This window comes from Cibotium barometz, chromosome 11, assembly GCF_041138505.1.
Source record: "Cibotium barometz isolate CiBa-2024 chromosome 11, ASM4113850v1, whole genome shotgun sequence".
In the NCBI taxonomy this organism is placed as follows: Eukaryota; Viridiplantae; Streptophyta; class Polypodiopsida; order Cyatheales; family Cibotiaceae; genus Cibotium; species Cibotium barometz.
The window spans coordinates 45,126,629-45,187,576 of NC_141056.1; the positions used below are offsets into that span (position 1 = coordinate 45,126,629).

Genomic DNA, 60,948 nt, shown 5'->3' on the forward strand with positions numbered 1-60,948 from the left:
TGAATATCTTGTGTTGATATTATTTTCTTGATATAAATTTCTTTGAAACAAAAAAATAAATAAATTCTTAAACAAAAAATTCTTAAACTTAAGCCACAAAAGTGGTTTTTTCTACAAGACTGGTGCTAATATATAAATCCACCCAATATGAAATTATTGTGATATTAAGAGAGAGAGAGAGAGAGAGAGAGAGAGAGAGAGAGAGAGAGAGAGAGAGAGAGGAGGGGGGCGCTACTATTGTATTCACTCACTTTCAAAAGATGCCTAAACTTAAATTATCATCTTAAAAAGCATAAAGATAGGGGCTTTCCCTTCAAGGATCATACTAACATTATAATAATAGAAATGGTAGACTAGATATAAGGGGTCGAATTTAGTGAGGAGTAGGTGGGCTTTACATGTGCACCTATTAAAAGGAACAAAGAACCATCATGAAAATGTTGACTCTTAATATGCGATCAGTAAAACTAGCTTAATAGATATTCAAATATTATTTTTTATATTTTCATTTATACTGTTTAAGTAAAACCACTAGAGTGTTCCTTCTACAAAATCTATTCAAGCATTCCTTCTACAAAAATCGACTCTAGAAGAAGGAAGTAATGTCATAAGCATGAGATGATCCTAAATGGTGTATGTCACTATGGTGGAGACCAAACAATTATTTATGTATTTCTCACATCTACATATAGGTGAAACAAAGTAGATTTAGAGAATGAAAAAAGCAAACTAGAACAATTGACAATGTCTTGTGAAAAAAATATATAGTTATGGAAAGTTGAAACATGTTATCTATTCTTCATGTTTTTTGTGAAAAAATTGTCATGATCGTACTGTAGTAGTAGGCACAATATCCCATGCATATTGTATCCTAAATTGATTTTTTGGTTTGAGGGGGCACAAATCGAAATCGATTTTGGTTTCAAAGAAGAGAGGAAAAATTATTCAATCTCGTGAGGTACAAGAGTCCCTATTTGTATATATTCGTAATAAAGAGTGCAAGATGAAAGCATGTACATATCCTTAATCCATCAAATCCATCGATACAAGATCATACATTTATGACATAGTTAATCAAATTATGGCCACTATTAAAGCTCTTACATTAATTCTCTTTTACAAGGTTTTCTCCTTAAGTAGAAAAGCTATTCATGCTATTAGTGACATGCACATAAAATATCAATATCATTAAGCATGAAGTGTGATATATATGTCCAAGAACATATTAAAGTGTCTCAAGTCTCTATCTATATACGATATTTGATTATACGTCTAAGGGTTGCTACCACCTTCTTTAGGGGTGATCCATGCGATATATGTCTAAGGACAATTATGCTTCAAATTAAAGTGTCTCAATCTCTAGCTAAATATGATATTTGACTATAATGTGCCAATTAGTGTGTTGTTACAACCTTCTCTGGAGGATCCAAGTGTGCAACAAGGGTCATTATAGTTTGATTATTGCTCACCACACCACGGTGTAATGCGCTTTTGTACTTGCCATTGGTTAGCATCTATAATCAAAAAATAAAAAAGAGTCAATATATATATCAAGATGATATCCTAAATTTACAGTTTTACAAAAAAGAAGCATGGCACAAGGTGTTCACTAGTGTGTAGCCTAGTAGTAAAAGGAATTCATCTTTTAGAAAAGAGAAGCATGGCAAAAGTTGTTCACTAGAGTGTAGCAAGGAATTCACCTTGTAGGATGAGGACCCCCTACTAGCTACATCTATTAGAGTGTAGCAAGGAATTAACCTTGTAGGATGAGGACCCCCTACTAGCTATATCTATTAGACATGATCTTTGGGTATCACTAAATATTTATAAAACCTTTTTTTTTTAAGACAACAATATGGCACAAGTTTGGTGGTTTTAAGTGTGTTAATGATGTGGCTCTTACAAACTGGTTAACTTAGGGCTGGAGGACATTACCTGTAATTGATCACCAATATTGATGACTAATGCGTTGGGTATGGGATCCACTGAGAACCATTGGCCATCCTTGCACACTTGAAGTCCATCGATATCTTTGTCTTGTAGTAGAACCGTCATGCATCCATGGTCCTTGTGTCCATGTGTCCCAAGAACAAGGTCAGGTTGAGGGCAAGGAGGGTAGTAGTTTGCTCGGAAGAGCAAGTTGTAATGTTGAAAAGCCTTCTCTAGATGATCATCCTTCATACCAAGGCTTTTGGACAATGCGGCGAGCAAACTTTTGAAAAGGTTCTGTAGCTCGGTGCCGTAGGAATCCACCATGCCCCTAGAGTGGTCACATCACAAAGTGGTGTTGGGCCATGTGATATAATGGAAAAAAAAGTGTGTGTGTGTCCGTGTGTAAGGGGTGTATGTGTGTACTGTCTCTGAGAGAGAGACTGTGTGTGTGTGTGTGTGAGAGAGAGAGTGAGTGAGTGAGTGAGTGAGTGAGTGAGTGAGTGAGAGAGAGAGAGAGAGAAAGGGGTTGGACCTTAATCCTTCGGGTTGGGAAGGCCACATGTCGAGTTTCTTCAATGAGGGGGGAGCCAGGTAGCCAAAGAGGGAGTCCATCCAGTCATTTGCGGCTCCTTGGAAGAAGTTAGTGTGGCCATATCCGAGCAAGCCTTCAGTGCTCTGATCCTTCACAGAGTAACCTTCCTTGTCGTCCATGGGGAGCTCAAAGAACTGCCCAGCTGCCTGTCTGGTCCCTTCAATAACGCTCGCGGGTATGCCATGGTTAACCACCTGCAGCACAGCAGCGAACAGTACAGACCACATCAGCTATACGCTTTTATCTCCTCTTCATTATTATCTAATCTTAAAAGCTAGCTAGCGCAGGCACGTTAATGTAATTAACCTACTTGGAAGAAGCCCCACTCCTCGCAGGCTTTGCCGATCTTTTTCAGGGTGTCCGCTTCCGAGTCTCTATGAAGGCCGGCCATATCCACGAAGGGAAGGAGGCCCGTGTTTCTTTGGGCGGGATGAGGCCGCTGCTCATGGGGGACCAAGAACTCCTGGGGCACCTCCGGCACGGCCATCTGGGATAATTTTTGCACAAGATGGCGTTTCTCGTGATCCGTCATCTTCTGTGCACTCTCCGGCACAGCTAGACGTTGGCTGGAGAAGATGGTGGTCATGGTAATTAACGACGTAATTAAGTGCTAATCGACGCTCAAGCAGAGAAGGCTTGCGAAATTCAGAGGAGATCTAATGCATTTTTATAGATTGCTGATTGTGTAAAACCAGCAGGGAGCAGTGAAGCATGCGGCGCCCATCGGAGAAGGCGAGGTGGCCGGCGACATTGAAAAAATACGCTCCTAGCTTATTTTGATTGCGGTTGAAACTTTTTTGTTGTTGAAAAAAGGACAACAGACATTGATGTGTGGATTCTTGACTAGAAGACAGGCCAATGCCAAGACGTCTCCTTAATTTGACCTAGTTGTTTGTAAATAATTTTATTAAATACTAGTTTCTTTCTTTCTTTTTCTTGGGAACAAGTAATTATATATATTAATATTAATAAAGACAGCCCTTTACAAAAAGTTCTCTTACAATCCTTCTCTTAGTTTTTTTTCCTTTTTTAAGATCAATAATAGTTATATATATTAACTGAAACTGTTCAAAAACTGCAAATACAACCAAATCAGGGCTACAGTGTCCATATTTACTACTCCTTCTCAACTTCATTCAGAATTTTACACAAAAATTCCCATCTCTCTTCTTGATGCTCCAAAAGTATTCTGGCCTCCATCATAGCTTCTGTAGTGCATCCTCCAGGGCACTGTTTTTCCAGCATTCCCCCTTTCTTGGACCAAACTTTAATAGTGGGTCTGGTTCGCACCTGGTTTTCTACGAGGGCGACAAATGTACGATCAACTTGTTTTTCTTTACGGTACCACCTTAGAGTTTTTGGTCCAAACTTGGGAGGCCTTTTCTTCCCTTCCCAAAATCTCACCTGCAGCACCATACAAACCAAAGTTAGGGGTTTATTCCTAGTATGTTTGAAGCTCACCAAACTCTGAGGCAAAATTCAGATCATATTCGTTTGCAGGTTCTGAATCACCATATCCAGCTCAAAACATCTTATTTTATTCACATTACACACCGATCAGCACATGTAACACACTTATGCATCAAGTCTGACTCTTGCAAGCCTGTCATACTGCCTTCCTAAATACAATTGCATTCCTGCTAGACTAGATTTCCATCAAGATACAAGCTCTGATGATATTAAAAACCAAACCAATATATTCATTACTAATTGACCATTTACCCAAGCTCCAGTCCCCCCAACATGTTTGCATACCCAAGCTCTTCTCTATCCATTTACACATTTTGGACCAAGTACCCCTAATTGCTAGGCATTCCCAAAACACAAGTGATGACCTACACCTGGGACAAATGCCAATTATAGATACATTAGATTTTAAAGCCAGCGGAATCATCAACCATATAAAGATCCTCCAATTTACAATTAGGTAATCTGCACATGAGGTCCCACCTTTCATCTTCCCAAACAAAAGAACATTGTCCCCATGAAATGTGATATCCTAGCTGCATATAGGCAATCATCATGGCTTCAGAACTGCAGCCCTTAGGAGATTGCTTCTCTAGGACCTCTCCACTTGACTAGATCTTCCAAATTGGTTTGGTTCCCAGGGGGTTCATAATAAAAACCACAAAAGTCTAGACAGTGTGATGACGTGGCATGTAACATGCCACGTCTTCACCAATTTGGGGACTTCTTGAATAATCAAAATTTCCCATCATGATATATATACTTGGAAAGGTCTCGATGAATAGATTCCAAATGTGCAATAATCGCTAACTATTCATTTGATTCGCAAAAAATTCACCATGAGCCCATTTTTCTAGAGAGAGGAGGTGTGGAAATCCTTAAGGGACAAAAATGAGAGTCCAAATTTTACCTAATGGTAGATATAGGATACCAATGCCTCCTTCACTCTTTGGCATACTCACTTTGTCCCACGTAAGCAAAGCTACCACTCTCCTACTACTACACCTATTTCTCCATAGAAAGTCCCTTATTATAGGCCCCATACTTTTCTTGAGTGTTGCCAAAGTTAAGCACTAGGCATAGGAACATGGTGTAGGCATTTAAAACAACATTACAAATGGTCACCCTTTCATGAAAGGGAAACCTAACCCCCTCCCATTTATTCAAGTTCTAGATGAATCTCTCTAGGGTCCAATCACTTATTACAACCCTTCTCTTAGATACATTAGATTTTAAAGCCACCAAAATACTCAACCATATAACATCCTCCAATTTACAATTAAGTAATCTGCATATGATGTCCCACCTTTCATCTTCCCAAACAAAAGAACATTGTCTCCATGAAATGTCACGAGACCCTTTTGTATTTCTTGAAGAAATTAATTTAAAAAAACTCACAAATTATTTCATAATTGAAACAAAGATGTGAATTAATTTAAAAAACCAGATAACATAGCATAACACAATGCAAGAGAAATAAAATAACGTCACCATCAAGAGTAAAAAGAGTAAAGGATAGTGAATACCACACAGAAGAAAAGAGTGGGTGCAATCTTCCCCCTCAAATGTGTAGCTCTACTTCCACCACTTGAGTATTTAGAGAATTTTATTCATAAAAATAGCCCAAGGAGCTTAGAATAGATGTGCGTACAAATTGGGCTTTCTTTTCCCCAATTTTGGGTATTGCTTTACATATTATTAACCATATGAAGTCTCCCTAAGGTTTGTACATATAAAAATCTTTACCCAAATATAATTGCTAATGGGCCTTGTTACATAAAATAACTTTGTGCACATTTGCACATATAATAATGTTATACACATTTGCACATTCCATTAAGTTGAATCCTGCACAAATTAAATTAGGCATATTTTTGGATGATTATTAATTCATCAAAATATGATAAAATATATACCTAACAATCCTCCCATTTGGGGAAGTAACTGTCCTCCGTTGTGTAAGAAAATCATCGAGAGAATAAGATTATGTTGTAGGTATTGATGCCATAACTTGTAAGGTAAACTCAGAGGTCCGAACATGGCTCAAAGGCACAAAGGCATAGCTCAGAGGTTCTTATGGACATGGGATACCAACAAGAAAACTCATGCGACACCTAAATTGGTGATCATCTCACTGATTATCAAATCAAAAATAACATGCATAAAAAGTCTAATACATGATTTACAAAACAAAAATGATCATCATCTTCACACCACCGCTCAATCCACTAGCCATACGACACCTCAATTGGTACCCTCGTATAGTGCGATACCTCAATCGGTACCCTCACACATCTCGTGCAGTGGGACACCTCAATCGATACCCTTTTGCTTTTCATTGGTTATACTCAGACACTATCCACATTAGTTAAACAATTAATTGAACACATCAATTAATCCCAACTTTGTCTTGAGATATAGACAACCCATAAGTATTCAAATAACAGCCACACACATGTTTGCCAGGCGTAAGTAACCCGAGAATCACCCCTCCATACAAACCAATTGAAGAAAACAGTGGAGGCCCACAAGCATGCCATATACAGGCATCTCCGATATACAGTTGCATAAACGCATGAGAGGTGGCTTCATGATTGGTGTGGAAGACTAGATCTACACATAATGCATATGCAATGAACCAATCAAATGAATGTATGTAAGACGAGTCTAAGTGTCCCATACCACATAGGCACGTTGCACATACACGCATAGGATGGTAAAAGATAGAAGACCTAAATGTGTCTAGAGTAAGTACATAAAACCAATCTAATGTCCCATACCACCAGATTAATTCCATACATCACTTTCTTCAGAATAGAAGTTTTAGGCGGAGTGGCCAGCTCCCTCTGAAACTTAAATTCTGACACAAATTTTCTCTATCTAGAAATTTTATTTAATTTAATGAATTTGAACAAATCTTAATGTTGAATCTATGGTTTAATAATTAGGTTTTTATGTTGGAATAATATTATAGAAATACTTATGAAAAAATTGTATAAAAGGAAGTGAATATATACATACCTCCATCATTGGTGTCATTGAAATTATCTATCAAAATAATTTTGACACTCAAAGAGACACGAGTTTTTAAACAAAATTCACGACGAGAAGCTTAACATTATAACAGATAAATTGATTATGGATAGGAAATACTAACCTTGAGTTGAAAAGTTATTTGAAAGCATGTGAAATTATAAATGAAGAGTGGATAAATTTGATTTCTCAAGAGCTCAAGCAAAAATTAAATATGAATGACTAGTAACAATTCTAACAATCTTGATTAATTAAACAAGTCTAGATGATGAAAGCTTAATTTTCATTTGAAGTTAAAATAAACTTGAATAATAAATATGAATTTAGCCATCATAAGGTTGAGTTAGGTGTAAGAGGATTGTACCTTACATATATTCGATTGACATGATGTTCTATATTGAGAAAAATGAGAAAGCAATACGAATGGATCGAAATATAATTATTCTTCCAAACATAACTAGGGTTATATTAAATTATTAATTTATAAGAAATAAAACTTATAGTACTAATATGGTTTGAAATTCTATGCATAAATGATGATATGGAGCCACACATGCAAGAGGATATGGAGCCACATGTACAAGAAGATTTTGTGGAAGAGCTAATTGAAGCAATGTTTAAAGGTAATAGACAGGATGGTCAAGACACAATGTCCCAAGAATTATATCTTCAAACTCTTGGATCAGTGTATTAGAATTATTCAAGTAATCTCTATATCCTCTTTCTCTTTCTTAATCTCATCCTCTTCAAAAATAAACTAGCTAACAACACATCATGTGTCACAATTGTGCAAGGTTGTTGAAATGTATAATATTACTGGAGAGAGACTCCATGCCTAAGCCATGAGATGATGGAAAGAATATTCTAAGTTCCATTAGCATGGAACTTAGCATGTACTCCATTAGCATGGAGTACATGTGTATACATGTCTACCCCAATGATTATTTTCTCTTCCATGCAAACACCAACTCTTTCACCTCTTAGCTAATTGAGTTGCCCCGTTGTTGTTGCTTGCATGATGATAGCAGAATATCTTCATTGGCCATGTCATGCACCCTAGATTTTGTCAAATATAACTTAGTCTCCTATACATATTCAAAAACCTTGACGTGGCAGCCAAGTTTGGTTGAGAGGACTCCTTTTTTGTATCATTTACTAACATCATTAAACTGGACCATTTGAAAAACAATTGATCTATAGATTTTGGCCGCTTCACCATAGCAAGGCTATTGTGTACACCCCATAGGAGAGCTGCAACACTGTTCTCTTCATTCCCATATATGCCCCTCAAGGAGGGATGGCCAAGAAATCTCCTGAAAATGTCTCTTTTGATTTCTTCATCCATTCCAAGAGTCTGTCTCTGAAAATATCCAGCCATATTGCAAGATATCATCTGTCTGTTTTTGTCGTCAACATCATCCTATATGAAGACTTCATATCTTGATATTGATTTTGTATGCTGCTCTCTTATCCTCTTTTCTTCATATTCCCTTATTATCCCACATTGTTCCATAGCACACTGTGTACAATCCATCGATGCAGCATTCTTACATTTGCAAGGATTTTGTTGAAGTAATTTTGTTGGAATATAGGCAATATTATCCATCACACCTCAACCCAAACAAATAAAACCTGAACAAAATTCAATCAAAAATTAAAATTGGGAGAAACTAAACCTTTCAATAGAATGTGGAGTCTGAGCAACGATAAACATTGGCCGTGATAGTGTATTCAATTGTGTATTGAGAGAGAGAGAGAGGGGGAGAGAGGTGCAAGTCGACTCTCCTACAGGCAAAACGAGGAGAGAAAAATGAAGACAATCATACTTGAATCAAAGAATGTGTTTAGTTGTGCATTGAGAGAGAGAGAGAGAGAGAGAGAGAGAGAGACCTGATAGAGTATTCAGTTGTGTATTATTGAGAGAGGGATAGTGAGAGAGAGTCACTGTAACTATGGGAGAGAGAGAGTCGATGTAACTAAGAGAGTCAATGGTTGAACGAAGCTTAATCTTGAAGGCATTGGCTTTCTTTTAGTATGAGAAGCTGAAAAATAGAGTAAACTGGGGTACTATGGGATGGAAAACAGTAGAGCAAACAGGGTGGGAAAGAAGGAGAAGTGGTTGGAAAAGAGAGAGAGAGAGAGACAGAAGGTGATGTGGGGGAGATGGCCCAATTTTTTTCACCTTAAATAAAGGCTGTTTCAAATGCATAACTCCCAAAGAGGAGTGGGAAAAAAATGCATATAATTTAAAAAAAAGAAACAATTCAAGTTGTTTTTGCCACCACTAATAGCTTGTGTTTTTTAGTACTATGGGACACCACTATTTGTGCACCTTAGCATGCATATACCCTGTTATGTTTCACCTTCTACACCCACTTACATCCAATTGCTTTCTTGCCTTCAAAGCATTGGCACCAAATTCTAAGTCTCATTTCCATACAATGCATCTTTCTCCCAATACACATTTCCAATAGCCTCATCAAACATGTGGGCTCTATAACTTGAACACCTTTTGTCATGTTAGCAAAGTGAAGTGCCACATAACCATTGTAAGTCAACCTATGCACATGGTTTTTCACTCTTCTAGATCATCGTAACTTTGTGTTCATGGATTCCAAATCCTTCTTCACACCAGGTGTCCTTATTGTTGGTATCCCAAGCTCCTCATTAAGGCTCATTTCGGATCCACTAGACTCTCCATCAATAAGAGAATGCCATGCAGAAATATCAGGCATACCAAGGGGCTGAGCCACTTTCTTTTTTCTATTATGTGATGTACCAACTACATTTCTAGGACTGGTATTATGACGTAGCCTGCCACTCCATGGTCTATCAATAGAACCGCTACATGAGGACTCTCCTAGTCCACTCAATGATTGTGATTGTTGACTTGCATTTTGTGCAACCACATTTCCACTTACATTAGTCCCAATAGAATCTTTTTCAGCAGCATACTAGCATTAGGAAAAATATGGACTCTCCATTTTGCCCCTTAAGGAGTGAATAAAAAAAGATTGGCCTGACCAATGAGAGAGCTGGGATTATAGATCCATGTAACATAGATCTGTTTGTCATATCTTTGCCCAAATCTCTTAAGACAATAAAATAATAGAGTCCATATCTTAAAAAAATAGAGAAATGTCAGATTCCATATCTTTCATGTCAGATGTACCTTGTGGTCAGCACATGGAAGTTGAAAACCGAATTTCATTTTTTTTCATTTTTTTTATGTTTATCTTGTTACTCTCCCTCCTTTTACATTTCACTACCTTTTCAGTTCTCACCTTTTTTTAGCAAAATTTAATTTTGCCATATCTTCTACAACTCTAGTTCGTTCTTCACGAAATTTTACAGGTATGTTGTTCTCCACCTTAGCTCTCTCTCCTCATAAAATTTTATCTCATTTAGACAAAACCTCTATGAGAGTTATGTACGTTTTCTCACATGAACTTTCTCTTATTTGTGCCACAAATAGCTATCTTGATTTGAAGTGGCATCAAATTCTTATGAGTAATGATCATATGTTTAGGGTTTGTCTATGTTTTGTCTTGATGTAAGATAGGTTTGTTTATGTTTTGTCTTGATGTGTTGTTGTTTATTTTCACAGGAGCAAGGTTGTGAGCAACAAGATTGTGCAAATCAAAGCAGTAAATTGCTGTTTATTGCATGTTGTTTTAATCTTTATTGGTTGTTTATAATCTTCTCTACACCACATATAACTATCTTGATTTTAAGTGGCATAAAATACTTGTGAGTAATGATCATAGGTTTAGGGTTTGTTTATGTTTTGTCTTGATGTGTTTATGTTCATTTTCATTAGTTGTAAGCAACAAGATTTGTCTTGCCTGCTATGGGGCCATAAAAGGTTGTCTCACTGACAACATAAGGGATACAATATACAAGATTGGCACTGTGGTGCATTGGATTTCATTGAAGAAGATAAGAAAAGACACTTTGGAATTAGACCGCTTAAATGCCATAGAATCAATTGCGTTGGTGGAGAAGTTTCTCCCAACCAGCATCTTAACCATAAAAATGCATATCCTAGTTCATGTTGTGGATGAGGTGGGTGTGGCAGGGGTCGTCCATTCACGTTGGATGTTCTTTTTGTAGAGATTCATGAAGATTCTAAAAGGGCTTGTTCGTCAAAAGAGATCACCTAGAGGGAAGTATGACAATGGGATGGCTTGTACAAGAATCCCTCATATACATCACAGAGTTTCTTAGTACCATAGACCTTGAAATGCCTAAACTGTGGTCAATGGAAGATGATGATAGGGTAGTTGGAGAACAGCCACAAGGATAAGGGATTGAGAGAAGCATGGATGTGGCCTTACGAGAGATAAGATCAATAAATTTTACATCTTAAATTCAAAGAGTATGCAAAAGTGGATCGAGCAGCATGGAGAGGCCAAGAACGAAAGGAATCAAGCTCATCAAGCTTTTCAAAGGATTCGAACTACAAATCCCTTCATTGCTTGCTATACTTCTAGACTTTCCATCAAGTAGATGGCTCCAACAAACCTTACAAGACACAAAACTTTGTGATAAAGTTATTACGGAGGATGAGGAAGTTGCATACGGTTGTGACTACCCATTGCGTGTAGGTGATTTCATTCATTCTAAGCCTCGATATGTTCACATGTTTTCCAAATATTGTTTACAAATTCTCCTTAATCTAACGATGTGTTATTTTCTTTTATTACCAAAAATTTGCAGCACTGTGGTCACATGGATGCCATTTTCAAGTGCAGCGGATCGATAAGAAGAGAACAACATTCAATTGTGGTGTTAAAGCAAATTTCTGCAGGAAAGAAGGACTAGTGCAAGTGATTCAAATAAAGATGTGAACATGCTTGATTACTTTGGAACCATCCAAGATATCATCAAGGTTGGCTTTAGAAAGTTTCATATGTTTATCTTTGATGTTAAGTGGTTCAAGGTAGTCACAACAAGAGCTCGTGCAACCATATGAAGAGACAGATTCCCGGATTAATTCAAGTGGACTCCACAAAGATATGGAAAGACCAAAAAGATAGATTTTAAGGAGGACCCAAGAGATCTAAGATGGTGGTTTGTAATCCAAGTGAAACCACATAGTATACAAATATATGAAGACATGGAATAGATGGAGATGAAGTAGATATTTGTGTGGGCTAACAAGATAAAGTTCCACTACATGTTGAAGTACAACAAGAGAAAGGGTTAGAAGAAGGTATAGAGATCAAACAATTAGACACGTGAGATGTTTCAGACACAGTAGACGATGATCTTGACGAAGAGCCAACAACAAATGAGGAACCAGAGCTAGAGCTAGAAGATTTAGAGGCCTACATAGATGCATCGTCTATTCTCACACGATTTTAAGGTGGAGGGATTTTCCTTGCAATAGATCTTTTTGGGGCTAATGATCTTTCTCAAGATGAGAGAGTTGATAATAATCAATTATGATTTTGTAAACATGCAAATATTCTCACATGTTATGATTTGATGGAAATGTATTTATTGGTTTCATTTACTTTTACAAGTATTTTTATATACAAAGAGTGAAAAAAAAACACATATATTTATAAGGATATAAATAAGGTTTTTTTAAAAATAATTTTTGACTTTCATTGTGGCACGTTTTTTAAGACAACAATTTTGACGATCTTACGGACATTTTTACTGATGCGAATATAGAAAGCATTATAGACATATATTTGGATGCCACGACAATCGTCAAAACATAGGCATCGTGTAGTAGTGAATCTCCCAAGGGCTGCAGTTCTCAAGCCATGATGATTGCCTGTATGGTGGAGCACAACAGATTTGGCCTTAAATAGGTTAGGAGGAATAGTTATAAGGATTGGTTGTGTTGTATGGTGGGCTTAGGGGGGGTGTCTATCGTGGGGTGAGATGACCATTCTTTAAAAAAATCTTAAACCTTGTATAGTTTCAAATCACCCTAATGGTACGGTTCATGTAGTTTAGATCCATATTGGGGGTGAGAGGCTATGGGTGGTGAATGTGTATGGAGCTCACAACTATAAAGTAAGGTGTGGAACGTGGGAATGGATCTCCAACCTAGATATTCAGGGCCCTTGCATCCTGATGGGGGACTTCAACATGGTTGAAAGGCATTCAAAGAGCTGTGGGGGAAACACTATACTGATGGGTCAATAAAAAAAGGAATTGGGAAGAGTTGAGGGGAAAAATGGAGCTTGCTAATGGGTGGAGCATGGGCAACTAGGGATTTGACCCTGGCCACACTTATTTTAGTCTATAATATTATGCCTCTTTCTCCAGAATTGAAAGAGTATTCTTTAGCCAGCAAGCTATATGGGTTCCTCACACCCTAAAGGTTGAAATTGACCCTTGCACTACCTTATCTAACCACATGCCCTTAAAGTGGGAATGGTATGTGAAATACTAGGAGGAGGAGAAACTGAACCAATTTCCTAAAAGGAAATTAAGGGTCAACAATCTTGTGCTCAAGGATGATTTGTTTACTGCCTACATTGAAGAAGCCATTAGTAGATTAAGAGAGAGAGAGGGAACAAGGAAGGTTCATGGAGATCCTTTGCCAATGATATGTGAGGAATTATCAGAAGGGTTGGGAAATTGAGAGTCAATGAGAGAAGGTAGGAAAGGAGAAGATAGAGTGAACAACTAGAGGCTGTTCAAAGGAAAAGTCAGGTTGGGAAATTGAGAGTTAATGAGAGAAGGTAGGAAAGGAGAAGATGGAGTGAACAACTAGAGGCTGTTCAAAGGAAAAGTCAGGTTGGGAAATTGATTGAGGAAGAGATAAGCCTTTATACTAGATCTCAAGAATGCTTAAAAAATGAAGATGACAAGCTTGCCAATGAAGGCCTTGGAGGAAAAAGATGGAGAACGTGCAACACCAGGAAAAAACCTGATAGATACTTATGTAGACTAGTAGAAGGTAAAGGAAATATGTAACTAGTGGGATAGATCAGGGATGAAAAAGGGCAAAACTTGGGGGAGATTGACTAGGTAGCAAAGAGATGGGTGGAGTTCCTAGGTTTTACTTTAAGCTTGAACGAAGATTGTTAAAAAAAAGGCTCCAAGCTAAGAACAAACTTTTAGGATTGATCAACCAGAGGGTGGATGCAAAAAAGGCTAGATGGCTAGAGAGAGAGGTCGAACTACATGATTGCTGGCTAGCCCTACTTAAGCTAGGGACAGTGAAGTCCCTAGGTTGAGATGGGCTATCTGTGGAATCCTTTATTGCCTTTTGGCCTTCATTAAAGGAATTGGTATGGAACATATGTAGAGAGGCATTCAATATTCATATCCTAGATAAAGATCTAAAGGAGGGAGAGGTGAAACTTATTCCCAATTAGGCTCCATGCAATAGGTTTAACCATTGGAGACCCATAACTTTACTAACTAATGATTTACAAAATTCTTACCAAAGTCAATGCCTTGAGGATCTCTCCTATTCTCCAAGAGATTGTGTCTCTACGAAACAATAAGGTTTCATTATGGGTAGATCCATATATGATAACATATTTGCAGCTATGCTAGGGAGGGATGTGGCTCACAAGACTAATTAGAAATGCATTCTGCTTCAGCTTGGTTTGGAGAAATCATAAGATTGGATCCATTGGTCTTTTGTGGTGGCAAGGGTAATGAAGAAAATGGTCTTTGTATTTGAGATGGTTTACTGTATTTATGCACTTACCCTTGGGGGACACTCTAAACTGCTTTTAAATAGAAGACTTATGTGAGGGTTTAAGGTGAGGAGGTCTATGAGATGGGGATGCCCTCTTTCCCCCTTGCTGTTTGCTAGTACCTCTCATCCCCTCATTGTGGCCCTTGAAGATGCCTATGAAAAAGGGAGGGTGACTGGACTAAAATTGCGAAGTGGTAAGCAACAGGTAATTCAATGTTTTGCTGATGAATCATTGCTCTTCCTGCTGCTGAGAGCAGAGTGATAATTTGAGGAAGCACTATCCATTATATAGGAATTTTCTGAAGGTTTTGGGTCCAGATGCAACATTCATAAATCCAAGATCATAAGTCTGACTGAAGACAATGACTTTGATTTGTACACTTGGGAATTCCTTTTGGAGTGGAGGTGAAAAACAAATAGCTAAGTGATTGGGCCCTAGAGAGATTCATCTAGAAGTTGAAGAGAGGGTGACCATTTGTAATGTTGTTTTAAATGCCTACATCATGTTCCTGTGCCTAGTGCTTAACATTGGTAAAAGTCAAGAAAATTATGGGGCCTGTAAGGGACTTTCTATGGAGTAATAGGAGTATTAGCATGAGAGTGGTAGCTTGGCTTTCCTAGGACAAACTGTGTATGCCAAAGAGTGAAAGAGGCATTGGTATCCTACATCTACCGTTAGGTGAAATATGGACTCTCATGTTTTCCCCTAAAGGATTTTCACACCTCCTCTCTCTGGAAAAATGGGCTCATGGTGAATTTTTGTCAAATCAAATCAAACGTTGGCAGAGATTGCACATTTGGAATCCATTCATCGAGACCTTTCGAGTGATATATATCATGATGGGAAATTTTTATTATTCAAGAACTCCCCAAATTGGTGAAAACGTGGCATGTAACATGCCATGTCATCACAATGTCTACAGTTTTGTGTCTTTTATTGAGAAGCCCCTGGAAACGAGACTAGTTGTGAAGATCTAGTCAAGTGGAGAGGTCCTGGAGAAGCAATCTCCCAAGGGCTATAGTTCTGAAGCCATGATGATTGTCTGTATACAGCTAGGATATCACATTTCATGTCATGGGACCCTTTTGTACTTCTTGAAGAAAATAATTTAAAAGAACTCACAAATTAAATCATAACTAAAACAAAGACTTGAATTAATTTGAAAAACCAAATAACATAGCATAACACAAGGCAAGAGAAATAAAATAACATCACGATTAAGAGTAAAAGGAGTAAAGGATAGAGAATACCACACAGAAGACAAGATTGGGTGCAATCCCCCCCTCAAGTGTGTAGCTCCACTTCCACGACTTGAGTATTTCGAGAATTTTACTCATAAAAATAGCCCAAGGAGCTTAGAATAGATGTGCGTACGAATTGGTTTACATATTATTTACCATATGAAGTCTCCCTAAGGTTTGTACATATAAAAATCTTTGCCCAAATATAATTGCTAATGGGTCTTGTTATATAAAATATCTTTATGCACATTTGCACATATAATAATCTTGTGCACATTTACACATTCCATTAAGCTGAATCCTGCACAAATTAAATTAAGCATATTTTTGTACGATTATTAATTCATAAAAATTATAATAAAATATATACCTATAATAGTGTGTGTGTGTGTGTGTGTGTGTGTGTGTGTGTATATATATATCCATCGTCAATCCTAGGTCGATGGCCATGAATGCACGAATATAAAGTGGCACAGGTCTTTAAAATTAAAGGTAAATGTTTAGGAGGACTCCATGTCTCTTACATGCTAGCTACTTTATAACCTTTTGTGGTTTTACCTCGAAACTAAAATTCAAGCTTTTAATAGCTTTAATAATCTTTCTAAAAAGCTTAGATAAAACCTAGGAAAAACTTATTACTATAAGCTTCAAAAATCTTAATACCAATATAAATATAAATCTAGGGTACACACTTTAAATTTTTATAACACCAAAGATTTTCATAGACCCAAAGAGAAAGGAAAAGAAAAGTCTTGTAAAATGACCATCGTAGGGTTAGACAAGTAGTCTAGTGAAGCCTACATTAAACTATCCAATTTATCACTCTCGCAAAAGAAAACATTTATAAACTTATCCTCAAGATCCCTCAACTCACCTCATCTCTAATTTAATTATACTGACTACTCATATGTTTTATTCTTTCTTCATCTTAACAAATTTTCAGTGCCTTCTCACTATGTTTAATAGTAAAGCATAGCATATAAATAGGGGTAGTTTAAAATTATGATTTTTGTTCAATTGTTAATTTTTTTTTCTTGATTGAATGTTTAAGAGACGCTTACCTAAAAATTTAGATAAAATACATTTACTTACAAGCTTCTTTGTCTTGTAAAGTTCAACTATTTTGGGCTTAAAATCAAAATCGATAAAATGGCTGGACAAACCTCGACCCGACCACTTTTATTGGTCCTCAGAGAGACTTCTGGACCACATATCTATCTTCTAGTATAGAAACTCACCAACCATGAACCTCCCCCATGGCCATTCTGTGAGGGATGGACTTCTATCACTCTATGGGTGGAAGGAATCGTTAGGGACTCAACAATAAAAGTCATGGATTTGGACATCACGGTAGTTACCCATAATACCTTTCTTGATGCCTTACCTAAGCTGTACAATCTATACTTTTTTGACATGGTTTCTAAAATTTGTATCCACGTACCCAACTATTTGGAACACCATATTAGATAATTTGGGAAAAATCCCATTCCCATTTGAAAAATGGGATCATGGTGAACCTATCCAAGCTTTTCAAAACCCCATCATGTGACATATCATTGGAAAGATCTTGAAGAGTAAGATCTAAATCTATAATGTCCGACAAATTTGGAGTTAATATGCTCAAGATATGCCAAAACTATGTTAAAAAGGTAATTCCCAAAGTATGAGATTTTTCCCAAATTATCTAATATTGTCTTTTGGCAGCATTCTCCATACTAGCTATTACAAACCTCATGAATACTTTTCCCCTACATCTTTTTAGACTGTTTGAGTAGGACTCCTGGCATCCTTAGTCCTAGACAAAGGATGTAATTAAATTTATTTTGTCTTGAAATTGTGTTCCTTCCTTTCGTCTTTTTTTCAATCTAGATTGTTAAAATTGCTATTAGTTTTTCATTGTATTTAAATCATAATAGTGCATAACCTTAAGACTCTCAAAAAAACCAAAATTAATTACACAACATCGCACCAACTACACTCAACAAGTCCTCATGACAATTTGTTTTTTGACTATAGCATTATGACAATTTGTTTTTTTGACTATAGCATTATGACTTGATCATCATCTCATGATCCTCATACATCTTTGGAGCTCATGTGACTCATGACACAATGCACCCATTTAGCATATATATCTGAATGAAATCATGCTAATTTTCAACAGCTACTACGACCGGTGAATGGTCAAAGATCTGGATGCATGATGATGAAGAATGTTTTGTTTTCATAGCCATTGGAAACACCACAGTTTTTACTCCAAACATATGCTTTTGTCACCTTCTAAAGCGGATCGACATCATACGTGGATATTCTATAGAAGATGATTCATCTCGATAATAACAGATGAAGAGTTTATTAATCGACTCCATTACCTTAGAACCAAATTAACCCCTGAGAAAATGATAATAGCTGACCATACCTGCATCATTAGAAGAATGTAAATATTGTTCGACTTCTTGTATTCATTTCTCTTGTTATTTTATAACTTTTTTTTGAAGTTGGTATCTCTTTATCTTTTTCACCATAGCAAATTGTTTCTCCATTTTCCATAATTTTAATCTTCATAGAAAAATATGCTTGTAGTATTTGTGTCCTTTTCAATAATGTATCTTGTAGCAGAACTAGTCAACACCTACATTATAACCTAGTAAATAATTCTTCCAATATTTCTATGTAAGTTTTTTCTTTCTGACAGTGATTCAAACACCTTCCAAGTAAGTTTCTCATTTATATCCTTACAATAATGATCACGCTTAAATATTTATGCATAGAATTTCAAACCATATTACTATAAGTTTTATTTCTTATAAATTCATAATTTAATATAACCCTAGTTACATTTGGAAGAATAACTATATTTTGATCCATTTGCATTGCTTTCTCATTTTTCTCAATATAGAACATCATGGCAATCGAATATATGTAAGGTACAATCCTCTTACACCTAACTCAACCTTATGATGGCGAAATTCATATTTATTATTCAAGTTTATTTTAACTTCAAACAAAAATTAAGCTTTCATCATCTAGACTTGTTTAATTAATCAAGATTGTTAGAATTGTTACTAGTCATTCATATTTAATTTTTGCTTAAGCTCTTGAGAAATCAAATTTATCCGCTTTTCATTTATAATTTCACATGCTTTCAAACAACTTTTCAACTCAAGGTTAGTATTTCCTATCCATAATCAATTTATATGTTATAATGTTAAGCTTCTGTTAAGCTTCTCGTGAATTTTGTTTAAAAACTCGCGTCTCTTTGAGTATCAAAATTATTTTGATAGATAATTTCAATGACACCAATGATGGAGGTATGTATATATTCACTTCCTTTTATATAAATTTTTCATAAGTATTTCTATAATATTTTTCCAACCTAAAAACCTAATTAATAAACCATAGATTCAACATTAAGATTAGTTCAAGTTCATTAAATTAAATAAAATTTCTAGATAGAGAAAATTTGAGTCAAAATTTAAGTCTCAAAAGGAGCTAGCCACTCCGCCTAAAACTTCTATTCTGAAGGAAGTGATGTATGGAATTAATCTGGTGGTATGGGACATTAGATTGGTATACTTACTCTAGACACATTGATGTATTCTATCGTTTACCATCCTATGCGTGTATGTGCAACGTGCCTATGTGGTATGGGACACTTAGACTCGTCTTACATACATTCATTTGATTGGTTCATTGCATATGCATTATGTGTAGATCTAGTCTTCCACACCAATCATCATGAAGCCATCCTCTCATGCGTTTATGCAACTGTATATCGGACATGCCCATATATGGCATGCTTGTGGGCCTCCACTGTTTCTTTCAATTGGTTTGTATATGGAGGGGTGATTCTCGGGTTACTTATGCCTAGCAAACATGTGTGTGGTTGTTATTGAAATACTTGTGGGTTGTCTATATCTCAAGATGAACTTGGAATTAATTGATGTGTTCAATTAATTGTTTAACTAATGTGGACAGTGTCTGAGTATAGCCAATGAAAAGTGAAAGGGTATCGATTAAGGACAGTGTCTGAGTATAGCCAATGAAAAGTGAAAGGGTATCGATTGAGGTGTCTCACTGCATGAGATGTGAGAGGGTATCAATTGAGGTGTCACACTATATGAGAGTACCAATTGAGGTGTCGTATGGCTAGTGGATTGAGCGGTGGTGTGAAGATGATGATCATTTTTGTTTTGTGAATCATGTATTAGACTTTTTATGCATGTTATTTTTTATTTGATAATCAGTGAGATAATCACCAATTTAGGTATCGCAAGAGTTTTCTTGTTGGTATCCCATGTCCATAAGAACCTCTGAGCCATGCCTTTGTGCCTCTGAGCCATGTTCAGACCTCTGAGTTTACCTTTCAAGTTATGACATCAATACCTATAGCATAATCTTATTCTCTCGATAATTTTCTTACACAACGGAGGATAGTTGCTTCGCCAAATGGGAGGACTGTTTACAGGTATAGATTTTATCATATTTTTGATGAATTAATAATCATCCAAAAATATACTTAATTTAATTTGTGCAGGATTCAGCTTAATGGAATGTGTAAATGTGCATAAGATTATTATATGTGCAAATGTGCACAAAATTATTTTATGTAACAAGGCCCATTAGCAATTATATTTGGGTAAAGGTTTTTATATGTACAAACCTTAGGGAGACTTCATATGGTTAATAGTATGTAAAGCAATACCCAAAATTGGGAAAAAGAAAGCCCAATTTGTACGCACATCTATTCTAAGCTCCTTGGGCTATTTTTATGAATAAAATTCTCTAAATACTCAAGTCGTGGAAGTAGAGCTACACATTTGAGGGGGAAGATTGCACCCACTCTTTTCTTCTGTGTGGTATTCACTATCCTTTACTCCTTTTACTCTTGATGGTGATGTTATTTTATATCTCTTGCCTTGTGTTATGCTATGTTATCTGGTTTTTTAAATTAATTCACGTCTTTGTTTCAATTATGAAATAATTTGTGAGTTTTTTTAAATTAATTTCTTCAAGAAGTACAAAAGGGTCTCGTGACATTTCATGGAGACAATGTTCTTTTGTTTGGGAAGATGAAAGGTGGGACATCATATGCAGATTACTTAATTGTAAATTGGAGGATGTTATATGGTTGAGGATTTTGGTGGCTTTAAAATCTAATGTATCTAAGAGAAGGGTTGTAAGTGATTGGACCCTAGAGAGATTCATCTAGAACTTGAATAAATGGGAGGGGGTTAGGGTTCCATTTCATGAAAGGGTCACCATTTGTAATGTTGTTTTAAATACCTACATCATGTTCCTATGCCTAGTGCTTAACTTTGGCAAAACTCAAGAAAAGTATGGGGCCTATAATAAGGGACTTTCTATGGAGAAATAGGTGTAGTAGTAGGAGAGTGGTAGCTTTGCTTACGTGGGACAAAGTGAGTATGCCAAAGAGTGAAGGAGGCATTGGTATCCTATATCTACCATTAGGTAAAATTTGGACTCTCATTTTTGTCCCTTAAGGATTTCCACACCTCCTCTCTCTAGAAAAATGGGCTCATGGTGAATTTTTTGCAAATCAAATGAATAGTTAGCGATTATTGCACATTTGGAATCTATTCATCGAGACCTTTCCAAGTATATATATCATGATGGGAAATTTTGATTATTTAAGAAGTTCCCAAATTGGTGAAGACGTGGCATGTTACATGCCACGTCATCACACTGTCTAGACTTTTGTGGCTTTTATTATGAACCCCCTAGAAACTAGACCAATTTGGAAGATCTAGTCAAGTGGAGAGGTCCTGGAGAAGCAATCTCCTAAGGGCTGCAGTTCTAAAGCCATGATGATTGCCTGTATGTAGCTAGGATATCACATTTCATGGGGACAATGTTCTTTTGTTTGGGAAGATGAAAGGTGGGAAGGTCCTGGAGAAGCAATCTCCTAAGGGCTGCAGTTCTAAAGCCATGATGATTGCCTGTATGTAGCTAGGATATCACATTTCATGGGGACAATGTTCTTTTGTTTGGAAAGGTGGGACCTCATGTGCAGATTACCTAATTGTAAATTGGAGGATCTTTATATGGTTGATGATTCCGCTGGCTTTAAAATCTAATGTATCTATTGGCATTTGTCCCAGGTGTAGGTCATCACTTGTGTTTTGGGAATGCCTAGCAATTAGGGGTACTTGGTCCAAAATGTGTAAATGGATAGAGAAGAGCTTGGGTATGCAAACATGTTGGGGGGACTGGATCTTGGGTAAATGGTCAATTTTAGTAATGAATATATTGGTTTGGTTTTTAATATCATCAGAGCTTGCATCTTGATGGAAATCTGGTCTAGCAGGAATGCAATTGTATTTAGGAAGGCAGTATGTACAGGCTTGCAAGAGTCAGACTTGATGCATAAGTGTGTTACATGTGCTGGTTTGTGTGTAATGTGAATAAAATAAGATGTTTTGAGCTGGATATGGTGATTCAGAACCTGCAAACGAATATGATTTGAATTTTGCCTCAGAGTTTGGTGAGCTTCAAACATACTAGGAATAAACCCCTAACTTTGGTCTGTATGGTGCTGCAGGTGATATTTTGGGAAAAAAAGAAAAGGCCTCCCAAGTTTGGACCAAAAACTCTAAGGTGGTACCGTAAAGAAAAACAAGTTGATCGTACATTTGTCGCCCTCGTAGAAAACCAAGTGCGAACAAGACCCACTATTAAAGTTTGGTCCAAGAAAGGGGGAATGCTGGAAAAACAGTCCCCTGGAGGATGCACTACAGAAGCTATGATGGAGGCCAGAATACTTTTGGAGCATCAAGAAGAGAGATGGGAATTTTTGTGTAAAATTCTGAATGAAGTTGAGGAGTAGTAAATATGGACACTGTAGCCCTGATTTGGTTGTATTTGCAGTTTTTGAACAGTTTCAGTTAATATATATAACTATTATTGATCTGAAAAAAGGAAAAAAACTAAGAGAAGGATTGTAAGAGAACTTTTTGTAAAGGGCTGTCTTTATTAATATTAATATATATAATTACTTGTTCCCAAGAAAAAGAAAGAAAGAAACTAGTATTTAATAAAATTATTTACAAACAACTAGGTCAAATTAAGGAGACGTCTTGGCATTGGCCTGTCTTCTAGTCAAGAATCCACACAGCAATGTATGTTGTCCTTTTTTCAACAACAAAAAAGTTTCAACCGCAATCAAAATAAGCTAGGAGCGTATTTTTTCAATGTCGCCGGCCACCTCGCCTTCAATCTATAAAAATGCATTAGATCTCCTCTGAATTTCGCAAGCCTTCTCTGCTTGAGCGTCGATTAGCACTTAATTACGTCGTTAATTACCATGACCACCATCTTCTCCAGCCAACGTCTAGCTGTGCCGGAGAGTGCACAGAAGGTGACGGATCACGAGAAACGCCATCTTGTGAAGAAATTATCCCAGATGGCCGTGCCGGAGGTGCCCCAGGAGTTCTTGGTCCCCCATGAGCAGCGGCCTCATCCGGCCCAAAGAAACACGGGCCTCCTTCCCTTCGTGGATATGGCAGGCCTTCATGGAGACTCGGAAGCGGACACCCTGAAAGAGATCGCCAAAGCCTGCAAGGAGTGGGGCTTCTTCCAAGTAGGTTAATTACTAAACGTGCCTGCGCTAGCTAGCTTTTAAGATTAGATAATAATGAAGAGGAGATAAAAGCGTATAGCTGATGTGGTCTGTACTGTTTGCTGCTGTGCTGCAGGTGGTTAACCATGGCATACCCGCGAGCGTTATTGAAGGGACCAGACAGGCAGCCAGGCAGTTCTTTGAGCTCCCCATGGACGACAAGGAAGGTTACTCTGTGAAGGATCAGAGCACTGAAGGCTTGCTCGGATATGGCCACACTAACTTCTTCCAAGGAGCCGCAAATGACTGGATGGACTCCCTCTTTGGCTACCTGGCTCCCCCCTCATTGAAGAAACTCGACATGTGGCCTTCCCAACCCGAAGGATTAAGGTCCAACCCCTTTCTCTCTCTCTCTCTCTCTCTCTCTCTCTCTCACTCACTCACTCACTCACTCTCTCACACACACACACACACACACAGTCTCTCTCTCAGTCACTCACTCACTCACTCTCTCTCACTCACTCACTCACTCACTCTCTCTCTCACACACACACACAGTCTCTCTCTCAGAGACAGTACACACATACACCCCCCCCCTTACACACGGACACACACACACTTTTTTTTCCATTATATCACATGGCCCAACACCACTTTGTGATGTGACCACTCTAGGGGCATGGTGGATTCCTACGGCACCGAGCTACAGAACCTTTTCAAAAGTTTGCTCGCCGCATTGTCCAAAAGCCTTGGTATGAAGGATGACCATCTAGAGAAGGCTTTTCAACATTACAACTTGTTCTTCCGAGCAAACTAGTACCCTCCTTGCCCTCAACCTGACCTTGTTCTTGGGACACATGGACACAAGGACCATGGATGCATGACGGTTCTACTACAAGACAAAGATATGGATGGACTTCAAGTGTGCAAGGATGGCCAATGGTTCTCAGTGGATCCCATACCCAACGCATTAGTCATCAATATTGGTGATCAATTACAGGTAAAGTCCTCCAGCCCTAAGTTAACCAGTTTGTAAGAGCCACATCATTAACACACTTAAAACCACCAAACTTGTGCCATATTGTTGTCTTTAAAAAAAAAGGTTTTATAAATATTTAGTGATACCCAAAGATCATGTCTAATAGATGTAGCTAGTAGGGGGTCCTCATCCTACAAGGTTAATTCCTTGCTACACTCCAATAGATGTAGCTAGTAGGGGGTCCTCATCCTACAAGGTGAATTCCTTGCTACACTCTAGTGAACAACTTTTGCCATGCTTCTCTTTTCTAAAAGATGAATTCCTTTTACTACTAGGCTACACACTAGTGAACACCTTGTGCCATGCTTCTCTTTTGTAAAACTGTAAATTTAGGATATCATCTTGATATATATATTGACTCTTTTTTATTTTTTGATTATAGATGCTAACCAATGGCAAGTACAAAAGCGCATTACACCGTGGTGTGGTGAGCAACAATCAAACTATAATGACCCTTGTTGCACACTTGGATCCTCCAGAGAAGGTTGTAACAACACACTAATTGGCACATTATAGTCAAATATCATATTTAGCTAGAGACTGCGACACTTTAATTTGAAGCATAATTGTCCTTAGACATATATCGCATGGATCACCCCTAAAGAAGGTGGTAGCAACCTTAGACGTATAATCAAATATCATATATAGATAGAGACTTGAGACACTTTAATATGTTCTTGGACATATATATCACACTTCATGCTTAATGATATTGATATTTTATGTGCATGTCACTAATAGCATGAATAGCTTTTCTACTTAAGGAGAAAAGCTTGTAAAAGAGAATTAATGGTAAGAGCTTTAATAGTGGCCATAATTTGATTAACTATGTCATAAACGTATGATCTTGTATGAATGGATTTGATGGATTAAGGATATGTACATGCTTTCATCTTGCACTCTTTATTACGAATATCTACAAATAGGGACTCTTGTACCTCACGAGATTGAATAACTTTTCCTCTCTTCTTTGAAACCAAAATCGATTTCGATTTGTGCCCCCTCAAACCAAAAAATCAATTTAGGATACAATATGCATGGGATATTGTGCCTACTACTACTAGTACGATCATGACAATTTTTTCACAAAAAACATGAAGCATAGATAACATGTTTCAACTTTCCATAACTATATATTTTTTTTACAAGACATTGTCAATTGTTCTAGTTTGCTTTTTTCATTCTCTAAATCTACTTTGTTTCACCTATATGTAGATGTGAGAAATACATAAATAATTGTTTGGTCTCCACCATAGTGACATACACCATTTAGGATCATCTAATGCTTATGACATTACTTCCTTCTTCTAGAGTCGATTTTTGTAGAAGGAATGCTCGAATAGATTTTGTAGAAGGAACACTCTAGTGGTTTTACTTAAACAGTATAAATGAAAATATAAAAATTAATATTTGAATATCTATTAAGCTAGTTTTACTGATCTAATATTAAGAGTCAACATTTTCATGATGGTTCTTTGTTCCTTTTAATAGGTGCACATGTAAAGCCCACCTATTCCTCACTAAATTCGACCCCTTATATCTAGTCTACCATTTCTATTATTATAATGTTAGTATGATCCTTGAAGGGAAAGCCCCTATCTTTATGCTTTTCAAGATGATAATTTAAGTTTAGGCATCTTTTGAAAGTGAGTGAATACAATAGTAGCACCCCCCTCCTCTCTCTCTCTCTCTCTTAATATCACAATAATTTCATATTGGGTGGATTTATATATTAGAAATTAGCACTAGTCTTGTAGAAAAAAACCACTTTTGTGGCTTTAAGAATTTTTTGTTTAAGAAAATATTTTCTTTTTGTTTCAAAGAAATTTATATTAGGAAAATAATATCAACACAAGATATTCATTGAGAGATCATAATAAGTGCCAAAAACATTTTAAACATATTCTTCCATAGTCATGATTTCGGTAAATAAATTAGATACTTTTTCAACACCTACAACTGTACGATTAAAAACTATTCTACATGTGCATAGGATATTGGCATGTCCAATATATCACTTTATAAACAAACACTTTTTCATATAGGTATCCTTGAAGTAAGGCTATTGCAATATTTTTATGTTATTTTTAGCAATTTTAAAATAAGAAAGTACTAGATATATAATTTTCTTTTTCCAAAAACTTCCACCATAGGTAGAGGCATTCTAACCAATTATTCTTAAATAGTGTCATGAAATTTTACGTTGGTTGACATTTTCATTTCTTCAAAATTGCAAGACTTGTCTTTTATGTTGATAAGCACGTGAGCTCTCTCTCTCTCTCTCTCTCTCTCTCTCTCTCTCTCTCTCTCTCTCTCTCTATCATAAAAACTTTATATTGTGTGAATTTATGTAAAAAACATTAACCCCCTTTTGTTAGAAAGAAAGCCACCTTGTGGCTTTAAGAAACGCTTGAAAAAAAAAATATTTTTTAGTATATTTATTTTGAAGAAATTTTTAATATAGAAGATATTCATTGAGAGAGAATATCTAGTGCCTGAAAAGTTTTGAAAACATAGTCTTTTTTTATGGTCATGATTTAGGCACCTTTTGTTAAAAAAATCTACCTTGTTATTTTTACATTAAAAAAGCCTTTTTATTTTTAGGTGGTCCTAAACTACTTTTTATTGGTTTTGAACTATTTTAAAGTGGTCCTCAAATACTATTTAGTGGTCCTGAACTTCTAATGAGTGGTCTAACAATATTGTTAAGTGGTCAAAAGTACTATCAAGTGATGCAAAAGTACTATTAAGTGGTACATGAGTACTTTAAGCTTTAAAAACATCATGTGCATTAATAGAGACCTTGTTATAGGACCGCTAAGAAGTTCTCTAGGATCACTTTCAATTACTTATAAGTTTTTTTATATTAAAAACACTTTAGGACCACCTGAAACTGCTTTAGAGCTCTTAAAAGTACTTCATGGACTTTGCGAACGACTTTATAAACTTGTATAAGTACTTATACATGGTCCTAAAGTAATTTACATAGGCCCTAAAATACTTTTAGTATCTGTAAAGAACTTTTAGGTGGTTCTATAGAGCTTTCAATGGCACAAAAGAATGTATTTTAAAGTGATACTGAAAGGCTTCCAAGCACAAAAGAACTTGTTAGTACCACTTGGAAAGTTTCAATAACACAAAATAACTTGTATTTTAAATAGATATTGATTACTTTAAGTTCCAATGGCACAAAAGAAAATAGATATTGATTACTTCAAGTTTCAATGGCACAAAAGAACTTGTAAGTATTTTAAATAGATATTGAGTACTTCCAAGTGGTACTAACAAGTTCTTTTGTGCTTGGAAGCCTTTCAATATCACTTTAAAATACTTGCACCAAGTGCTTTTGTGCCATTGAAAATTATGTAGGACCACCTAAAAGTGCTTTACATCTATTAAAGATATTTTAGGGCCAGTGTAAAGTAATTTAGGACCATGATGTATAATTACTTTAGGACCATTTGGAAGTGTTTCACTATCACTTTAAAATACTTACAAGTTATTTTGTAATATTGAAAGTTCTATAGGACCACCTAAAAGTGCTTCAAATCTGTTAAAAATGTTTTAGGGCCACTGTATAAAGTACTTTAACTCTACTTCATACTAGTCTGAGAGTGTCTTAAGGTGCTCTAGGAGTGTTTTAAATTTTACTTTGATAAAAGTAGGGTACAAAACTAAGGCTCGTCGTAAATGTATAGGATGCTTTACAATAGCACATCTCCCTATCGACTTGCTATACACACATCTCTTTTGTTGGGGGAGACTCGTGTCTGTAATCTCCAAAATTCAAAAAAAAAATCTTTAACTTTATGTGTCATGATGCTACTTTGAGGTTTCTATCTTTGGCATGTTTGCAGGGGAAAGACTTCATCCTCTTCTATTTATAGGCAAGGATTAGGCAGCAAGGATTCTCTTGTGAATAACTAGAACCTTTGGTGCCTTTGGTAAGCTGATAGATTTTCTATTGCCACCATGTCCATTGAAATCATAAACATTAAGTTCTATCATTAGAGATGACCTCTTCAAGAAAAGCTCATCTTTTGATCAGGGCACTTTGACTAGTGTCAAAGTGTTACGAATGTTGGCCAGCACAACTCTTTCGCAACCCATTTCTTCAAGTTGAGCTTTCTTGCAATTGGGATGGAGGAGGAATTCTTCAAATATTTTCTTGTGGGGTAGCTTTGTCGAGGCCCTTCATCTTCTCGTACCAAGAGTTAGCTACAACTCTACAAATCTTCTTTCTTTCCTTCTCGTCATCAAGATGGACCTATTCACTTTAGCCCTTTACTTCTCCTTGGCTTTTTATCAAATCTCCCTTTTCTTTGCAACCCAATAATGTTTTATTTTCTCAATGCCTTCCTGACCAAGAATAAACCTACCTCCATTTTCTCGAACCTCTACATTGTGTAAAAATTCATCTTGTCCCATTGCATGCCCATCAATATTCATCCTGAAATGAGGTGAAAATATTGTATTAGAATATTCTAGCCCTAACCAACCATACTCTACAAGTTTCTTTGACCTTAAAAGATTATTCAGAAAATAGGTATTCAGGTTCAATGGGTGTGGCGGTGTGTTTTAGAGAGAGATAGGGAGAGAGAGAGAGAGAGAGAGAGAGAGAGAGAGAGAGAGAGATTGAATGTTGTACATCTCCTTGCAGCCATCTAGCTATCTTAGGAGGAAAGACCATAGGGAGAGAAGTGGAGGGAGATACACTTTGTGTGTGTGTGTGTGTGTGTGTGTGTGTGTAGCATAAAGATAGAAAGAGCTCATGAATGTAGCACAACTCTTGTGAGCCACACAGGGACATAGATGAAGAAGCTGAGCACAAGAGAAATAAGAGTCTGCCATGCTAGAATAATTCGTCTCGTGAGATCATGAAGATTTGGGAAGAGAAAACTAGAAATAGATAGATTTTATGTGTAGCATGTTCTCTTGTCATCTCCCTAGATATGTTAAGACAAGCATATGAGGAGAACGAAAGAGAGAGCTCTATTGTATTAAGATAATCATATGAGAAGAGAGAGAGAGAGAGAGAGAGAAAGAGAGAGAGCATGACACATGCATGATCATGCTCCGAAATTTCCTAACACACACGAGCATGCTCCCATGAGTGCGTGAACTTTCCATGATAGCATGAATTCTAAATATTCTTTTCATGGTAACTAGTCAGTCTTAAATTTTGAGTATTTATTTTTACAATTCTTAATATTCTTTCTTACTAGTTTGTTATTACCTTTAACCTCTCCTTGTTAGCACTTAACAAAGGAATGTCAATGACACCACTTTTTGAACCACCTAACTCTTGCTTTGACCCTATATGGCTTGAAGCATGCACCTAGAGTATGGTCAAATAAAATATGATAGCATCTTGTTACTATGGATTTTAGATATCTATAGATTTTTCACTTCACTCACAAGGGAATTATGCTAGTAGTCATATATTTTAATAACTTGATTGTCACAAGGGACATTGATGTTTACATTTATGAGGTGAATATGCTCCTCAAGAAGAAGTTTGAGTAAAATATTCAGGTGAGCCATGATTCTTCCATACTTTCTAGGTGGTATAGAGGTGATTAGATCATGTGATGCGATTTGACTTTTACAAAGGCAGTATGCTTTAGACATATGTTATCAAAGGTTTAAATAATAGGTTGTAATATAATCTTAGTGCCATTAGAGCAAAGAGCATAAAATTTTGCTACATATATAGGTAATCTTTTGGAGGACCCTACATTGTGCATGCACATTGTAAGGAGTTTGATTTACATGACTATCAATAGGCCAGATTTGAGCTATGCTATTAGATTAGTGAGTCAGCATATGTAGGCCTCGAAGAAGCTCTACTTATGTGTGACTAGGAGGATAAGGTACACAAAGTCCATAGTACAAGGTGTGAGAGAGAGTTAGCAAGGTGTGAGAGAGATGGAAAAGAGGTGAAAGAGTGTTGGAAATATTAGAGAGAGAGAGAGAGAGAGAGAGAGGCAAGAGCCTTTTGTTTTCCACCCACATGCTTTATTTGGGGTGTGTTCACACATACATGACCTCTTTCTCTCACTCTTTCACTTGTACATCATATATTTCAACAGGGAGGTGGTTTGGTGGCAGTGGCGGTGGCAGTGGTAGTGGTAGTGGGGGTTGTGGTGGTGGTGGTGGTATGAATACTGGTAGTGGTGGTGGAGTTATCGGTTCTTCTTTGGGTCTAGCGAACTAGAGTTTCTAAGATTCAAGCTACGCCAAGTAGTGCAGTTCACGTGCTGACATGAAGGATTGATTTGAACACAAAGAAAATCAAGCAACAAGTGAAGCATCATTTGAAACATGTAGCAAGACATATCCTGGTCGCCAAAGTGTTTTCGGGAGTTGACTGCTACACTGATCAACCTACTGAGTGTGTCTGTTGTTGGGAGTTGTTTGCTACCCTAATCAACCTACTGTGTGTCTGTTTTGTTGGGAGTTGTTTGCTACCCTGATCAACCTACTGAGTGTCTCTGGTTATGTAGGCAGCAATACACTAGTCTATAACAAAACATGCACAAGAAGACGACACAGAAATAGCTTATCGGTTACAAGTGACTGTGCAAATGGAGATGATTACTTAAGACTGATCGACTCATGCGTAAAATATGGATTGTAACGGAAGAATTAGATAACTTAACAAATGGATTCACATTATATAATAGACAGGATGGATATACATAAAAGAAAGATAGACACGACGAATATACAAAAATGATACAGAACGCTCTCCTTTGATTCACAAAGAAAAATATTACAAGAATAGCAATATGTAATAGCCTTGTCAGAGTTTTGATTACATCTTTTATACTGCATACGCACGGTCATAGAGTGGTACAAAAGTACCCTCGTGCTTTGATAAGCGCTAATTTATAGAAGTAATATTGACCTAATTAACTGGTGTTTAAGTACGTTGGATCTGACGTTCTGATGGCTTTCTGGCTCGGTGGTTGTCCAATCTCCGGATGCCTCACAGCCCAACAAGTGCATTGAATCATCTAGGATCTTCCTAACCAAATAATTATTAGCTCAGGACATTCAACAAGCACTTAATTGAGTACTTTTACCTAAAGAGACCTAACATCCATAGACACTAGTAGCAAAGAATCCATGGAAGAAACTCTAGGAATCCCAAAACATGCAAAGGAGAGGGTGACCTCTTCTCCAACTAAATCCTTTAGTTTATTGGATATAGCAAAAGGACTATTGAAATCACTCAATGAATAAGGATCTAGCAACAAGAAATGAATTTATATCCATGTTTGTAGGGACTATTGTGCAAACACCACCATAGGTGCAAGCTTTTGGCTCAAGAGAAATAAACCTGTTGAGACCTAGTGGTGTTACCCCTACATTGAGGAAAGACAAATCAAGTGCTTTAAGAATCAGAGAAGTCTTTTTCCCCACTTTGGAGGAGCTAGACATTGGATTTAAACTTAGAGATGCCTATCATCAATTATGCATGCTAAAAATAAAAAAACAAGAGCTAGACACACACAAAATTACTGTTGAACATATGGAACTCGACAAGTTACTTTTGGTAAGGTTGCATAAAAAGGAAGGGAAAACTCCTAATGACACAATAAATCACATTGCCGAGGCAACAGATAGAGGGAATTTCCCCTTTAGAGATAATTTGTGAAGATCCCAAGGAGGGATCGAAATCAATGGCACAAGAAGAGATTAAGAGAAAACCACATCATATCACAAAGCTCATGAAGAAATTCATTAAGGATGGTGACCCCATGCAACATATAGAGATATTTGAGTCAACTTGTGAGACTTGTGGGCTAGTTGATGATATTATGAAGATTCATTCTTTTCCCTAACATTAGATGGAAAGACTCAACAATGGTATAGAACCTTGAAACCTTAGGATAAAGTTAACTTCACTCCATTGAAAAATGTGTTCGTACATGCTTTACAAGAAGTGGTGATAAGTGGACCCAGTGGCACAACTCCACAATATTAAGCAGCACAAGCACGAGTCCATGAGATACTACATCTCTCAAATTCTTATTGTAAAAGTTTAGAGAGGTTGAATGATGATATCAGTTATTACCATGTTTCTATAAGCGAGTACGGGATACAAAGATGCATGATTATTTGTTTTTGTCCATCCCAACAACACTGGATGCATGTTGCAAGTTGACCTTTGAATTTGAAAACAATATATGCAAGAATTACCACAACCAGAGGATGCCAAGATGCCATTTGTGATTCCACCATCACGAGTCTCGAGCTGCCATGACTTGGGTAATCGTGATAAACTAGTTTAGTGGAATGACGGTTGAAGAATTAAGTATGTCCATTTTGAAAAAGCTAAGGACTAAGGAGGTAAGGGAGACATTAGAGAATTCTTATCTTTACTCTCACAGAAAGTTGAGTCGGTGGTATTTTTGAAGATAAAATCACATAGCATTGAATGTCTTCATCTCAGGCCTAGATAATTTCTCTATTGTGCACATTGTTTGTGATTGGAAAATCATAAAACTTCCATGTGTAAATACCCAAGAGCCTAAACTGTAGCACAATTAGCAACACCAAGAGCATCTTTATCTTTAGCAACACCAGTGACTCAAGCCAATGTTGCCATTGGCTAGGCTAAACAAGGTGTACCATACCCTCACCAACCTTCTAACGAGGGATATATAGGGTACTAGTTGTTTTATATATGCCACCACAAATCCTACCACCATAGCCCCCACCACCTAAGCTCACCCCAAAATCAACCGCGTGTTAATTGAGGAACCATTAGAAGAAAGTGAATTTTCTCTCTAGTCGGAAGTCAACAATGACTATTATGAGGAACCATAAATTGTGCCTAACTTCTATGTCATGTAAGGACATGTTCTGGTTCCTCTATTTCAAACTGTAATGCAATGAAAGGGAAAGAAATTAATTCCAGAGTTTAAAGAGGCCCACAACAACATGCATGCGAGTAAGGACAGCCATGAATTTAGAGCTATGCATAAGCATATTCCCTATGCATAGACTTTGGTATGAGCCATGCATAAACCCTATGCATAGAGGATATGCTTATGCATAGCCCTTAATGCATTCTATTACTGGCCACACATAGAATGCATCATCCATAATGTATGCATGAGGCCTATGCACAAGGCACATACATGGGAGCAGAGACCCCATGCATATATTAAGGACTATGCATTAAGGACTTTAGGGAACGAGAGAGAGAGACTAAATCTGCACAAATTGAAAAAAGACACAAATTACAAAAAACTAGTAGAATCTAAGGGAAAACAAAACCATAAACATGGACAAGAGACTTAACTGCTTACAAGGGAGAGACGGAGAAAATGAGCATGAAAGGAGAGGAGTCCTGTAAAGTGCACAAAATACCATAAACAAGAAAATTTGAAGAACTTTAAAAAACAAATTACAAAATAACAAAAGATCAGGGCTACGATTGGGAGCTTACCTTTTTGTTAGTGGAGCAAGCACATAATGGTTGGAGCTTAGGGGGTAGGAGATGAGAGTAAGGTTTGCACAGGAGAAGGGGCAAAAAGTTCAAACTCCTTTCATCAACGCCCTTATTGGAACAATGTCTTAATTTACCTTGAGTTGGAATGACGATGCTCTCTATCTTTTATCAACTCCCTTATTAGAGTGATTTTCTAATTCATCATCTCTTAAATCCCAAACATATATTCAAAAATGTGGGAAGCGCTCTTTGGGAGGACTTGATTGGTTCCAAAGGGATAAAACGTATTGATTTATCAACCACCGTATTACTATCCAAACGTTCAACCCAGCAAATAAAATTCTTATACTGCTTCAAGCCCCATCTCATACATGTTGGACCATCCCGCATCTCAAACTTTGTCCTAAACATCAAATAGATTCCTCTATGATTTGATTATCTTTGAAATAGTATTAAATAGAACATCAATCAATCATAGACAATTTCATAAGCCCCCTCCTTTCTTTAATATTTTATTTTCTTGACACCTTGACAAGCTGCGTTCTCTCTCGTTTCTCTGTCTCTTTTGTCTCTCTCTCTTTCTGGGGGAAGTGATCGCTAAGCCCTAATGAAGAGCCTGCATGGTAGCATGGGCCTACAGGCAGAGGACCGCAAATGCATGGACAGCGCGAGCACCTCTGCAACAAGGAGCGAATTAAGCACTGCGAACCGCACCCAGCCGTGTGCTTGGCCGACCATGGACGGCGGCTCCATCACCATGATGCCTCACAGCCAACCGCCTGCAAGGCATCGCCCACATGCCAAGGCACCCCTCTTGGTGTGCGTCCCAAGCAGGCCCGCCGCCTGGTGGTCGGCCCCGGTCTCTTCTACGCATAGTGGTCATAGACTGGCCTCTCTGGGCTACGGCTGCGCAGGAAAGCTTGACTCCGTCCACCATCCGAACTAGAACCCCCCAAAAAAAAAAATCAATCAGGTTTTTATTGGCTTGATGTATGATTATAAGCATCTTTATAAAAAAAAGTAGTTGCGTAACAAACCTGCTTAGTTCTATTTGACATTCGGCCCCACCACGTACATGCTTCCCTTCATGAGTTGATAGATGACCGCCACCAAAATCACACTCCCTAATCCAATTTGACCCTTTCACACAACTCTGCTCTTGATTTCCTGTAACAAGATGGCTGACAACCATCACGTATAAACATACTGAGCACCAACCAATTCACCCACCCATTCAAAGTGGAGGTTAGTACATAGTGTGATCATGTCTACTTCTACCATGAACAACCTCACTATAGCCAATTCCCTCACCTCCTCTTATGGACAACTTTGTGAGTATCCACTCTCGACATACACCACCATATATAGTGTGAAGAAGAAAAAATCCTTTCTCCATTGCTCACTTTTGCACATCATGCATTAGTTGTGGCAAGCAAGTACAAATGAGCCAACCCCAACCTGGAACTACATAATCGGCACAAATGTTGTTGTTACTGCTATGGCAAGCTCAGGGGGGTAAAGACATTCCATTTAGTGGGAATCACATGAGAACTCCAAAATTTCTCTACTCCCGTAGATGTGGGAAAGTCAGCCCATAATAAGCTTGTAGCAAATACAGTATTGTGTCCTTTGTACACATAGGGGTGTTCCACATTTTTAAAGAGCTTCTTTAACACCCTACACAACTCACACATGGGCATCAAATTAGATCCCATAGGTTTATCATAGTTTCTTTAACCTATTTAGCCTCTTTCTTTTCTACACTCACCGATGTGGTCGAAGAGAAGAAATGAACTCAGATGTTGTTAAAATGTTTGCTTTTATAGCAACATGATAAACTTGGGGTGAGTTGTCTTCTTCCCCACTATCACCCCCATGACCTTCTTAGCAAAACACATCAGTGTACATTACATAAAATGAAATGAATACTACTTTTGTGTTGGACATGTCACCTTGATCATAATCCAAGTTCTCCTCGTCTTCAAAATGTTCATCTCTTGGTGAGGTCTCAATGTCTTTCTCAAGGTTCAAGCCCCTTTTTCTGGCTGGTTTGTCCAAGCCCTTCTCTCAATCTCTCTTCTCCTTTTCATCTTCTTTGTTGAAGACTGGTCTTCTAGCTTTCCTTTTAGCTTTTGAGTATAGCTCTGAAAGTCTTATGAAAATAATAATAAAAAATAACTATCAGTACTAAATGATGTTCTTACATTTGTTACAAAAGTTTAATGAAGTCGCTACCTTTACGTCAACCTTCTTCACTTTAATAAACATTTCTAGAAGGATACTCAAGCCACCATGGTGTAACCATGACCTCCCATTGTGTGAGGCCTCCTTCTTCCTACCACGCATCTAGAAACATGGTCTGTGGACCCTTCTCCACTTGCCAGACCTGCTGCTCATCAAGATTTCCCTCAACATGCATTTTAGGCAACCACCCAAAAACTATAACGGCAAGTAAGAACATGCTACAAATACATGGAGACAAAAAAGCATCAATACTTTGAGATTACCTATACAACATTTGAATCTATGGTTACTTCTCCGAAGCAGCAGAGCTCTTCATCTCACTTACAAGTTCTACAAATGCCTCATGGAAATGCAACTGTCAACAAGACCTAAAGTACTTAACTGCATCACCTAGAACTTGTACTCCCCTTCCATTAACATCCACATCAAGTTGCATAACTAGATCACGTGCAAGGTCTATCATTTGGGAATAGTATGTTTCCTTAGAAATGTACTGCCTCCAAGATATGTTGTCCCTTGGCAGGCCCCAATCCAGTTGTTCCCTCTCATCCTTAGTGAGGAGGACAATCAAGATATCTTTTTCCTACAACATGTTAACAAAAGAATTATTCATACATAAGAGAGTCCCAACAATGTCCTTAAAGTCCACTTAATTCAAATGAATAAGAAAACCCACTTCTCACATGAGATTTTTACCGCTGCAAGCATTCCAAGCTTGTCCTCTGTGTGACTGCCTTTGCCTTTTCCCAATTCACTCAGTATGGAACTTGGAAAAATCCTTCACCATTTTTTGGTTTTTCTAAGGATGCTTGCTTGTATCCTTTAATCCTCACCTTGTCCTTTACCTTTTTCATTGCCTTGGTTCTTGTTTCCTTGCACTCTTCTAAGGATAGAGTCGTAAAGTCAATTTTTTACATTTCTTTTTCACATTTTTTGTTGAGCTCCTCCTGAAAGAAAGCACCAAATGCAATGAGATAATGCAAACAAGAAAGTAAATGAATTTAAGAGTAAGAGGAAAAATAAAGAGAACAAACATGTTACTTACTCTAAGTACAAATTGAGAGAGTGTTGACATTGACATATTGTACCAATGCTTTGTTCTAGCCAATCTCTCTTGTGCTAAAGTTTGATTGATCCATCAATTCTTCCTCACTAAAATAGTGCATAAGAGTATCCATTCTAGATGGACCAAACTTACACATGAGAAAGATGTCATTGGTGTGGAAGAGTATGTGGCACATGAGTACAAACCAACCTATAGGAACATCAACATATTTATTGACTATGTTTTTGCATGTACATGAAACAAAGGGAAAAACTTTGTGGTGCACCATCCAATGTGAGATCGATATAGAAAACCCAGTGTAGTTGGAAGAGGATGAACAAACAGAAGCAGATACAGATAATAAACAGAGCGAGCAGAAAGATACGAAGATAGGTGGGATTCCTACGATATGGATGCGGAAAGATTAGGCTATTTACTTCTGTAAGAGTTAGAAGGACCTCTCCTTCGTGTGACGAACATCAAAGGAGAGAAACTTGCATCGTACTCGTACATGCCTCTTTTTTTTTGTTTTCCCTCCACACTATAAAAAGGAAAAACAAACTGTGAGCACAATTCTTTACTAATTTACGATATTATGATAAGTAAAAGAAACTAAAATCTTACCTCTCCTAATTTGGTTTCCCCATGCCTTCAACCTATGGTTTCCATCCCATATACAAGGAACTTGTTTCCACTTAGATGTGTCCACTCACGCTTTCTTATAAGATCAACCTCAAACACTTGATTTACACTCTGCCAAACTGGCCCCCCCAACTGCCCCAACTGGCAACATCATCATCTGATAGTAGCATTTTTGGTTTCTCTATCCTACTCAATTACACAAGAAAGTCTCCCCTTGTTGGATCATAATCCTAGGAGTCAAAATTGGAAGCCAGAAGTGTAATATTGGCTCCAATTTGTTCTCATTGAAGGATTAGGTATAAGACGACATAAAGGGACATAAGGTGGTTCAATTTCAACCCAAACAGTTATAGACTCCATACATTTCTACAGTATGTCCATTTGAATGTGCCTCCCGAATCTTGCCACCCCTGCATCCATTTTTCCTATTTGTGGTGGACTAGAAGCATTATCTTGATGTTCAATGAGTTGGTGACTACCTGATGCTTCACCCAATGATCCCAAACTTTGTGGAGGTAATTCATGAATAACACTTTGTCTTACTCCCTGAGACCTTTGCGTATGTTCTTCTTGCACTTCAAGGACAGGGTGAGGTAGGGTAGAGGTGTGAGCTGAGGAGACCTCTAATTGCTTACCATGTGGATTTGCAGCTTTAGCGACCTTTGAGTTGCATTGGGACCTGAGGGGGTATCGATCACCTCGGCTAGATGTAGACATCTGCTAAAAAATAAAAAGATTTAAAGTTAAGGCCCATCAGAGTTAATAAGGTTAAAACTCACTCAATGAAATTAATAAGATTCAAAGTTAAGACCCATCATCTCTTCTTCTGCAAATGCAAAGCCGTCCTTAAGAGGGAAAGCACAGGCACAACCATACAATTTCTAAAGCTAATATCGTAATGTAAGAAGTACATACTCAGCAAAACAATTAGTCCTATGTCAAAATAACTACATATTACATGCAATTAGACATTGTAAAATGAAAGCTTTTAACCTCTAGGAGCCATTAGGTCTCAATTGCGGCAACAAAATAAACACAACACCTACTAACAGAAACCCTTGAAGTGATCCACCATATGAAATTCTACTACAACTACTTTGAATGCCCTATTGCAGCAGTCTCGTGGCACACTAGCATGGCACCAAACCATGCCCAACACCACCTTGCCCAACATCGAGCAGCATCACCACCGTCGCGCTTCTCCAGCCCAAACTGCCACTGCCTAGCCAGGAGCTTTTTCTCCACAAGGTTTGCATAGACAAGGCAAGACTTCATGCTATTAACACTTGCCGTGTCTGTGGGTGCCAACGTTCAAACATTTGTGCAAGGTCCCGTGGCACACCAGCATGGCACCAAACCAGCAGCCCACCACCATTCCCAACACCACCTTGCAACATCGAGCATCAACACCATTGTGCCACTCCGACCCTCACCTTGCCAATACCCAAGCATCACCACCACTACTAGCACAAGGTCTGCACAGATAAGGCAGGTCTTCATGCTATTAATACTTGGCCTATCTGTGGGTGTTGGAGTTCACAGAACTGTCGAAGGTCTAGAAAGATGAGGGTTCACCCCCAAGGAGTTTTTACTTTTGCCAGGTCTGCGCAGACAAGGCAGGTCGTCATGCCAGGTCTTCAAAGACCTCGCGTGTCTATCTCCATGCACAACAACGCAAAGCAACTATAGACGCGCTTGATAGATGTAAAAAATAACGGGCGCGTCTATAGGCGTTGCTTGAATAGAGAAATTATGGGTGCATCTACAGCCACGTCTAATAGCGCGTGTATTTGCGCATGTATTGATGTGTCTATTAGGACGTCTACACTGAGAATCTAACATTGCGTCTAACATCGCGTCTATTTACACGTGTATTAGGGCATCTATTGACGCATGTATTAGGGCGTTATTAGTGCATCTACACTGAGAATTAGATGCGTATTTAGATGCAAAACAGAGAGTACAAAAAGTGAGCTTTTGGTGTAGGCTGGTAAATGTACATCACTGCTTTCCAAAAATTGCCCATGATTACCAAAGCACATAATTTTAACAAAAACATCAATGCTTTTTTGCAAACCCACATATACAAAAAATAAGTGAGGTGAGGAGAATGAGACAATATGTAAAATAGTTTAGCCAATATCAATGATGGGCTACGGTTCAATCTCATCCTCAATGAGATCAACCCTTGCCAAACTATCTACTTCAAAATCCAAACAAGTGTTTAGATCGACAAATACATTCAACCCACTGCTACTTGTGCTACTCATGTGCTCATCAAAATCAGCATTACCAATGGTAGGCTCGTCCTCAGGGGTAATGGCCTCAATATCTGTATCTCCTATCACATGATCATCCTCCTCTCTCGTATCACGGTCATCATCACCTCCATGGCCATGATCATCCTCCATACGCTCCATATTCGTAAATGTACCATTAGGGGAAGGTTGAGGTCTATAGGGGTCCTTTAAGCTGCCATATTATGATTTTAATGACTTTTTGTTAAAATGTTAAGTTTCTTTGACTTTAGATACCTTCTTATTCTTCAAATGGCTAGATACCTTCTTATTCTTCAAATGGCTAGAAGTTTGAATTTCAAAGTTTTCCGCCAAAATTGAATTTAAAATTGAGTGGGCAAAACCATATCATGTGACATATCTATGGAAAGAGCTCTTTGAGGCTGGGTGTGTTGGTCCTAAGAACAACTGCCAAACTGCCGTAGTAGGTGAGATCGGTGAAATTAGCGACCGCCTCTCTACCCACGGAACATGGGGAGGGGGGAAGGAACGGCTGCGCTCCTAGTGATTGACTCTGGGAGTTGCATCCCACCCTAAAAACTGTGAAGAAAAAGAAGGAGAATCATTCGCCGCATTATCACCAATCATCCTTCGAACAACGACGTTGTGGCCGCCCATAGTAGGAAGCACCAAATCAGGAGGTCTTTGAGAACGCGTGCGCATGCAACCACATCATCAAGAGAACATCATGGTTGCCAAGTGTATTATGTTCTTAAGCACTAGTACAGTAATACGAGAATGATTACCCTCTTAGCATACATCATTAATTGAAAAGGTAACCTATACTGATAAATGAATACATAACTGATCATACACAGTGCGACATGATTAATGCTTCATTAACACAGAAGATTGCTAAATTTTTGCATGAAAGGATGATTGATTGACTCATTGATGGCCCTTGAATACACATGTATACAGCCTTTAAAACAGCTACATGGTCATGGGATTCAGACAGGCACACAACCTCCCATTTACACCCCTTGAGATCTCGTAATGACTATTCATTTAAGGTACGCATGTGGCATTACACTTGCAGTCCGTACTTGCGGTGTGCGGTCTTGTAGTGTGCAGTCCACATAACAGTTAACACCATCCATTGCCAAATCTAGGCATATGAGGCTCTTCTTTAAACTTAGGCCATGTATCCTTAATGTGTCTCCATATGCAACAAGGTTTGTATAAGATGCCATCAATGGATCGAGTTTTTTAGCATACTAAGTCATTAGCGACTTGCACTTGAACATGTGTTGGATTCTTAGAATGATTAGAAAATGCCTTAGAATAATGGTTCCACCTTGGAAATCTTGTCATATCACTATGAGCACCAGATTTTACACACATTTTGGACATGTTAGTGAGTGAGCATTCACCAGCATCCCCACATGGAAGAGGAAATAATCATTGGATCCTACATGTATACACATGTAATCCATGCTATTGGAACTTAGAATATTCTTTCCATCATCTCGTGACTTAGGCATGGAGTTTAATATCATACATCTGAACAACCTTACATAATTATGATGCATGATGTTTTGCTAGCTAGTTTATTTTTGAAGAGGATGAGATTAGGAAAGAGAAAGAGGAAATAGAGATTACTTGAATAATTCTAAGAAACTGATCCGAAACTGATCCAAGAGTTTGAAGATGTAATTCTTTGGACATTGTGCCTTGACAATCCTGTCTATTACTTTAAACATTGCTTCAATTAGCTCACCCACAAAATATTCTTATACATGTGTCCCCATATCCTCTTGCATGTGTGGCTCCATATCATCAACCACCAATTCTTCTCAATGTTATCATTGTTATCCTCTATATGTGAATAATATTACATACCTTGTGGCTCACATCCATTTTAAAAAACAATTGTATGGCCTCATCCGACACATGTTGAACTCACATTTAGTCCATACATCAATATACATTCTATTAAAATGATCCCACTATGAGAGGCAGGTTCTTCCTTGAAGAGATAAAATTGTTTACATGCTCCATTGACAAAAGGTGGAGATATTAAGAAAATGTTAGGGGGGGGATCAAGAGAGATCAAGGGCATTTCTCAGAGAGATGAAGAGAAATGTTATGGGGATATGAAAATGTGGGTCTCTTTTAAGTAGGAGCATGAGCTATGAGTCAAATTTGTTAATTTTTATCCATTTATTTCATAACTTACGGCATCATTTTAACCATTGACATAAGGGCATCCATAGTTGTTGACAATAATACCAACCCTTAATACCGACAAGTATACTGACATTGTAAAAAAATTAGCATGAACATTTACACTGATGACAAAGAATTAAGAAACAGGATATGTTTTGTGAGTTGTTTTTGTTTGAAACTCAAAAAACCCAAAAGTCTCATGCCTCTTTCTCTCAAAAAGTCTCATGCCTCTTTCTCTCAAAAAAAACAAAATTCCTCTCTCCTTAGCTTCAATTTTTTCCACCTCATCTTCTTCCATGGCCAAGTGCACTTGCTCAAGATTTCTGTTCAAGGATTGATTAATTTGAACCTTCACATAACATCGAATCTCATCACATGACAATTTAAAGCAAAGCTTAAGCTAATAAATACTCACATTATAAACAAGCTTTACCAAGCACCTACAAGTAAGAGAGTACCGAGGCTCAATTCCCTTTGTGTTCTTCTTTCTAATAAAAGTAATTAAATTTCTATCGCTCTCTAGCAAATCTTTTGTGTAATCATCATGATTGGCATCATGATTGGCATCATGATTGGCAGCACTAATGTTGGCATAGTTTACAATCACATCCCACAAGGTTGTGGGTTACCAAAGCATGTGTGAATAAGCTTTAAAAAACGAACACAAAAAACTATAATTTGAATGAGCAAAACACCACATTATCAAGGTCTCAAACATAAATTTATATGCAACTTACTAATTCATCCTTTGCAGGCTTTCCAAGAGAGTGATCTCGCTCACACATGTAGGATCAATGATCGTACACAATACATGATGGTGCTTTGCTCTTGTTTGAGAAAATCATTCTTTATTGGCTGTTGTCCAAGCCACCATATGATGGTTTCACTCCCACATGTAAAACCTCCTACCCTCAAGCATTTTCAACTTTGGTCTACTTCTAACCTCCTCCTCAAATTCCCTGTTAATGTCATGCCAAATTGCATCCCATCCACTAGTAATCTCATCATTAACAGGTAGTCTCTTTTTCACATGTCCAAAGAGAAACTATAAGGTATTGAAATATATGATGTACAAGTGAAAGGGTGAGAGAAAGAGATCATGTAGGTGTGAACACACCCCAAATAAAGTGGGCATGTAGGTGGAAAAGGGATCTAGGGTTGGCCCAATTCTAGCCCTTGGTGAACCCTATATAAAGGGCAGGACGCTTCACTTTTTGTAACACAAGTAACACAATCAAGACATTCATAAGGTGAAGGTCAAGCCAACTTTGGGGTGGCTGAAATAGAAGGTAATACAGAAGCTTTCTATACATCTTGTGTTCTTGCTCTCTCTCATATATGTTGCTCTATTTTGCCATCAACTATTGCTTCCGTTGTGCATACTCCCCATGATTTTGACACTCCCCACTTTCTACATTACAACATGCTTCAACGATCAGCTGTCTCATGGACAAGTATCCAAAATTATTTGGGAAATCCAAAGAGGATGTAGTAATCACATCTGTCTCTTTGACAATGCCTGGCACATGAACATCCTCGGCTCGATGGATCAGAACTTCAAGAAAGCCACTTTTGTCCCAACTTTACAAAAATGTGCCGCTCTTTGGGTTGCTTAGTATGCTCATTTCCCCACATATGATGCAATCAAGGATGCCTTTCTTCAAAGATTCAGGGAAGATAAAACCTCCATACATGTGCTTGATAAGATATGTTGGATGAACCAAAAACGCCTCACGGCTATGCTGCTAAGTTTTGGAAGCTTCTCCAAAGACTGGATGCGTCTAATTGGCCCACGGAGGAGAACCTCAATTCCTATTTCATGAAGGGATTAAGCAAGCAGTTGAAAAGGGTAGTGACTAGTTCTGATCTTGCCACAATGACTCTGGATGGTTGAATCAGCTCTCATGGTAGAGTGCATGTTGGTAGGGTCCATCAAGAGCAAAGGCAAGAGCAAGAGCAAGTGGAATTCCAAAAGGTCCTCTTTCGACTCTGAGGAGGAGAAGGAGGATGATTCTGATCACTCAACTTCAAGTGAGGAATCAAAGGAGGAGAAGGAGGATGATTCTGATCATTCAACTTCAAGTGAGGAATCAAAGGAGGACGAGGAAGATCGCAAGGCAAGGTCAAAGAGCAAGAAGGCAAGAAAGACAACCAAGGAACTGATTGAGCCATGGCTCAATTGACGAGTGATGGAGTGAAGTCCCCTAGTCAGGCACTTGGTGTGTTCGAGGTGTCAGAATCATGGCTCTTGTGTGCCATTTGTAGAATCACCACACATACCACAAAGGCATGCAAATACAATGGGAGGAAAGCACATGTAGTCTAAGCAAACATTGTGGAAAGCTCAACCCGCTTCACTAATGGCTCCACAGGATTCATACAGAGAAGGCCACCAATCCACCCACGTGGGAATTTTCCTCCCGCTCATTTTGGCGGGCCATGAGGACAAGGAGTGTTACTACGTCAAGGGACTCCACCTTACGCAACAACTTAAGCAAGGTTCCACCCCACTTAATCCCTTCCCCGAAGACTACAAGGTGACCCCAACCAGTAGTGCTTCAACTTTTGCCCAAGCCCCTAGCCACAAACCAAACCCAACACCCTTCTTGAATCCTCAATCAGCTGGAGTAGTTACCCCCAGTCCCAAGTCCCCAGTCCCAAGCGTATATTAACCCTGTCACCACTAGTCCGTCCTACTTAGCTGCCCCCCATGGCTACTTTTGTACAAGCCCCTTCACTGCCCCAGGCCACATCATCTGAACAGGGAGCTCAAGTAGCCACGGTAGCATACACCAGCACCGCTCATCCTGGAGCAACCCTAACATACTTGACTCCCTGCCTATGTAAATCCCATATCAAGTAGGCACTCTCCCAACCTATCAATCGTACCTCCCACCCGCGCTAGTCCCACAAGCACCTCAAGTTTATCAAAATCCACCCCTTGGTAGTCTATGCGGCAGCTCCTCTAGTACCTCTGGCCCCGCCAGCAACACGTATGGGGCCTGACCTAACCAAAGGTCTGCCAATCATCGTCCTCCCAAAAACCCCACCCGGCCTCTTATATGCTACCATTGTGGGAGGAGCGGTCACATGCAAGCTCAATGCACTGTACCAGAGGACTCGCCCCCATTCCTCCATTGCCTGGAGAGCTGAGACTACTACACCTGGGATTGTCCTAGAACCCCATTGGTTAACAGTCATACAGTCATGGTGTCTTGTTGGGTCACATTATTTCAATCAATGGTCTTTCTCTCTAGATCCTCACAAGATCATTGTTATTCTCAAATTAGGCCCTCCGTCCAATCCTAAGGCATGTAGGAATCGCTCGAGCATATTGGCTACCAACACATTAGGAATTTTTTGGACCTAAAGAGGGCCTCTTGGATTAACTTTTGATTAGGAATGGACTAATAGGAAGAGGGCTAGGTGCAAATTTTTTACTTCTTTGACCCTAGGGGGCCTAGGCTTTGGTTTGCTATGGGGCCTAATTACTACTCTTGTCCCCCCACCTCTCTTGGGCCCAAACTTAGAGGTCCCCCCACCTAGAATCGCGTAGATGAAAAACCCTAAAAAATAAAAAAAATTAATTTTTTCCCAAAAGTGTGTTTTCCCTCTCAAACTTCCCCCCAACATACTCTAGGTTTGGAAAGCTCATTTTGAACCTCTTTCTTTCTCTTCTAAGCTCTCCATTGCTACAAAAACTCCATACCTCTCAAGCTCTCCCTCCTTGTCAAGCTCCCTTAGTCTCAAGCTTCCTCCTCCACTCTTCTGTTAAAACAAGCTTTTCTTTTACCTTCTTCTCTTTTCTTATATTCATGGCCTCTTCCAGTAATGTGAGAAGACCTAGGGACATGCAGCCAAGCTCTAAGGGACCACATCGAGTGCATCAAACAACTGTGGAGTATGCTACATCATTGGAAGGGGCGGCTACAAGGCTTCAAGTATACTAAGAAGGAAGGACCGGTTTCCATAGTGCAACATGTGTATACCCTTGGAGCCCTGTACATTCAAGGCCAATGACCAAGGTTTCCTTCAAATTGTCAGTGTAACATAAACACAGCTTTAACAACATGCTAATATTGGATTTTTTGTTTCAAATTTTCTTATGATTCTCCATTTTCTTATGTCTCTCTGCAGATATTTTTCCCTCTAATTATGTTGAGGATCAACCACTCCGAAGCCTCACTGGAGTTTTCTATGCTATGCATCCATTGGAGAGGCAATGTTTGTATGTGAAAGCCCAAGTGATCTTGTACAGAACAATATCTTTTTCTTTTCTCACTCACATTTTGTAGATAAAAAACCAGGTTTATTTGGCAAGCTAGAAGAGATCCCCAACCCCCCTCTTAACAATCCCGAATGGCCCAAACCTGATGCTTGGACCATCTTATGCTTAAAGTTTAAGATGGTAAGTGATATCAATACATCACTCAAGTTTTCAAAGGCATCTAGGTCAATAGGGCTAAATTGGTTTTGTCCTTTACATGTTTTTGTGCACATGTTGAGGTATGGTCTGACCTCATTCAAGGATTACTAGGAGAGGGTTGGGAGGTTAATGAGGGGTCACATCAAGGTGATGTGTACAAGTGCAATGTAGTAGATTCTACAGTGTGTTTCAGGTTCTTGAAGGCACGCTCTATTTTGTACAAGCGTCTGCACTACCAAAGATGGATGCAAAAGCACGGGACATGGATCCCACTTCAAGCCTCAGAAGAAGAAATTATGCCTATTGAGGTAGCTGTGTGATGATGCAAAATGGATGGATTGAGCGAGTGGCAGCAAGCAAGCATTGGAGCCTAACAGACCTGCGTCAACACTTTAGCATCATGGGCTTTGACAATGTGGAAGAGTCAAGTTTCAAGTTGATGAGAAGAAAGGTATATCTGATTCCACTGGATGTCTAGAGTTAACCCTTACACTTTCTGGTTATTGTGCCACTTTCTATATTTTTATAGATTGGGAAGTGTAAGGAGAGGACAACCATGGTCTTAGAATCATGGCAAATGGGGGACCTTGAATTTTCAGCAGCAAGGTGCATAGCCCTACCAACAGATAGGTAGTAGGCATGTGGAAGAGCTTGAAGATGAATAGAGTATATGGAAAAATAGCCTTTGTTCTGATGCACATGAGGGGCAAGAGTTTCAGGATCGAGGTGGAGGCAATGACAAGCTTTCAAGTCAACAAGGAGATGGAGATCAACATGAAGTAAATGCCACAAGAGGGGCAAAAAATGAAGAAAAACAATTTTACATTAGATGACATGCTTGTAATTTTGTAAGTAGGCTCTTTTTTAACTAAACTTTATTTAATTAAAATCTTAATATTTTTGCAAACTGTAATTTTTTTGTCTAGAGGTCTAGTGTAAAAAGGCCAAACTTTAAATTTTAACTATAAATAGCCAAAGGTGCCTTCTTTCTCATTTTCACGTGATAGAAACCAAGCATGAGCTCACACTATCTCTTTGCATTCACATGGCTACCCACTTTGACAACTTTTGGGCGGGCAAGAGCGAGCTCTTTGTCATGTTCTCTCGTGAAGTCGACTTTGAAAAGTCGCTTGCCCTTGACATTATGAGACGCAGATTGCATACATGGAGCAATACTTGGCTCCCCACTCCATCTCCTTTCCACATTGCCCCAATGATCGATGGGTGCCTATTGAGTTGCTTAAGTACATTCAACAATATGCCCGCCCCTACATTTAGTGCCTTGAACGCTTCATCGACATCTACATCCCTGCAAGAGCTTACTGTACCTTCAATAAGCAGGAGGGAAAGAGGTTGGGGAAGGGCAATTTAGGAACTAGGTTCCTCTCATGGCTCGCCACTTTTGCATTCCTCATCATCCGATGAGGATTCGGATGAGGAGGTAGAGATGCCTGCATTGCAGTTTGGCAGGGTATTTGAGGGATGACAAGGAAGTGAAGGCAGTAGGAACAAGTGCTGGTGTAGAAGAGCAGCTTGCATCATAGCACTTTCCAGAGGGTGCACAATCTGTAGCTGAACAGCCCACTGTATTAGAAGATGTGGGGCCATCTTCCCCACATGAGGAGAGCAAGGTGCTGCCAGAGCTTGAGATCAATCTCTTGAGCACCATTGTGGTGGAAGGTGAAGAATACTTATTTCTTCATGACCTTGAAAAGACAGCTAGCTTGAGAATGCTTGGTCATTATATGCACGTGATGTGAGGTGGACCTTGATACGTCCAACCTCATTTCTCACCTAGATAGTGCTATATTACCCCTTGAAGAATCTATCGTAGAGACAGTTGCTTTGGTCAAGGAAATTGTGGTTGAGACCGTGGAGCAAGCCCTAGTTCCAGAGGAGGAATTCACAACCTTACAAGACAAGCTAGAGGCTGAAAAGAATATCACTGGAGTAATGGAGGAGACCAAAGCACCAAAAAAGGATGAGGCTAAGTCCTCGATTGACCTCTCCGCCCCCACCAGCACTTTGGCAAAAGAAGACATTGAGCAAGAGGTAATTATCGACCTTTTACAACCTCGAAACATTTGTAATTATGTATAGGAAAATATTTTGATTTTTCCTTTGATTGCAGAGGGTGGTTGAAATTGACGCATTTGCTGGGAGAGGCAGCGGTAGCAAAGACCAGGCCAAGGTCCATGGACATAATGCTGCATTAGCACACTATCTTGGTTGACTTCCTGTGGATGGCATCGCCATTATCCATAGGGACTACATCCCTCAATCTGCCTTCACTCTCTTCTTCTTGAACGCCCTCTCTAAGGTGCTCTGTGTAGCCTCTATGGCACAGAGCACCAAATGTATAGTTCTGATTAAAAAATCCCTTGCCTTCGATGTTTTTGGTTCTGGATTTAGGGGTAAGCTTCTTGCTCGTATAGGTATAGCCAAAAGCATAGGCATAGAGGATCCTCAAGAAATAGCCCAATCACTCCTTGAGCACACTCTACCCAATAACAAGAGAAGGAAGCTCAATATTGTAAGAAAGCTTTTGTAAAGATGATGTATCATTTCTTATTATGAATACAATACAATTTTTGCAAACTTATTTTCATCAAGTATATCATTGTTTTTTCTAGTTTGTACCATCAATGTTTTTGTGAATGCATCAGAAATGACCCTGGGAGCCTGGGGGGGAGTAGTGCCAGAATAGTGCGAATTTTGAGCTTGCACCGTTGTTGTAGAGCCCAAATTCGCACTGTTTTGGCACAGCTTCCTCAGCCCTTCAGGAGCAATTTTGATGTATTGGATGATAAAAAAATATATTTTACACATGATTAAAGGTATTTTTATCTTGAAAATTAATGTTCCTCATAATCAATGTACTCAACTTGATTATAAATGCATCAAAAATGATTCTGAGTGACTGGGGGAGCAGTGCCAGAACAGTGCGAATATTGAGCCTACACCCTTGCTGTAGAGCACAAATTTGCACTGTTCTGGCATAGCTTCCCCAGCCCTCTAGGAGCAATTCTGATACGTTGGATGACAAATAATGTAATTTTACACATGATTAAAGCTGTTTTTATCCTATAAACTATTAATTCTCACAATTAGTGTACTCAACTTCATAATAAATGCATCAGAAATGATCCTGACTGACTGGGGGAGCAGTGAAAATTTTGAGCCTGCAACTGTAGAGCCTAAATTCGCACTGTTCTAGCATAGCTTTCCCAGTCCTCCAAGAGCAATTCTGATGCATTGGATGATAAATACTATATTTTTACACATGATTAAAGCTATTTTCATCTTACAAACTATTGTTTCTCACAATTTGTGTACTCAACTTCATTATAAATGCATCAGAAATGATCCTGAGTGGTTGGGGGAGCAGTGCCAGAACAGTGCAAATTTTGAGCCTGCACCGCCGCTGCTGCAGAATCTAAATTCGCACTGTTTTTGGCATAGCTTTCCCAGTCCTCCCCAGGAGTAATTTTGATGCATTAGATGATAAATACTATATTTTTACACATGATTAAAGGTATTTTTATCTTATAAACTACTATTTCTCACAATTAGTGTGCTCAACTTCATTATAAATGCATCAGAAATGATCTTGAGTGGCTGGGGGAGCAGTGCCAGAACAGTGCGAATTCTGAGCCTACATCGCCGTTTTGCAGAGCCTAAATTCACACTATTCTAGCATAGCTTCCCCAATCCTCTAGGAGTAATTCTGATGCATTAGATGATAAACGCTATATTTTTATACATCATTAAAGGTGTTTTTATCTTATAAACTACTATTTCTCACAATTAGTGTGCTCAACTTCATTATAAATGCATCAGAAATGATCCTGAGTGGTTGGGAGAGCACACTACTACATGTTAGCCTAATACCGACGCTTATACCGATGTCATTCAATGGGGTCTAAAAAAGCCCTGTCATCGGTATAAACGCCGGTATAAGCGCCGGAACAATAGCGTCGGTATAAGCGTCGGGTAACAATACCGGCGCCTATACCGGTGTCTATACCGACGCTCACCGGGGATAATACCGATGGCTATTTCGGCGTCTATACCGGTGCATATACCGGGGTGTATACCGGGGTGTACCGGGCTCTACACCGATGCCAATACCGAGAGATATACCAATGAATATACCGACGCCAGTACCGGGGAATATACCGACGCTGTACCAGAAAATTTTTTTTGGGCAGAATAGTGCTGCCTGTTGCCTGGCTGCCTGCAATGAACAGGATCAACAACAGCAAACAGACAGCACCATTCTGTCTAAAATAGAGCACAAAAACAACCGTGCTCATTTTTTTATTTTCCTGATCGACAAACAAGAAATTAGATTAAACATTAATACTCAAGAATGTTTTGATCATATACCATTAGTTTGAAGGTCATCTTACATCATGGTAATGCCTCCCAATTGACGGTATCTCCTTCTTCTTCAAGCATCTCAAATAAGGCCACAAGGCCATGTTTGTGAGCGTACTTCTCCTCTCGCGGCGATTCATGGCCAACTCCTGCACAAACGATTAACAATTATAACTTGTAGAAATCAACATTTAGCCCACATACATACATTTACATAAATAAAATTGCTACAAATACATCAAGATTAAGAGGCTCCATCTAGCAGGATAACATGTATATGCAGCTCATTAAACACAAATTATTATGCATTACACAAAGCACTATGTAAACCATAAAATAGGGCTTCTTTTCCCCAGCCATGAGGGAGATTTTAAAAAATAACATTTAAAGCGTCAAACGGGCTTCTTTTCCCCAGCCGTTGAGGGAGACTTTAAAAATATTTAAAAAAGTGTCAAACGGGCTTCTTTTCCCCAGCCGTTTTGAGGGAGATTTTAAAAATAACTTATACCTTAGCTTATCTTCTCTCCATACAAAATTAAGATGAATTTGAACAAGGATGGAGAGAGAAGCTATCTCTATTCATAAATAGCTATTTATAAAGGCCTTATGCAAAAATCTAAATGCATAGATTCTCTAAATAGAGCCTACACATTGAGCTCTATACGTAAGTCTTATGCAAGCTTTATGAATAAGGTTTATGCAATCGTATGCATAGTAAGGCTTGTAAGCCTTAACTATAAGCTTGCATAATAAGGCTGCAAGACTTATGCATAAGCTCTATGCATAAGCCAACTGCATAAGTCTTATGCATAAGCTCTATGCATAAGCCATATGCATAAGTCTTATGCATAAGCTCTATGCATAAGTCTTATGCATACGCTCTATGCATAAGTCTTATGCATAAGCTCTATGCATAAGCCATATGCATACGCTCTATGCATAAGCCATATGCATAAGACTTATGCATAGAGCTTATGCATAAGACTTATGCATATGGCTTATGCATAAGGCTTATGCAGTTGGCTTATGCATAAGACTTATGCATAGAGTGTATGCATAGAGCTTATGCATAAGACTTATGCATATGCCATATGCATACGCTCTATGCATAAGCTCTATGCATAAGTCTTATGCATAACTCTATGCATAAGCCATATGCATAAGTCTTATGCATACGCTCTATGCATAAGCCATATGCATAAGTCTTATGCATAAGCTCTATGCATAAGTCTTATGCATAAGCTCTATGCAAGACTTATGCATAAGATCTATGCTATAAGCCTTATGCACTATGCTAACCCTTAATCCTATCACCCAATGGTGTAATAAACATGATCTTGTTTTACATGGATAAGAGATCTTACCTTGATAACATATATAAACTCTATGAATAAAGAGAATACCTTATGCATAGAAAAACAGAGCATAAGAAATATATGTTATATGTATAAGAGAGTATAAACATTCAAAAAGCTTATGCTTTCCATCCATGCAAGGCACTCTACATCAAAAAAAGGTTTATGCAAAAAAACATAACGCATGTGAAGCCTTATGCATAAAGCTCATCCATAAGATTTATACATAAAACATTATGTATTAAGCTTTATGCATAGATCTTAATTCATGCATTCAGCCAGATTCATATAGCTCTATGCATAAACTCTATGTATAGAGCTTGCATAAGCTTACAAGCCCTATGTATAGAGCTTTCATAATCTTACAACCTCTATGTATAAAGCCTATACATAGAGCATATGCATTGAGCTTTTACAAGAAGGCTATGCATAGAGCTTTCAACAAGAAGGCTATGCAAGCTCTATGTACAATGTCCATGCAAGCTTTCAAGAAACCTATGCATAGAGATTTTATAAGCTTGCAAACTCTATGCATAAAGCCTATGCATAGAGCTTATGCATAGAGATTTCACAAGCTCGCAAGCTCTATGAATAGAGCTTATGCATGAAGCTTGCAAGAAGACTATGCATAGAGATTGCAAGCTTATGATAGGTTTTATGCATAGATATTAAATTAATCCTATGTATAAGCTTACAAGAACCCTAAACTAATCCTAAACCATAAAACAGGGATGCAATAATACATAGAAAAAAGCATAAACAAGAAAAATCGAAAGAGGATCTACCTCTTTTTTGCGAAGCTGAAGGAGAGGATTGGTGAAAGATTGGTGAAAGAGCTGCAAAACAAAATATTAAACAAAATAATTAGTAAATTAAACACAAGAATAAGAACTAATACAAAACCCTAAAATCTCTATGCATGCATTAGGAGATCTATGCATACATAGAGAGCTCTCAACATGCATAGAGAGCCAAAAAAACACAAAACCCTAAACGTCCTAATTCTTAAATTAAAAAGTAAAAGCAAGAACATATTAGGAGAAGGAGAAGAGGAGAAAAGAAGAAAGAAGGAGAAAAGAGGAGAGAGGAAAAAAGAGGAGAGGGAGAGAAAGAGACGTTGCATACCTTCTCTGCAACGCTGCCTGCGAAAAAATCAGAAAATACGCTCTCGGCTGTAAAAAACTTACGAGCGTTGGTATATGCTCCGGAATATGCGTCGGTATATGCTTCGGAATATGCGTCGGTATATGCTTCGGAATAACCGTCAGTATGCGCTTCGGTATACGCGTCGGTAAACGAAAATTTGAAAATACCCCGCCCGACTTGTCTCCTGCAACATTACGACGGGCATACCGACGTTCGACATTTGCGTCGGTATTTTAGCATCGGTATGCCCTCAAGCTCTTGTAGTGGCAGTGCCATAACAGTGCAAATTTTGAGCCTGCACCGCCGATGTAGAACCTAAATTCGCACTGTTCTGGCATAACTTCCCCAGTCCTCCAGGAGCAATTCTGATGTATTGGATGATAAACACTATATTTTTACACATGATTAAAGCTATTTTTATCTTATAAACTATTGTTTCTCACAATTAGTGTGCTCAACTTCATTATAAATGCATCAAAAATGATCCTGAGTGGCTAGGGGAGAAGTGCCAGAACAGTGCGAATTTTGAGCCTACATCGCTGTTTTGCAGAGGCCAAATTTGCACTATTCTGGCACAGCTTTCTCAGTCCTCCAGGAGTATTTTTGATGCCTTGGGTGACAAACTGACACATGATAGACACTCCATGTCAAACAAACATGATGACACCAAGATATTGTAAGAGAAACTTAAAATTTTAATTATCAAAAGGTTACAAATGAAAGCTAGATAGGCTTGTTACAAAGGGGGGTTTGAAACAAAAGAGTTGCTTCAAAAAAAAGGTTAACATCTAAGATCTCTAGATCGTGTCTTGCTCGCCTCGAATGCGCCCAGCTCGTTGCATGTCCTTGGCTGATATGGTAATCCTCTTTGCATGTATTTCAAGGAGGTTGGTGTCTTCAAAAAACCCAACAATGTAAGCCTCGGAGGCTTCTTGCAATGCTTCAAGGGCAAACCCCTGCACACGGAACTATATCGTTGGAGAATCTACTTCACTGTGCAAGAAAAAGGGGCTCTTCTTATAGCAACTAAGTGTTCCTCTGATAAAACTTGATTTCTTGTAGAGCCCTATGCCCTTGGCACATCCTTCTCCTTGGAACTCTCTGTGTTGTGTTGGTGCATTGGCGAGGTTGGGACTTCCTTGGCTTGAAGAGCTTGACCTTTCTACGCTTGCGCGCACTTGTAGGAACCTCCTCTTGGTCTCTCTCATAGTCTGAATCCTTCTCCTCCCGTTGCCTCCTCCTGTTGCTGTGGTACCTGTGTATCAAGTTCCTCCCGGGTAGGTAGGGCACCCTGTCCTGGTAGTAGGGTCTTGCTACCTATGGTGCTGCGCAATGTAGGAATGTTTTCACCAACCCAATCGAACTGCTCATCATTGGCCTCTCTATCGATATCTAGGGTGTTTGCATTGTGGTGTCTTCTTCACACGCTTGCTCCCACTAGAAGGTCCTGCATGTGTGTGTGTTGGTGTTGCTGTGGGAGGAGGGTTGGACTCTGGTGATTCCATTGGGCGTGTCCTAGAATCCAAGGGGTCACTCTCTTCCATTAGGAAAATTCTGGACTCAAAAGAGGGCTGTTTCAACAATAATATAATAATAGACACATAGATTGAGTGACATGTAATCTACGAACGAGATTCACCGGTGGTGGGACCTCTGTACAAACCCACCCAAAACGTGGAGAAACTCTTATCTTCATGAAATATTAAAAAAAACCATCACCTTGTCTTAAAATATTTAAAACCGTTTTTTTGTCAGAAACTAACACAATAAAAGAATGTTTTCCACATTCCTGTGTTAGACGTGGAGCACTAAAAAATTCTTTCCACCACCCCTAGAACTAATGAAGCTTGAATGCTTGGAATAGATAGATACACATTCTCCCGGTTATTCCCTCAACTTGGTTTCACTTTTGAATCTTGAAACATCTTTGGCGCCCAAAAAGAACACACCGTCCCTCATTTCATCCTCCCTCCTTGATCCACAAAAGCGGTTAGCCCAGTCATCCACTTTCTGCTACTTCTTCTTTCTCATACGTCTGTTATTCTATCATGGCACCCGAAAGTGGACTGAAACGAGCAAGGAGCAGTATCTCATCTGTTGTGTTGTATAACATAAAAGACGAGAACGAAGAATGGATTCCCCAAGTATACAGGAAGTACTCTTGGGTCACTATGCAGCCAGGAAAACAAGGCCACTACCGAGTGAAGGGAAAGGCATCTGAAGACTTGGCCAAACATTGGAAAGGAAGGATCCTTGACTTTAAGATGGCACCAGGAGGGAAAACTGTCAAAGAAGTGTTGATCCAGCATGTATTCATGCAAAAAGAGATCAACGTGGGACCATTGGAAGGACTTCCAAGACACAGACCACATTGTAAGTGCTTGTGTTTTGTATTTCAACGTTGCAAATAAGGTGATTGATATACATTTTTCTGCCTTGCACAGATTTGTACCCATCCAACCTTCAGGAGTGGGAGCCTGCACAATGCTTGACGGGGTTCTTGAATGTCGTACATGGTGAGGTGGGGGAACTTCAATATGAAGGTCGTGCACCAAGTGATCTCGCAAGAAGTAGAACATATTTCTATGACTCATTTTATACCTTGCCCACTCAATCGAGTCGACATGGAAAGTTGGAACGTATTCCGTTGCCCGCACTTGATAGTCCGGAGTGGCCATTGCTTGACACAGAAGTGATAGAGTCATACAGGACCAAAATGTTTAATGATATTAAATGTGCTATGAAGCCTAGCATTGGTGCAAGAAATGTGCACTTAAGTTTGTTTGTTCCAATTGCATGCTTTGTTCATTTATTTTCTGATTGTAAACAATTGAGAAAAACTAGAACAACTTTTGTGTGCAAAGATGTAGATGAAGTCTGGCTTGATCATTTGTTTGACAAAGGTTGGAGAGTGAAATCATCAAAGGGAGATGATTTGATCGAATGTCGATTGAACACCTCCGACATTGCATTTCGGTGAGTGTTAAAACATTAAAATGTATTTTTGTGAAACAGTAACAACGCTTATTTGATTATACTCGGAAAATTATCCTAATGATATTTTGGAATCAGATACTATATTGCCAGGCAACATCTGTGCATGTCATTTACTTATAGAAGGTGGCGACGAATCAACAACAACTGGGAAAGCATGGACCAAGATACAAGAGATGGCAGACACTCTTGCTTGATAGATATAGTTATGATTCGACAGGGTCACCCATCTTTGACATTGGAAGTGGAAGAGAATTGGACTCTCGAATATGTTAGGAAGGAATTAGAAGTAGCTATTCAGAATCCTCCAGATCAATTTTGCTTCAAGCTCGATGGTCGGAAGCTAAGTAAAAGAAGAGAGCATCAGATCATTTGTAAAGATGTTGCAGCCCCACATGAATTGGAGGCACTAGAAGATATATGATGTGACCATGTATACGGTGACAATGTATTTTCCATATGCAATAAACTTATCTATTCAGAACATTGCTTTTGTAATGCTTTATTGTTTAAAACAATGTAATGAAGGCAAGAATTCCCCAATTGAATTTTTATGTACACAAAAAAAGGCTTAAAGTAAGAAAGCAAGCAGTGAAGGAACACAGTAGCAAATTTGATCCTCTGATTTTCAAATGATAAGTGTATTTACATTTGATGTTCTCCCTCCAATACATGTATAGCTGCATATTTACAAACGTACATTTGTTGGAAGAAGGAAAAAACTATTTATGGCTGGAACCATAGGTATCGGCTTCAGGATGGAGCCAGGGCTCTTCTCCCAAGTATGGAGCCCATGTAAGAGGCTCAGGGGGGCCTATACCCCCTCGTGGATTGGGCGGGATGAAGTCCACTGGCCCGTCTGGAGGCATAACTTCAGCGACCTCGATCAATTTCGCAATCGTTTCCTCCCTAAACGTTTGGACGTCTAGGTCCACGTATCGAGACATTGATGGAAACTGCCATCACAATTCATCAAGGCATAAATAAGATCAACATGACAATATATAAGAAGATAAACAAGCGCACAAATGCGTATGGGAGCTGAAAATGCTTACATCCTCTGAAGGGAGCTGAAAAATGCTTCGTAGCAGCAACATTGCATTAAGTGCAACCCTCCACCCACAGCTGTAGCCATCTTCTTGTTTGGGGACACTAACCCTACGGATGGTCGATCGATCCAGGGTGTCGATGTCCATGCTGAGGCTCTCGTAAGCTGCCATTAGTTTCCTGACTCCACTGTAAACAGAGACCAATCATTATCCTGATCAATCCGGACTTCTAACTCAAACAATAATATGTATCTTAATGATTTTTACTTACAGCAAAACATTTCCATGGACACCAGATGTCGAATTTGCAAGGTAAATGACATTTTCTTGCACGTCGACTAGTAGAAGACTCCAATGGGAACTGCACAATAGAATTCTATTAGTTTCAATCCAAAGGAAGCACTATATAACTCGTGTACGGTGATTCCTATAAACATCATGCGAGAGAGAGAGAGAGAGAGAGAGAGAGAGAGAGAGAGAGACAAACTCACTTTTCATGATATGCCAAAAAAAATACTCGGGCATCGTCCAGCTGGACCTCCCGAAACCAGTTCAGCACATCGAGGTACGGAACTGACTCTACTAGCAACAGTGTTGAGACCAGTGAATCAATCTGGAACACTCGTTGCTGTACATCCTCGGGCAATAGCGAAATAACAAAACTTCACAAGGAAACATATCAAGAGTGAGGCATCAACTTTAAGAGCCAAGAATGAAAAATTGTGGGAGGACAGAGAAAAGAGTATACCTTAAAACACATCTGAGCACTTTGTCGTTGACTTCAGTTTTGGGATCAAACAAAATGTTGATTTCTTCAGCATGAATCGGGAAATAACATCTATGCCCTCTAATATTAAAGGGTACATAGAACTCCGGCAACAAAAATTGCAGCGCCTCCCGATTCATGGCGTGGAGTGCACGAACATTTTCCCTTTTTGTTTGCAATGCAAGCATTGCAGCTTGATGTTCCCTTTGAGCGCTTGTCATTAAATTTTCCCGAGTCTGATGCTCATGATCTGGACCTCCCTCGGTCACCTCTTCAATTCTCACTTTTTGTACAGGCCGGACATCCAAAATTTGTAACATTCGTTCATCAGTAAACGTAATTGGTCTAAGTGACTTATCGTATCTGAAACGAAGGGCTATTAGGCTGAAAAAATCCTTGTTCATTACTGTCACCCTGTGTGCGTGGGCAGCAAGAACGTAACTATCCAAAAAAAATTCGATCATCCAATCTTCTGTGGCCTCTTGCAAGCAAAACAAGGCCGATGCCTTCCACCTAAACAAAATTCCATTCTGCTCACAAATTCTCCTGGCAAGCCTCTGGAAAGGCAATCTGGGAATAGCAGCTGTCGGGTGCTTCATAAACTTTTTGATTTCTCGCAGGGCTGCCGAATGCTCTGCGAAACGCCTGAGTCTAGGCTGCGTTTTGGACAATCGGGAAGGACTGCTTGATTTTCTTGATCTTGAGGCTTTCAGAATGCCCATCTTCTTCCCAGTAGATGAGGGAGCTGCATTATCAATGCGTCTAGTTGTATGCCTTACACGAGCCATCTGAAAACGCAAGAAAAAGCAGAAAACTTTGCTATTCAGTAGTACACGATTAACAATTCACCATAAAGCGAGAGAGGGGGGCCAAGAAAGCAATATGCACTTCCTCGCGTTATGGTGAATCCATTCACCATAACGAGAGATGAAGGTCCACAGAAACACAATAATTTTTCTCGCATTATGGTGAATTCATTGACAACAATAAGAGGCGGATTATCGTGCATTCTTTGAGCTTCGATCTTGCGTTAAAGTGATTTGATTCACTATAACGCGAGACTAAGAGCCAGTCAAATCAAAACAATCCTCCTCGCGTTATAGTGAATCGATCTACTACAACGGGAGAAGGGTTCTCCCGAATCTCTTACCTTTCCGTCTTGCAGTTTGGTGAGTCGATTCACCATAACACATAGAGCAGTATTGAGATTCTAATGACTCGTCGTCTGCTTTACGGTGAATCGAATCACCATGATGGAGGACAAACAGTCGAAGAGAAAACAATGGCAGGGGGCAAACAGTCGAAGGAAAAACAAAACAATCAAGTATTATACAAGAAACACAAAACAATCAAGTAATACACTTTCATCACATTCTATGAGTGGGAATGGATGGAGACTGTCGTGTAGGAGGTGATTTAATTGACACCAATAAGAGGTGGATTATCGTGAATCCTTTGCCCTTTGGTCATGCGTTATGGTGAATTCACCATAACGCGAGTCTAAGGGCCAGTCAAAGCAAAACAATCCTCCTCGCGTTATAGTGAATCGATTTTCGCGAATCTCTTACGTTTGCCTTCTGCCATGGTGATTCGATCCACCATAAGACATGGAGCTTATTGAGATTCTAATGGCCCGTCGTGTGCTTTAAGGTGAATCGAATCACCACGGCAGAAGGCAAACAGTCGAAGAATAAACAATGGCACAGGGCAAACAGTCGAAGAAAAAACAAAACAAACAAGCAATATACAAGAAACTTACAAAACAATCAAGTATTATACAAAAACTTACATTTCTTGCGTGTGAATGGATGGAGACTGTCGTGCAGGTGTTGGAAAGTCGGTTCAGTACTGTGGCGGTAGTCGGAAGTCAGCTGGAGGCAAGCAGGAGGACGGACAAGGCAAAATCGATAAGAGGACGAAAAGGTGGCGTGATTAACGGCTTTGATTAGTCTTTAGAGCGAACACACGTGCTGGCGGGCTGCCAGGGCGACTAGGCGGCGCTAACGTGTCGTATAGCATTAAAAAGGGCTTTGATTAAACTTTATAGCTTGTACACGTGCTAGGTACACGGCGGGATGCCACGTGGCATTCATGGAATGGCGGGTGAAAACGCGGCGCTGACGTGTCGCGTAGCATTAAAAACGGATTTTCTAGGATACTCATCTCATTTATTGCCTCTTTTGGAGTTCGTATTCTCATTTATCTCCCCACCAACGGCCTTTATCTCCATCAACGACTGACTATCTCCTCCAACCCTCCTTCATCAATCATCCTCCTGTATCCAACGTCAAAGACAAACCTCCAACCTCCTTCATCTCCATCTCCTGCGACGATTGTATACAATTCGTTTTCCTGGTATTTTTATCTCCTTTGTGCTTTTTTCTTCTTTTGTTATTTCGTTGTTTTG

The 60,948-nt window shown here is 38.8% G+C and overlaps 2 protein-coding genes and 1 pseudogene across 2 annotated transcripts; 1 reads left to right on the plus strand and 2 right to left on the minus strand.

Annotated features, from left to right (window-relative positions):
• Window positions 1-1,327: 1,327 nt before the first annotated feature.
• On the minus strand, window positions 1,328-3,110 carry LOC147634222 (jasmonate-induced oxygenase 4-like). Its single transcript, XM_086805644.1, has 4 exons — window positions 2,835-3,110; window positions 2,465-2,718; window positions 1,936-2,260; window positions 1,328-1,514 (listed from the first exon to the last, which is right to left on the minus strand). Exons 1-4 carry the CDS (start codon window positions 3,108-3,110, stop codon window positions 1,395-1,397), a joined length of 975 nt encoding a protein of 324 aa, XP_086661770.1. The 3' UTR covers window positions 1,328-1,394.
• A 20,158-nt stretch (window positions 3,111-23,268) lies between these two features.
• LOC147634223 (jasmonate-induced oxygenase 4-like) lies at window positions 23,269-25,064 on the plus strand (annotated as a pseudogene).
• Window positions 25,065-45,374: 20,310 nt separating this feature from the next.
• On the minus strand, window positions 45,375-58,681 carry LOC147634224 (uncharacterized). The gene is made up of 5 exons (XM_086805645.1): window positions 58,524-58,681; window positions 58,267-58,437; window positions 58,047-58,136; window positions 57,850-57,962; window positions 45,375-45,589 (listed from the first exon to the last, which is right to left on the minus strand). Exons 1-5 carry the CDS (start codon window positions 58,679-58,681, stop codon window positions 45,375-45,377), a joined length of 747 nt encoding a protein of 248 aa, XP_086661771.1.
• Window positions 58,682-60,948: the final 2,267 nt, after the last annotated feature.

Bases quoted from the DNA above. Each gene is read 5' to 3' on its own strand.
- LOC147634222 (XM_086805644.1), bottom strand. From the start codon at position 3,110: ATGACCACCATCTTCTCCAGCCAACGTCTAGCTGTGCCGGAGAGTGCA. The intron at 2,719-2,834 runs GTAGGTTAATTA...GCTGTGCTGCAG, and splicing joins AGGAGTGGGGCTTCTTCCAA to GTGGTTAACCATGGCATACC. The intron at 2,261-2,464 runs GTCCAACCCCTT...TGACCACTCTAG, and splicing joins TCCCAACCCGAAGGATTAAG to GGGCATGGTGGATTCCTACG.
- LOC147634224 (XM_086805645.1), bottom strand. From the start codon at position 58,681: ATGAATCGGGAGGCGCTGCAATTTTTGTTGCCGGAGTTCTATGTACCC. The intron at 58,438-58,523 runs GTATACTCTTTT...TTCCTTGTGAAG, and splicing joins GTGCTCAGATGTGTTTTAAG to TTTTGTTATTTCGCTATTGC. The intron at 45,590-57,849 runs GTGGGTGGAGGG...GGACAATCCCAG, and splicing joins ACAAGAAGATGGCTACAGCT to GTGTAGTAGTCTCAGCTCTC.